General features: G+C 42.1%; 1 protein-coding gene across 1 annotated transcript; it reads left to right on the forward strand.

Moving 5' to 3' along the window:
* The first annotated feature begins 5,275 nt into the window (after positions 1 to 5,275).
* On the forward strand, positions 5,276 to 48,088 carry LOC118585919 (peptidoglycan recognition protein 3). The gene is made up of 8 exons (XM_036190917.1): positions 5,276 to 5,399; positions 35,611 to 35,719; positions 38,106 to 38,307; positions 40,387 to 40,505; positions 41,465 to 41,617; positions 42,876 to 43,074; positions 45,448 to 45,566; positions 46,248 to 48,088. Exons 2-8 carry the CDS (start codon positions 35,671 to 35,673, stop codon positions 46,424 to 46,426), a joined length of 1,020 nt encoding a protein of 339 aa, XP_036046810.1. The 5' UTR covers positions 5,276 to 5,399; positions 35,611 to 35,670; the 3' UTR covers positions 46,427 to 48,088.
* Positions 48,089 to 72,089: the final 24,001 nt, after the last annotated feature.

A 72,089-nucleotide genomic window follows, 5' to 3' on the forward strand; every position in this document is an offset into this window, starting at 1 on the left:
TCAACCATGCAAGTTGGGGTCATGTAAACTAGGGATATGCATATGGGTGTAGTCCTAGATTATCAAAATGCAGTCAAGTCCAAGGGCTTCAGTCACTGGGTACCAAGCATCTTCTCTGTGATTACAGCATTCTGAGCCCAACAGATTTGAATTCCTGGACCATGTTGGTGAAAACTGGCCTCCATTTTCGAGTCTATTATTTACATCCTTCCATACACAGAGCTATGTGAACACTTCCTAGCCTACCCCAACCACTCACAGTCCCTGAAGGAATACCACACTGTTCATCTGTGATGCATTCTTTCCTGGGGTGGGTGAGAAATATGTCAGCCAGGGGCTACCTATAAATGCAGAGCCAGCTCTACTCCGCCAAACACTGTGTGGCTCCCTTGCTTCAGTAAGTGATCCCAGCTCTCCTAGACAGGAGGCAGAATCTCTGTTTTTCCTTTCTTCTGCTGCCTGTCCTTCTTCCAAACATTCTACTGGATCCCTCCTTCCTTGTCCTGGGAGCTTTGCAGCTTCCTTCAACTTTCTAAAAGTTTCTTGCAATACAATTCTTGAGTTTTGGCATTCTCCATGTCTTCTAATATTCAACTTTCATTCATGTGTGACAGGCAGGTGCCCCACTAGGTGGCACCCTGTGCTTTCTTTTGTTGTGTATGTTCTCTCATTTCTCGCCTGATGAGGTCAGGGATGAGATCAAGGATGCTTGACAGACCATGTCTTTACATGCACTTCTGCTTCTCCAGGATTCAAACAGACTGCAAGAAAGACAGTCCTCAAGGTCACAGATGGAACAAGGCATGGAGACCATCATCAAAACCTTCCACAGGCATTCTGGCAAGGAGGGAGATCCAGACACCCTGAGCCAGAAAGAATTCAAACAGTTGGTGAATAAGGATATGCCAAACACCTTCAAGGTAAGGATGGATTAGAAAGGGACAAGGATGCAGTCTGTAACAGTCAGGGAGAAAATTTCCAGCACCATCCACACAGGACAGCAAGGGCTCAGTCACTGGAAGTGCTCAAAGTTAGACACTGAGAGTCAGGAGTTGATCATCTGTTCTCAGAGGACACATGTAGAGGAGAACCTGGAACTGACTATACTAATTGGGGACACACAAGGTTAAGAACCCAGATAAACCCAATAGCCGGGGAATGTGGAGTAAGGTAGAGTCCTGTGGTTGGTCTGTGCCACGTGCAACAAAGGTGGATAAAGTAGGGAGACCTCCCACTTTCAGGCTGTGACATTTGAGCTGAGACTTCATAACAGGTAATAGACACACTTGAGGACAGCCATTGAATGGAAACTGAGGGAGGACACTAAGTTTCATCTGGGGACTAACAGTAGACTTGAGGAACAAGGTTAGAAGATGCAAAAATCAGAAGCTTGTGGTGAGAATTCAGTACATCACTCACATGCAGAAAGCACCTTCAAATGTCAGTAATTCCATCTGCTCAAGAAAAATGATGACTGAATTCTAAGTAAAGCAATTTAATATGAAATCTTTGTGTTCTCTTTTCAAATACGGCAAACAGATTCTGGAAGGAAATGTATAAGGCACATGTCCTGAGTTCCAGTGTCAGTTGATCCTTCTGCCTACATGTGTACACTGGTCTGCAGCCCTACTAGAGGCCCTGTAAAAGTGGAGAAATGCCACTGTGGGAGATATTAGGGACAAAGAAACCTCTTTGAAGTGAGGACCTCAGGAAAACAATGTGCTGCTTCTGGGCAGACAGTGGGTACTGAAGAACCTCTCTAGACAAGTCTCCTCTGTGTCATCCCTCCATTGACTCTATTACCTCTCTCAACATCCCTGATCTAAGCATTGGATTAGAGAGGAAATTGTTACCCTTGAAGATGTGCTAATCAGGGTTATAGGAGGGGGCTTAGCCAAGGTATCCCAGCCAGTGAGTGGAAGATCTGCAGCTGGCTGGTGCTCTCTGCTACACCTGGATCCTACCACTTCACATGAATCTCCCCACACTTTATCACAGTCTTTGAGGTCAGCAGAACACCTACCATACTCTACCCTTCTAAGATCCCATGCAGCCTGATTTCCTGAGATCCTGCCCACTAAGTGGAAGGAGGCAAGATTCCTCCATGTCAGGTCCTAATTTGTATGATTTCTACAATTTACAGAAACCATCCATCCACTATTCAGAAGGCCATACTCCTAAGATCCTCTTCACAGCATCTTTTATTCTCACTTGTTCTAGTGACCAATGAGGAACATTTCTAGACCAACATACAATTCTCTGACCTTTTTTTTTTTTTTTTTTTTTATAACAACAGTCCTAGTGTGCCAGGTGGAGAGCTGTCTCAGGAACAAGCTGGAAAGTGTTCAGGACAAGTTCAGCATTGCTTCCACCATGAACACTCAGTCCATCATTTCTATGTTTAAATTGATACCCTGGATTTGCCATCTGATCACTCACAGTGGTTCCTCATTAATATCTGTGCCCATTGCCAACACTAATAGCCATCTCTCTTCTACCCACAGAAAGAGAAAAAGGATCAAAAAGCCCTGAATCACATTTTGGAAGATTTCGACACAGATAAAAATGGTCAGTTGAGCTTTAATGAATTTGTAGACCTGTTAAGAAAGGTATTGATAACGGACCATAAGAAGACCCACAAGAATATGTCCTCACATGACCATGGCCGAAGTCATGATCCCAGCTATGGGCCAAGCCTCAGAGAGGGTGACTGACCATGGCAACTGTCATAGCAAATAACCAGAAGGCCAAGCCACCTTGGACTTGCCCAAACCAAGCTAAGGAGAAGGTTGTGTCCCACGTCCTTGGTTGTGGAACTGTGGGATGGGAAACAATAAAGTCTGTCTCCATGCAAGTGCCTTCCATGATGCTTCTGTCTCCTAGACCTGTCCTTCCTGAGGCCTGAGCAGTGGACAGGCCTGCTCTAGCTTGCAACTCAAGCCCACCCTGCACTTCATCATAATGAAATGACTATCAGCAACTTCTCTGTCTGCTTTGAACTTCTAGGTGGAGTCACCTGTGACCATGTGCCCATCTTAGACTTATGCCCTACTGTACAAGAGGGAATTCCCATGTTTAGCCTATCAATGTGGTTCTTGTCACTGCAGAAACAAAAGCACTTTGTCTCTGCCTAACATGGCAGCCCTATGAAACTGCTCCTGGCTCTTCGTCACTGATCTCTGTCCACACATTCTCCTAAAAGAACCCTGTTTCTCTAAAGTTTTCCTGAAATGGACCCAGTGCAGTGCTATGTCTGGGAGTAATATTGGAACTCCAGCTTGGGAATGATAGAGTATGAGTGCCTAAAAACCCATTTCTGACTCGATAGTGCCTTTCAGTGTGAACTTACAATAAGTAGTTACCCTAGAATATGGTATCCTTATCTGTGAAGAAAAGTAGTGATGTTTTCCTTCCCATCAAAGCTGCAGAGCAGGGGATGGTGCTAATTGGGAAATACCAGTGAAGGTCATTGTGCAATATGGATCCTGAAGTTTCTCAGAGGAGGCTGGAATTGTTATGCATCCTTCTGTGCTTCCTTTAAGGAGTTCCTTGAGTGAAAGACCCTTGAGTGAATGGCTCCCTTTTGTGCCCACTAATCGCCACTGCAGACCTCTGGATATTGGTGGTATTAAAGAATAGAGGTGTGCGTGTGTGGGGTGCTGGAGAGATGGCTTAGAGGTTAAGAGTACTGGAAGAGTTCTTCCAGCGGTCCTGAGTTCAATTCTCAGCAACCACATGGTGGCTCACAACCATCTACAATGAGAGATCTGGTGCCTTCTTCTGGCCTGTAGGCTGAACACTCACTCTATACATAACAAATAAATATATCTTTTAAAAAATTCTGTAAAAAAAAAAACAAAAAAGAAGTATATTCTCCACCATGTTCACATTTTAACCTAGTGGGGTCTAGGCTTTGAAGAGAGAAGGCCTGTACACAACAAACAATCATGCCCACACACACCTGAGGACCCTGTGCTGCTGGCCCAGCCCATAGGTGAGGTCTTGGTTAGTTTGATCCACCTTTCCTAGCAGCTCCTTCCTTCAGCCTTAGATTCAGGTTCTATCTCTCCTCCAACAGGTGTCACCTCCTCCAGACTTTGTTCTTCTTGGTTTTAGAGGGTAGACTGTAAATGCAGCATTGAGGCTCTAGTTTCTCAGTAAGTTACAGACAACAGGGATTCCCAACTAAGATCGATGACCAAGATACAGGGCTTAAGGCTGACTCTGTGTAGAGCCACAAAAGGAACTCAGATAAACTAGGCCAGGGCTGACAGCACCTGGGAACCAGCCTGTGAAGAAGCCCAGGTTCCTTCTACCTGCTGAGGAACCATATCACCACATACTCCCTTTGCTCCTTCCAATTGCTGCCCTCAAGAAGCCCTGCCATCTGGGACTGGAGGGGTCAGTGGACTGTGTCCCTGACATCAGGAATGTCATGTCTGTGGAGATGGGTCTGCTCCACTTGTCTGAGGGCTATGGTGTTAGGTCACCCTCAACGACTGTCCCCATTGGCTTTGTACAGAGCTGAATTGATGGAAAGAAATAAAAGGTTATAATCATTTCCAGGAAATAGTTCATTAGAACTTCCTTAGAACCTCAGACCCTATTAGCCACCATGTTTATTCATGATCCTTATAATCCCAAATATTATATTGCTTCCTTGAACCCTCTTGACCTTTGGTTTAAGCCCTATATTAGTCAAGGTTCTCTAGAATAACAGAACTTAAAGAATGATTTTATATATATATATGTTTGTCCTGAGGTAAAATGTAGATGACCAAAAATATTTTAAACTACATTAAAAGAGCTAGTGGGACAAGCCTAAGTAAGAAAAAACTGAGAGGCAGCCTCCTGCCTATGAGACCTGAGCTCACTTACTGAAGCTGGGGAGCCACACAGTGTTTGGTGGAGTACAGCTTGCCCTGCATTTATAGGTGTAGGGCCCTGGCCCCTGATTTTGGGTAGCCATTGCCTTGCTTGTTGACCTTGACCAGATGTTCTCCCTATGCTGATTCCCTGCTGGTTTTCCTCTTCCTGAACACTCACTGGAGGTTCTTTGTTCCTGTATCCTGCATTTGGTGTAAACAGCTTAGATGCCAGTATGCAGAACATCCGAATTTCTGCCCTCCGGGGTTCTCCCATTGTTCTGTAAACCTGTATTTAAGACCTCCTCTCTCCTTCAATAAATGGTATTCGGCATTCTGCTGGGGCGAATGACCCGCTGTCTCTTGTTTCTGATTTTTTTGATCCACAGCCCCTCGCTCAGACATGGTGTACAGGTGTTGGTAGCGTGGGTGCTACTGCTACAATTGGAGGTTCCTCTGGGATCCAAGAAAGAAGGGATGTCACTGATGGACACCCAAAAGTAAGGCTGGCCAGCATTTTAAAGAAAAGAGAAGGTAAGTGTGAAATGAATTGTATGGGTGCAGCTAGCTCACAGTCAGTTAATTGGACTGCTGAAGCAGGAGGGCACCACAGTGAAGAAGGCAGGACAGCTAAAGATTTTAAATAAAAAAGGAAATCTTCCCAATAGAGAAGAGGGAAGGAAAGGAAATTTCCCGTTAGAAAAGGGAGAAAATTTTAATTAAGAAAAAAGGATTTTCCCTGAAAAATGGGGAAAATTTTTGAAACTAGGCCTAAAGACTTTTAGGGCCCTGTAGAGGAAGGATGAAGGAAAGAGAAAAGCCTCTTCTCAGTGGTGATGGAGGAAGAAAGGGCTCTTTCCAATATAAAAGTTTTCAGGATAGCTGAAATTCTGAGCTCTTTCTTCCTGCCAGAACAGAGTGGCAGCATCTGAGTTACAAAGGTCGGCAGGTGGGCCTCACTGCTGCTGGCAGAACAAGCAAGCAAGCACAGAGCTTAAAGTTTTGCTGTCTGTTTGTTTAATTTTGGTGTAAATGTTTTTTATTTTTCCCTCAGAGTGGGAACAATTCAATATTTAGGATCCCTTTGTGGGAAATGTTTTTCTGTTTTTTCTCTTCTGGTGGGAATGACTCATTATTAGGTAGTCCCTTCATGGGAGTAAGAGGAAGTTTAAATGGGAGTCTGGATGTGCAGGTCTGCGAGGGGCAGCCTGTGAAACAGCCAGCAGCATTGGGTGAGCAGGTACGTGCAGGCAGGAGACATAGCCTCCAGGCTGATGAGGGGAACAGACTCGTGGGCGGGCAAGCGAGCAGAGGCCAGGGGAGGGACAGGCACTAAAAGTTTAAATGGCCCAACTTCTGGTGAAAAATGGTTTCGGTCAGGACATGGAATGCTAAGTCAATGCTGTTTGAATTTCCAGGGATATTAATCATTCATTGTATAAAGGATGTTCTGTTCTTTTGATTCTCTTAATAAATGTTTGATTTTCATGGCAGATAAACTAAAGGAACAGAATTCATAATTTTGAACTATATATTAGGTATGCTCTTGTCTGTTGATCATTACTGAAAATTTGGCTCTGCTCTTTAAGTTGCTTTCTAGAAATTCTGGTTTAATTCTATTAAGTTACCTCTTCAAATCCTGTAGAGGTTATATTTAATGATTTTATAATTGGCATATGTAAAAAGGACAATAGAAATAGAAGCTGGTGATAGAATTGCTCAATTATTATTGCTTTCATATTTTAAATGCAAAATGGCTCCTATATGTAGAATGGAGGCTTTGGAAATACAGGAGAAAAGGTGATTTGACAAACAGTTAGCAATGACAAACAGCCTAAATTAAAAATAAAATTATATGGGATTGAGATTGAAAGATTATTGGATTCTGGTGCTAGATATATCCATAATTTCACAAGAATCCTGAGATCCCAACTGGCCTCTACAAGAAGTCAGGAAAACGGAGACTATTACAAGATCTTAGAGCTGTTAATAAAACCATGCTTTTCAGGCTGGAGAGATGGCTCAGAGGTTAAGAGCACTGACTGCTCTTCCAAAGGTCCTGAGTTCAATTCCAAGCAACCACATGGTGGCACACAACCATCTGCAATGAGATCTGGTGCCCTCTTCTGGCCTGCAGGGATGCATGCAGGCAGAATACTGTATACATGATAATAAAATAAAATAAAAAACCATGCTTTTCATGGAAGCAACACAGCCTGGTTTGTTTGCCCCTGTGGCAATTCTTAAGCATTGACATTTAATTGTGATTGACTTATATGGATGATATTTTATTGGCTGCTAAAGATTAAAAAAACTTGTTTTTGATGCCTTTTCTAAATTACAAGAGGTTCTTAGCCTGGCTAATTTACAAATAGCCCCAGAAAAGATACAGGTATCCTTTCCCTATCATTATTTAAGTCATGAATGTTTTGTTTTTCTCATTCACCTACTGGAGTGTTTTGGCAAATAGGTCCTATTCTATGGGTACATTCCCCAGCTTCTCCAGTGAAAAGCATTACTCCTTATCCTCAGGCTGTTGCTCAGATTATATTTAAAGGAATCACAATTAGTGTTCAAACTTTTGGTAGGAAACCAGATATTGTGGTGACCCCATACATCCAGTCTCAAATAGCATGGTTGCAAGCTAATGATAATGATTGGGCCATATTGACATGCTCCATGCAGCGTCAATTTGATACTCACTACCCCTCCAATGATATGTGTCAATTTTTAAAATTGCATCCTGTTATATTTCCCAAGATAGTACAGATGACTCCTATTCCTCAGGCCCGTGTGGTATTTACTGATGGCACTTCACATGGTTTTGCTGTGGTAGTTTCTGGTAACATAGTAAAGAGAATGAAAGTCCAGAGCACTTCTGCCCAGATGGTGGAGGTACAGGCACTGTTGCTTGCTTTACAGATGTTTTCTGATGAGCTTGTAAACATTTATACTGTTAGCCATCCAGATAGTTAAATCATGTCCTATTTATGTTGAATTTTTTACCTGTTCCTCATTTGGGAGTTAATTCCCAAGGACTTTTATCTAATCATGTGTGGCAGATGGATGTCACACATATGCCTTCCTTTGGAAAATTACAATATGTCCATGTGTCTTTTGGTACATATTCCTCCCTAATTTTTGCCTCTGCCCATTCAGGTGAAAAGGTTAAGGATGTAAAGAATCATTGTCTTCATGCTTTTGCTTATATGGGAGTGCCAAAGTGCATAAAGACTGATAATGGTCCCGCCTACAGCAGTATGGGATTTTCAAAATTCTGCCAAGATTTTTCTATAGTTAATAAGACTAGTATTCCCTATAATCCTCAAGGACAGGCTATAGTAGAACTCTGCCATCACACCTTAAAAACATATTTTGCTAAAGTAAAAAGGGGGGAGCTAGGGGCACATCACTCCTCTCCACATTCTATACTTTCCCTTGTTTTACATATTTAAATTTTTTTATTGGTGGATTCTGCTGGAGTATCCACTGCAGATAAGCACTGGAGGGCTCCTGTTGCAAATCATCCTCCGGTGTGATGGTACTGGCACACAGAGGGGACCCGATCAGGTGTTGGTGTAGGCCCAGGGTTCTGTTTGTGTCTTTCCTCAGGACAATGAGTTTCCTCTTTGGGTTCCTGAGTGCTGTGTGCTCCCTGTGGCTGCTGCTGAATCCCAACATGGCAGAGACTTATTGGGCCTTTGTGAAAAACTCTCCCCTTCTGATGCCAATGGGGATTGAGAGCCCAATACGGCTAGCCTTGGCAAGCAGTAACGTAAGCCTAGGAACTGTAGGCATGTGGTTGTATTCTTCAGAAGGTAATGTATGGTAAATGCTCTTTCAAGTATGTTTGAGAATGTGTCACCCAGACACCTGTGAGATTAAGGATAACCCTGAAGGTCACTGACCTCCATTTGTTAACAGTAGCATGCCAGCTTAGCCTTTTCATTTTCACAATTCTCTTCAAGCTGGTGTGGTACCTACTTTTCAGGAGTGGCTCTGTGCAACATTTATTGGCCTCTTGAAATTCATCTAGCCCCTTTTTGAAGATACCTTAAAATTTGTGAGCCTGAATGTAGCCATTATGAGACCATTAGTTCTGCTCCTTGTGTGCTGTCTGTTTTTCCTTTGTGTTTCTTAGTTTGTTCTTTTACAGAGCTGCCAGCTTAAGCCTTGCTGGGATCAAGAAAAATGGGCCTTGGTGGTTCATGTTCCTGGAGTTGTATCCATGCCAGTAAGACACAGATGGTGCTCACATGCTCCAGAAGAGAATTTGACATCGCTGCTGCCGTTGTTGCTGTTATAGTGGTGGCGGCCACTGTTGCTACTGTTTCTGGGATTGCTATTTCATAATTGGTTACTACAGCTAGCACAGTAGAGACCCTGGCAGCAAAAGTAGCTACTATAGTTAATTATTCTTTCATTTTATTAGACATGATAAATTTAATTCAGCAGTTATATACATTTCAATTGGCTTTGAAAGCTATAAAAATTATAAAGCTTAAGTTCCACTTGCTTTTGGGATACCATCTTACAAGGACTCCAATTTTCAGTAAGGCTCGTTAAGGAAGGGAACGGCTCAATTGACTCTAGCCTACTGGTTATGGGTAGGTTAGGACTTCTTTTGGTCTTTTCTGTGTTGGATGCACAGATTGAAAGCCCAGCCCCACTTTGAGATCTTTAGCAGCAGTTAACTCTGCAGCTCACAAGGTTGAGCCTGTATGATAATGAGTATTCAGAGATGGGTAATACCTGGGGGCACTCACCAACCTAAGGCAGAAAGCCTGTGTGGCCTGGGCAAGTGTCTCTACAATGGGTAACATGACCTGCTGAGGTCCAATGCAGCCTAAGTCAGAAGCTCATTTTTTTTAGTAAAAAGGGGGAATCTGTAGGGACCTGGCCCCCCATTTTGGGTAGCTGTTACCTTGCTTGCTGACCTTGACCAGATGTCCTCCTTATGCTGATTCCCTGCCTGTTTCCTTTTTCCTGAATGCTCATTGGAGGTTCTTTGTTCCTGTATCCTGCATTTGGTGTAAACAACTTAGATGCAAGAATGTAGAACATCTGTCTTCCAGGGTTCTCCCATTGTTCTGTAAGCCTGTATTTAAGGCCTCCTCCCTCCTTCATTAAATGGCATTTGGAATTCTGCTGGGGTGAATGGCCCTCTGTATCTTGTCTCAGTTTTTTGAACCACAGCCCCTTGCTTGGACATGGTGAATGGGTGGTGGTAGCGTGGGTGCTACGGCTACATATAGGTAGCCACTGGCTGACACATGTCTCCCCCACTGCAGGAAAGAATGCATCACAGATGAATAGTATGGTATTCCTGCAAGGGTTGTGAGTGGTTGAGGTAGGCTAGGAAGTATTCACATACCATATTCTAGGGTAACTACTTATTGTAAGTTCACACTGAAAGGCACTATCGAGTCAGAAATGGGTTTTTAGGCACTCATACGCCATCATTCCCAAGCTGGAATTCCAATATTACTCCCAGACATAGCACTGCGCTGGGTCCATTTCAGGAAAACTTTAGAGAAACAGGGTTCTTTTAGGAGAATATGTGGACAGAGATCAGTGACGAAGAGCCAGGAGCAGTTTCATAGGGTTGCCATGTTGAGGGGAGACAAACTGCTCTTGTTTCTGCAGTGACAAGGTCCACATTGATAGGCTAAACATGGGAATTCCCTCTTGTACAGTAGGGCATAAGTCTAAGATGGGCACATGGTCACAGGTGACTCCACCTAGAAGTTCAAAGCAGACAGAGAAGTTGCTGATAGTCATTTCATTATGATGAAGTGCAGGGTGGGCTTGAGTTGCAAGCTAGAGCAGGCCTGTCCACTGCTCAGGCCTCAGGAAGGACAGGTCTAGGAGACAGAAGCATCATGGAAGGCACTTGCATGGAGACAGACTTTATTGTTCCCCATCCCACAGTTCCACAACCAAGGACGTGGGACACAACCTTCTCCTTAGCTTGGTTTGGGCAAGTCCAAGGTGGCTTGGCCATCTGGTTATTTGCTATGACAGTTGCCATGGTCACCCTCTCTGAGGCTTGGCCCATAGCTGGGATCATGACTTCAGCCATGGTCATGTGAGGACATATTCTTGTGGGTCTTCTTATGGTCCGTTATCAATACCTTACTTAACAGGTCTACAAATTCATCAAAGCACAACTGACCATCTTTATCTGTGTCGAAATCTTCCAAAATGTGATTCAGGGCATTTTGATCCTTTTTCTTTTTGTGGGTAGAAGAGAGATGGCTATTAGTGTTGGCAATGGGGCACAGATATTAACAAGGGGCCATTGTGAGTGATCAGATAGCAAATCCAGGGTATCAATTTAAACATAGAAATGATGGACTGAGTGTTTATGGTGGAGGCAATGATGAGTTTGTCCTGAACACTTTCCAGTTTGTTCCTGAGACAGCTCTCCATCTGGCACACTAGGACTGTTGTTAAAAAAAAAAAAAAAAGGTCAGAGAATTGTATGTTGGTCTAGAAATGTTCCTCATTGTTCTCTAGAACAAGTGAGAATAACAACTGCTGTGAAGAGGGCCTTAGAAGTCTGGTCTTCTGAATAGTGGATGGATGGTTTCTGTAAATTGTAGAAATCATACAAATTAAGATCCGACTCTGCCAAATCTGTGCCTCCCTTCACTTAGTGGGCAGGCACTCAGGAAATCAGGCTGCATGGAATCTTAGAAGGGGAGAGCATGGTAGGTGCTCTGCTGACCTCAAAGACTGTGATAAAGTGTGGGGAGATTCATGTGAAGTGGTAGGATCCAGGTGTAGCAGAGAGCACCAGCCAGCTGCAGATCTTCCACTCACTGGCTGGGATACCTTGGCTAAGCCCCCTCCTTTAACCTTGATTAGCACATCTTCAAGGGTAACAATTTCCTCTCTAATCCAATGCTTAGATCAAGGATGTTGAGAGAGGTGATAGAGTCAATGGAGGGATAACACAGAAGGGAGACTTGTCTAGAGAGGTTCTTCTGTACCCCCTGTCAGGTGAGGAGGGAATCACCAACCAATGAGAGATGGAGAAGTGACTATACTCTGAGCAGCTGGGCTGGGGAAGCACAGGGTCTTTAAGTATTTCTGAACAGGATTCTGTTTGTTCTCCACATGATTTCTTGCCTCAGGGTATAGACTCTATCAGGTTAAAATGCAAGCACAGTGGGGAAATCTCCTGGTATACTTTCTCTTTAAGCTGTATTCCAAAGAACAAAAATTTTCTTTTCATTTTTCTGAAATGTGTGCTAGCACTCCTTTGCCTCCTTCCCTGAGCTGCTGGTTTAGGACTTTCTACTACACAACTTCACAGCTGATGATGTGGTTAGCAGCACAGGAAGTTCATAGTTCATACTGACCACGAATAAGTAGTTTACTTCTGATTGTGTAAGCTGACGAGATTTCTAGATCTAGGGAGCTGGAATGTTCTGTGCTTTATCACTAGGTTCCATGTCGGGAATCTCTGTCACTAGAAACTAAGCCAGAATTAGGGTTCTTGGTAGAGGATCTGGAGTTTGTTAGATCTAGTATGTAGGAGGGATAGTCTGTCCATAGACAATGGGGGAATATCCTGGATGCAATTCAAACTTTTGGATATATATTCCCATAGATCACTTTGAGGCTTAATGAAAGGTATTAGGAATCCTCACAAAAGACTTGGAAACAGGATGTGACCAGTGAGTGGAAAAGCTGATTGTTACCACATTTTTATTAGAGAACAGGTAAACTCAGTATTCTTCAGGGGAGCTGAGTTGGATGTGTCATATACATCTGACAGAAATACAGTGAAGGGAAGGAAGCCCAATATGCTTCTAATTGTCACTCAGTCTGTCTGAGTTTAAGTACTCTCAGCTATGAAAGTGAGGCTCAGGAGGTTTTCTTCCAGGAATTGCATGAGACTAACCATAAAATTATACTACTAGAAATGAGAATGTCAATAGAGTTTGTCCACAACTATTTCATATGGACTTCAGAAACTGTACGATGTCAACTGTGGAAGGACTACCCCCAGGCCAGAGTGCCTACAAGGGACCAAGTGTACCTTCTGGTTGTAGATTGTTGTTGTGGGGAAGGCTTGCTAGACATGGGCATCACCTTTTTCACATTTCTAGAGCTCCTGAGATGTGTAGGTGACCCTGAGATTTTTGAGCGAGGTGATGGCCCTTGGGAGCAGACAGGGTGCCATGCTGTCCTGGGTGCCTTTTTTACAGAGTGAGCAGGGTTCTGTTGTCAGTGCCCACCTGCATTGCTAATCCTACTCCCTGTCAGTGTCCTGGGACCACATGAAGATGCTGCCCAGGCTTCTTGTCCTAACTGCTCTGGGCTTTCCAGTATGAGGATAAGTTTGCTGTTCTGTTACCAGAAATTCTTTGTTCAGAGACAAGTGCCCTGAAGTTCACTGATAGACAGGCTTCCAGTGTCCTCTTTGCTAGTGGTTGGAGAAGCTTTGCTATTTGGGGGCATAGCTCTGGAGTAGACAAATCACTATTCAAATTGGATCCTATCTGTGTCTGTCAAACTCTACATATCAGTACTGCCTTAGTACTGTTTCATTGCTGTGGCAAGACACCATGACCATGGAAATCTGATAAATGAAAGCATTAGTTGGGGGTTGCTTTCAGAGGTTTATAACCATCCTTGGTGGGAACACAGCAACACACAGGCAGACATGGTCTTGGAGCAATAGCCAAGAGTTCTACATTCGGATCCATGGGTGACAGGAAGAATGACACTGAGCCTGGCTTGACTCAATCCAAGTGACATATTTCCTCCCAGGAGGCTGCACCTACTCCAACATGGCCCCACCTCTTGATTCTTCTTAAGTATTGCTACTCCGTGATGACTAAGCATTCAAGTACAGGAGCCTATGGGGGCCATTCTTATTCAAACCACCACAAATACTTTAAGGTTTGTTTCATTTGTAGAAGACAAAGCTAGCCTTCCTTTAGAATTCGTTTATTACTTAAACTGGATGCTACCTCAGTTACCATTCTCACTGCTATGACAAACTTTTGAATGAGGATCTTAAGGAAGGATTTTTTTGTGTGTGCCTCATATTTCCAGGGAGCAGTCTATGATGACAAGCAGGCCACCCTGCCAGGAGCATGAGGCAGTCAGTGACTTTGTTCCTAGTCAGGAAGCAGAGATGAAGGCATGCTAATGATCAGATAGATTTTTGTCTTTTTTCCAGGCTTTTTGCCTAGCACAGGAACAGGCTCCCCAATTTAGAGTTAGTCTTCTCGCTACAATCCGGATTATCTCCCATAGACTTGGGTGTGTAGGGATTCTAAATTAAGTTAAATTGAAATATATATATCATATATACCAAATGCAAAATGTTTAGAATAGTATTTTATAATAAGTATCAGCTGAAATGTAGTTCTGTTTTAATTATTTCCACATTTTAACATCCTAATTATCTGAATTATAGTTAAACTCAGTGCATGGGTCATGTTTATAAATAAATGCCTATTCCCCCAAAGCCAGGCTGCCTTTACAGGAACGTAATAAGTTATGTCAGTTCATTCAGTGATTATATATATAACGAATGCTCAGTGAATACAGTCTCTTAAATTAAATGGACTTGAGCTTCATAATTCCTTTTACAAAATGCTTTTACTTTTAAACTATGTGTAGCTGTGTCTATGGGTATGTGCATGTGAGAGCAGGTACCCTACATGCCAGAAACATCTAATTCCCTATAGCTGAGGTTACAGTAGTGTAAGCTCACTGATGCAGATGCTGGGAACCATACTTGGTATCTTGAACCCTCTGTAAGAGCAGTCTGTGCTCTTAACCATGGGGACTTTTCTCCAGCCCTTTGAGTCTCATATCTCTTAAACACTCTGTGTGTTTTCATGTTCTCTGACATACATAATTACAGCTTGAAGAGGAGACAATACTTAGCTGATCTCTGCCCTGTGCCCTTTAGACAGTCATGTTAATGGGATTTTATGGAATTATTTATTTGTTTGTTTGTTTGTTTATTTATTTATTTATTTATTTGGTTTTTCGAGACAGGGTTTCTCTGTGTAGCTTTGCGCCTTTCCTGGAACTCACTCTGGAGACCAGGCTGGCCTCGAACTCACAGAGATCCACCTGGCTCTGCCTCCCAAGTGCTGGGATTAAAGGCGTGCGCCACCACTGCCCAGCGATTTTATGGAATTAGTATTGGGGAAATGCACAGGTCAGGGAAGGCATCACTGATCCTTTCACTTGTGAGTGGCTTTATGGAGCCTGATGAAGTGACTTGTCCAAGTGAGGCAGGGAGTTGGGATCAACCCTCAGCCCTGTGGCCTGGTTTTGCTTTGCACTAATGAGGCTCATTTGCCATTGGCTCTGGATCAATGGCTTTGGCTCTGAGGCTGTGATTTTGAGCTACACCTCATCTTCTTCAGGATCATCACCTAGCCTGTGTTCCTCTCATACTTCAGGCATGACATCTGAGGAGATATATGGGCTCCTGTCCTCAGCAATCTCTTCTACTGCCATGTACACCTAAGCTTCAGTTTCAGGGACATATGTGTTCAAAGGACAGAATCCTAATATCTAGCATATTACCCTCCATGATTTTGTCATACAGACAAGGCAACTGACCCCAAGGAGAAAGTGTCTTTCTCAAGTTTATCTAAAATGTCTGAGAAGCTGAAAAGTATGCTGGATTTAAACTCAAGGTTGAGAGCCAGGAAGCCTGACTAGAATAATATCCAACTGCTATAATATGGATCCTGTTAGAGAAATTGGTTCTGTACTCTAAGCCACAGTGAGTTCATGTTTCTGTTTCAAGAACTTTCTGTTGCACAAGTACATGCTTAATACATGTATTGAATGTTTGCTCAAGAGTATGAATACCATATCAGAATGTGGTACTATGATGTGACCAAGGACCTATTAGTAAGTATTTAGGTGATTTAGGAGAGGTTGTAATGCTTGGCTCTATATCTTCATGGAAGCTATAGTGATCATTGAGAGTGCATTGGATTATAGTAGGGAAAATGTAGGAGGCTGAGACCAGAGATGTCTGTGGTTCTCCTCTATCGATTGCTAGAGAACATGTGAGGACTTGAAAATCCAAGGGTCGATGGGCTCTGTGGGGGCTATGAGTGGCTGTTGTCACTGATCATAATTGGGAGATGTTCTCCTAGGACCAGCACCGGTGTTCATTTGCAGGGCCATTCCTCAATTATAGTGAGATTAAACACAAGCCAGAGGCATCTTTGCAAATCTTCAGAATCTGTTTGCTGCATGTCACAGCTCATTCTCAGTTGTCAAAATGGTTGGTATTTTGTGGATTTTCTAGAGGTTGTTTGGCCTTATAGGTCTGGGCTAGGAGTATAGGAGAAGGTGGAATCAGGACACTTACCTGAAGAGACTCCCATGTACTGTTCTGAGTCCTTCAGCATTGGAGTGCTCTTTGCCTAAGGAGAGAAAAAAATGACTGGAAATCTTGGAGGATATTAAGAAGAGAGAAAACCCAGGGAGAATAGACAAATGCATATCCACCAAATCAACTCCCATGTGAGGATGGAGACATCCTGTTCTTCAGAGAGCTTCTGGGCTTCTGAAGAGAAAGGGAACCCTCTAGTGTCTACATTCCTGTGAGGGCCTATCATACTTGCTCTGGGTGAGACTGCATCTGGAAAAGAGACACTTGCATCATATATTCAGGAAGCTTCTTGATGGTTCTGTGGCCTCTGGTAGTGGGGCATCATGAGACTTCCTTCAGTGAGTCTCCTGTTTGAGATGAAAGGCAAGCAAAAACTCAATGCCAATTACAATGGGAGAAGCAGAGCCTTGGGCCTGTTTTATACCATTCAATGAACTCTCACACAACACTCCTAAAATAGTATTCCCAAATGAGTGAAGGAAAAGTCCACACACCATTAGCACTCTGGTGAGGCCAACTGTGGCCTAGTTTATAAGTGAGAGCTTGCCATGAAGTAATAGCAAATGATTATTGTAGAATGTTTGTTTATGTAAAGATGGGTTTTATTTGTTTAACTATGTAAAGATGTGTTGCATTTGTTTATGTTGCAGAATACTTGTTTAACCATGTGATGTGTTGCTGTTTTACCTTGCCTGCCTAAGTTACCTGATTGATTTAATAAAAAGCTGAACAGCCAGTAGCAAGGGAGGAGGTATATGTGGGGCTTCTGGGCAGGGAAAGTAAGTTGTAGAAGGAATTTAGTCTAGGAGAAGAAAGATTTCAGGGAGATACCAGGGAGACACAGCGGCCAGCCATTCAGACACAGACGAAGCAGGAGAGTAGGATATATAGAATGAAAAATAAGGTGAAACACCCTGAGGCAAAATGTAGATGAATAGAAATAGGTTAAATGAAGTTAAAAGAACTAGTGGGACAAGTCTAAACTAAGGCTGAACATTCATAATTAATAATAAGTCTTTGTGTTATTGTTTGGGTGCTGATTGGTGACCCAAAGAAAATTCCATCTAAAAATGATTACTTGTAACCAGACCCAAAAGATCTTAGAGTTTTAGTCTGTCTACAACATAACTTCATGCAATGTGGCTTTTAATTAGGGGGTTGGTCAGGTACCTTACCCTCATACTCAAATGCCCTCTTAGAGGGCTTCTTGCATGGCTATCGAAAAGCCCCTCAGCTGCCTGCCCTGAGGAGATTTCTCCCAGAGTCCTGCAGAAGATGCTATGAATGTTGGGGAATATTAATCTGAGGGAATGCAAATGAATCTACTTACTTGAAACTCTTTAGTCCAGTCACTTTATTCTTCCAAGACAAAATTCTGTCTACACAGCAACCGTTCTGTTCTCACACTTAGCTCTTCTCCCCCTGTTCTCTCATAGTGCTATCTAAGTTCTTTCCACCTCATTCTCATCTTCACCTCCAGTCCTCTCTCCATCCTTGTTCTTTCCTTTCCTCTCCCTGTGACCCATCTCCACACACCTACAGTCAGCAATACTCTGGCCCTGCTGCTGTCTGGACTGCAGCGTAAGTCTGCTGGAGCTTGGAAACCTGCATCATAGTTTGAATCACCTGGTATGAAAAGGCCCTTCTGTTCTATGTAAGTTGCTTGAGGGAGGGGTGGTCTAGAGGTACCACTTAGGCTGTGATAGAAAGGGGAGGGGTGTCTAACTTAATTTGCACAAGAAGCAAAGGTTTGTACCTAACATCTACCTTGTCTGCCTGGCCTAGGTGGTATCTTTGCATGGATATTTACCTTAATTCAGGAGAACAGCAGGTGGTCTGGAATGCTCATTCCGTCTGTGGCTTGTCTTTGGATGTTTGAGAGGTAACTTAGATAAAACACAGACGTTCTTAGAAGAAGAATTAATTGGGAAACCTACCATAGTGCACAAGAAGATCATGGTATATAAAAGCTAATATCCCCAGGACTCCTTGAGGCCAGGCTTTTCCCCTGGAAGAGCCCTGCTTCCTCCAGGTATTGGCTTTTGCTATTGTCAGCTGAATTCCTGCTTCCTATTTCTATGACCCACAGCAACGCCCATTTTTTTGTTCAGAAAAAAAGCAAAAGGGAGAATATTTAATTCTCTCTAGGGCAGTGAATAAGGTGGATAAATATTAAGTTTGGGGATAACTGGAAAAAATAGGTAATGGTTATTTAATATTGATATTTAATCAATATTTGTACCAAATATGTATATTTATAATCAATAAATTATATTTGTGATCAGAAATCTATATAGATGGCAAGCTGAGAATTAGTTTTTTGTTTTTGTTTTTGTTTTTTTGTTTTTCGAGATAGAGTTTCTGTGTATAGCTTTGTGCCTGTCCTGGATCTCACTCTGTAGACCAGGCTGGCCTCGAACTCACAGAGATCCGCCTGCCTCTGCCTCCCGAGTGCTGGGATTAAAGGCGTGAGCCACCACCACCCAGTGAAAATTAGTTTAACCATCTACTAGGTTGTATATAATTAAATATTCAATAAATAAATAAAATAAAAGTTGTATATAATTAAAATATCTCTGTCCCAAAAGGGGAGCAGAGGAGTAACATAAAAATCTATCATTAGCTCATAAGGCATAACACAGTCAAATGTGTATGAATAATATGATTTTGAGTTATCAAAAAGAAATTTTTAGGTTGGAATATTAACTCTATTAATCTCTAATTTGTGGTATTAATTTGGTTAATGTGTATTTTATTGATTGATTGATTGATTGATAGATTGATTGATTTATTGATTTATTTTTGGTTTTTTGAGATAGGGTTTCTCTGTGTAGCTTTGTGCCTTTCCTGGAACTCACTTTGGAGACCAGGCTGGCCTCAAACTCACAGAGATCTGCCTGGCTCGGCCTCCTGAGTGCTGGGATTAAAGGCGTGTGACACCACTGCCTGGCTTATGTGTATTTTAAAGAAACATTGTTAGATAAAATTACCTGAGTTAGTCATGAGCATCTGTGGGACCAAGGCTGCAGATGAAGCTCACCTAATAATTCAAGTTTGTGATCAAGGCAATGTTATGTAGCTGAAAGTTTCCTGTGTGCCATTACATGCTGTTCCCTGGATGGCAGGCTGGTATCTCCTGACTCAGCCTTCCTCTTCCCAGAATTCTCCTCTCTTCCTATACTTCCTGCTTGGCTACTGGCCAATCCACATTTTATTTATCAACCAATTAGAGCAACACATATTCATAGCATACAGAAAGACATCCACAGCAACATTAAACCATTAGCTATGAGAGGACAGTAATAACCTGTGTCAGGGTATATGTATATAGAAAGACTTATATACAGACCAATGGTCAGAAGCACAGGAGGAGAATATCTGATAGTACATACATTTCAGAATCATGAGCAGAATTTATACAACTAATATTGAACATTTTTTAAAGGCAGTCCAGTCTCCGGGTAAGAAAGTTCTATGAACAAAATAGAAATGAGGAGGAGTGACTTTTGGGATGTAAAATTCGCTCACAGTTGCTTCATGCTGATATTATAGGGCAGAGTTGAGAGTTCAGAAGGCTGAAACACAGTGGAGATCTGGGGAAGGGCAGATTTTTTTCATGCATTGTCCATGCAGGCAGCAACTGGATTAGTCTGTGCTGAAAAGCAACCAGGAGAGTGTGGTAGGACTTTCTGGTCTGTGGGCTGGAGGGTGGGGCACAGGGCTGCCGCTAGACAATATACCAATGGTCAAAAGGATGACAACCTGTAACTCTTTAAATAATTAGAAATTCTGCTGGAATAAATACATATATTAATGGTAGATCATACAGTTAAGGAGTTTTAAAGAGGAAACATTTTCTCTTAGGTGTACATATGGAATATTAAATGTATGGTTTTAGCAGATAAGAGAAGGGAATACCAGGCCAGGGAGAGAGGGAAGGCTCACTCCCAGAAAAAAGAATTGTAGGTGGGATAATAAATTGTAGTCAGGTTGTATTCCTCCTGGTCCTTCTCAGCTTCTGGGCATTGGTGAATTTTGACCTTCTGAAGCTTACAAAAACCTTCTAACAAGACAAAATTTTTAGACATATTAGCAATATGATAACAGTGGTGATATTTTGTCAGAGCATAATTTTGAACCTTTGGAGTCTCAACAAAACTGCAGGATAGCAAGAGAATGAAATTTGAAATGTGTCATATATATCTATATCTCTATCTATCTATCTACCTATATATCTCTATATATCTCAAATCTTGTTTATCTTTTGATCAAATTAATAAAATACCTGTAGAACAGAATTATCATTTTCAATTCTATTTCTATAAGTTTTGACATCATTGATGAACAGAGTTTATCTAAAGGCCCTGGAATTGTATCAATTTATTCATAAAGCCAAGGCCCAATTATTAAGAATCTAGAGGTAAATAGCAGCCTGTAATCAGACTGGCAGCTAAGAGGCCTTTGTCCTACAGTGGTCTGGCCATGTGGTATGATCAAGCAATCCAGGATCCATAAAGGTGAGTAGTGTCCTGTGGAAACATGCAAGCATATCCTCTTCTTGATGTTATTAAAACATCAGGACCTTTGCAATTACCAGTGAAGATGTCCTGGAGGCTTGGGGTGGCTTTGTGGAGAAGTGTCTGAGGAAAAACTCATATAGTCTTCTGATATATTAATTATAAACAGAGCATGATTTAAAATATGATGGGAAGATGAGTATTTAAGATCTCCATTTTGCAACTTAGACATTTGGGTTTTTAAGTTATGATGAGCTCTTTCCACCATAATTTGACCTTGGAGGTAATAAGGAATGTCTGTGGAGTGGGAGATATGAAAAGTTAAGCATCAGTATTTAAGAGCTTTTAAAGTATATGTAGGGCCATTGTCTGTTTTAGAGATCCGAGTATTTCTAATATTGAAAAGCAGTGAAACAGATTCTGTAGTATATCTTTAAAGTCTTCTCCAGATCGGGCTATAGCAGAGAAGACATGAAAATAGGTGTCCATGCAGATGTGGACATATGCCAATTTTCCAAAGAAGAGAACATGAGTTACATCCATTTGCCATAAATCACAAGGATATAGGCCTGATGGGTTAACTCCCACAGGGAGAGAATTTGTAGTTATTGGACAGACATTATAATTGTGCACAATGGATCTGACAGTGTCTCAAGAAATTTGAAATTAAAGGCGAAGTGCTAGCCATATGATTCCCTTCATGAATGGGATCTGGAAGCATTGTATGCACATGAGCATAACCAATAAAGAAAAAATGAATTCTAGATTGAATTAATTCCTGCAATTTTGAAAGCAAGTTTCGGACTCTTAAAAGTCATCAATAATTGCCAGACGGTGGTGGCGCACACCTTTAATCCCAGCACTCAGGAGGCAGAGGCAGGTGGGTCTCTATGAGTTTGAGGCCAGCCTGGGCTACAGAGTGAGTTCCAGGAAAGGCACAAAGCTACACAGAGAAACCCTGTCTTGAAAAACAAAAACAAAAACAAAAACAAAATCATCAATAATTAATGCAGCTTGGCCTTAAGCAGAGCCATCGGTAAATATTAAAGTTGCTGGAGGGGGCATTGTGTCTGATGTAGTTTTATAGGGAAAAAGAAAATGACAGGATGTAAGCATATGAATTTTAACAGATAGTGGTCAGACAATTCATATGAAATAGTGCTAGTGTATCCTATCTGAGCTACTTGCCAATTGTCAGACTCATAAGACAAGCTATTATGCTATTCAGCTGCATAAGGAAGATTATCATATGAATATCCTGCCCAAATAATTTCCTCTTTTTTTCTTGGTCCATTTTCTTAGGCAAAATAACTAGACTCCATGGTTTATTGTAATATATACAAAGGAGTCTTTTAGAATTAAGTCCCTCTTCTAAGTGCCAAGGAGGCTTTTGTTAGTTTTTAAGCAGTGCTAGGAACACGTCCCGAACATGACAAGACCACAAAAGAGTTTTATTAAAGAGGATAGAGGTGACAGGCCTGTGTGAAACACACGTGGGTGAGGAGATAAGGGGGGCTCATGCAAGATGGCACTGACTTTTTAAAGGTTGGGCCGAGCATGCGTACAGGAACTCCTGTGGGTACTCCATGCATGCGCGTAGATTACATGGCTGCGCGCGTGCTTTACGCGACCACGGAAAGCCACAGAGTCCTGGTCCCACAAGATGTCTGACCTGGAGATGGCTATTCTGAACCGGAAATAGGCGGTCCGCCGGGCAAGCCCAACCATGTGGACCTGTAATTCTCTATCAGCTTTAGCCTTAGGGGTTAATTTTTATGGTGATTTTGGATTAGGGTCACCATGAAGAATGTCAAATAGGAGACTGAGTACAACCCTGAGTGTGTCCAAATAGGTATGTATCCAGTGTCCAAATAGGAATATACCCAGAGATATCCTCAAGCAGCTTTTGAAAATCATTTAAAGTTTTAAACAGTCCATTCTCAATTGAAAAGGTTGTGGAGAAACAAAATCCATGTGAATAACACGTCCCAAATATGAGAAAGGAGGCTGAATTTGGGTGTTTTTAGGGGTCACTTGAAGATCATATAAAGTCAATTGTTGGACCAGAAATTGTAAAGTCTCTTGCAAATAGGCTCTGTCAGCATGAGAACTGTTGGGAACCAAAAATGGGATGGCTGCGCCTTGACTTTTCTTGCTTGGATGATCTGGCATAACTGCACCCATTGATTTGCAAAACAATCATTCCCAGAAAAACCACAAAGTGTACTTTTAGATTAACTTCCTAGAGTATGTTTGATTGATCAGTTGTTCAAGCACTGGACCAAAGAGACCTCTACCTCTCCCTAACCCTTTTCTAATTGATCGATCGGTTGCTTAAGCACTGGACCAAAGAGACCTCGTCCTGAACCCTTTTCTAACAAATTTTTCATCTCCCTCCCTTCCCCTCATATCCACCAGTATATAAACTTGCTTCATTTTGCAATAAATGAGACCTTGACGTGACTCAGACTGACTCTGTCTTTATTTTTTGGGGCCTGGTCTCCTTCCTCTCTCGCCCCCATTGGTCTTTCAGGTGGTGCCTCCTCGGGTCTGACCTAGTAACCTGGCCTGCAGGACGGGTCAGAGAACCTCTAATAGGGTCTCTGAAAATTTGGAGAAGGCAAGCTAAAAGTAAAACACTGACAATCTTTAGGGTGAAGAGGTATGGTAAAGAATCAGTCTTGTAAATCTATGACTACTATATTTTGGTCATAGGATGGCTGTAGGAGATGCAAGCCAGGCTGTAAAGTTCCCATGGGCTCCAATGAACTTTATTTAATTTTTTAATACCTTGTAACAGCCTCCATTTGCCTAATTTTTTTCTTAGTAACAAATATTGGGGGTGATTCAAGGGCTGGTGGGGGCTTTATAAGACCTATTTTTAATTTTTTTCCTCCACCAGACAGGTAGAAGCTTCAATTCTCTCAGCATGCAAAGGCCATTGTTTAACCCAGATAGGAACATCAAACTTCCATGAAATGGGGCAGCAGTGAGGGGAATAGTGATTCTCAGGATAAATTTTGATACCCTAGGCCATGCGATGTCTCCCTAATAACAGCGGTAGGGTGCCTTCCACAGCACTTTGGTAGTGTGTTTTAAGTATTTGGGCATACTTATAGTTGTGGATGGTCAGGTTATGATTTCCATTTAAGCTGTATAATTTTGATGTATAGAAATAATACTGGGATATTTTACATTACTCAGACTGACTTAGGATTCTCAGTCACAAAGACAGCCTTTTATACAAACAGCTAGTTTTGGACTTTAGAACAAATTCAAAACAGACTTAACTGCCCCTGCAGAAAATACAGCAAGACTAATTCCCAGATGTTGTTTAGTGCTAAATCAAGGCCAAGCTGTTTATACGGAGACATGGCTCCTTCCAGTAGCTCTCTTTCTGCACGTACCCTGACTGCTCAAGGTCCAACCGATTGTTTACTGCCTGGGATTCCTCACCAATGTACACCTAGGTGCATGGGTCAATGTGACATTACTAGCCTAAGAAAAACTATGTGACTTGTGTTGTGAGAATGGGTAGGGCCCTGAACATGTAACTTATAATTGTCCAGAGTTTGGCTGTGAAAGAGCAGGAGCAGCAGCTGTGTGGAGAGAGACAGCTGTGTACAGCTGTGTAAGAGTCAGTGTAAAGTGTGAGTGAAGAGTGTGTGTGTGTGTGTGTGTGTGTGTGTGTGTGTGTGTGTGTGCGCGCGCGCGCTGAGTGAGAGATGAAGAAGAAGAAGCAGGAGGGAAGTATGAGGAACTGAGTGGGTGAAGGAATGAGTGAGTAAAGAGTGAGAGAAGAAGCGAAAGGAAGTATGTGTGTGTGAGTGAGTGTGTGAGAGAGAGCTGTGTGAAAGAGCTGCTGCTGTGTAGAGGAGCTGTGCCTGGGTACTGTGGAAAGTGCTGTGTGGTGAGAGATCAGTGCAAATGAGGTGTTTAGCTGTGGCTGTGTGGAGATTTGTAACTGGGTGGAGGCAAGGAAGATGAAGCTGTGTAGAAGAGATGCAGAAGAGAAGTGTATGTAAAAGAAAGACGTGTAGCCATGTGAAAAAATGGATGTATGTAAAGACATGTGGCAGTATACGGCAGTGTGGAGATATGTAGCTGAGTGGAGACAGAAAGAGTCAGAGACCATTTTTAAGATGAAGTAAAAAAGAAAGTTATCATCAGAAAGTGTGCGTGTTTCTTTATTATTTACCTCTCAGATAGACAAGTCTAGCCTTCAGATATAAGAATTGTTCCTAAGCCCTTGCAGCATTCACGGATTCTCTTGCATTACCCTGGTGGTAGATGGAAGATAGCCCCCCAAGCTACCAATACTTTACATGACCCATCTCTTTTCCTGCAAAGGACTTGTTTTTATCATTTTTTTTTATGACTGAATAAAACTCTACTATGTGTATTGGACATTGAACAGACGAATCCTTATCCATTCATCTGTGGGCAGGCACCTAAGTTGATTGCATATCTTAGAAACTGTAAATACCTGACTTTAAATTATGTTATAAAGCCATGTAACAAAGCAGCATTAAGCTGGCAAAACAGATATGCAGGTCAATGAGACAGAATAGAAGATCCAGGCATGAAGCCATGCAGCTACATCATCCAAATTAACATTTTTTTAGATTTTATTTATTCTTATTCTATGTGCATGGGTGTTTTGCTTGGATATCTATCTGTGCAGGAAGGATGTGTATTCAGTGCTCACAGAGACAAAAAGGAGGCTTTGGATCCCCTGGAATTAGAGTGACAGATGATTGTTAGCTACCACTTAGGTGGTAAGAATTGAATCCAAGTTTTCTGGAAGAGTAGCCAGTGCTCTTAATCATTGAGCCATCTCCCAGCCTCACATGTCTGTTTTTTGGCAAATTTCCAAAAATACTGATAGGGAAAAGCAGCCTCTTTGACAAACCGTGCCAGGAAAACTGGGTATCTACATGTAGAGGGATGGAATTAGATGCATATTTCTCATCCTGCTCAAAATCAATACAATGGATTAGAGACCTTAACTAAAACCTCAACTTCCAAAACTGCTAAAGGAAAAGATTAGGAAACTCTTTGAGGTATAAGGATGGGTAAGGAGACTGTGACTAGAACATTAGTAACTCAATAAATAAGGTCAAGAACTGGCAAATGAGACCTCATGAATTTAAACAAAAAATCTATACATCACAGTAAGAAGTTAACTGGATGAAGAGACTGCATGCACAATAGGAGAAAATCGTTCTTGGACAGGTTAGCAATATCTAGAATATAAAAGATCAAAACATCACCAATAACAAAAGAAACAGTCCAATGAGAAAACAGACTAAGGAGTAGAATAGAATGTTCTCAAAGGAGAAAGAAAATAAATATTTTTTAAAGTTCTTAACTTCCTTGGCCATCAGGAAAATGGAAATTGGATTTACTTTGGCATCTCATCCCCAGTCCTTTCATAATGGCTATCATTAAGAAGACAAAAGACAATAAAAGCTGGCAGGGTGAGGAGAGGAGACTCCTTATTCACTGTGGGAAAGGGTGTACACTGGAATAGCAAGTATGGGGAAGCAAGCGTAGAACTACCATAGGACCCAGATACATCACCCCTGGGCATAAACCCAAAAGATTCCCATGCTATTAGAGGGATACCTGCACATCTGTGCTTACTGCTACTGTGTTCATAATAGCAAGGGAATGAAATCAGACTAAAGTCATCAACTGCTGAATGAATAATGAAAATCAGCTACATATACAAAATGGCATTTTATTCTGTCATAAGGACATTTCCTGTCATAAAGAAAGCAAATTATCAAATTTCCATGAAAAAATAAATCGAATTGAAAAATATTGTACTGTGAAGTAACTCAGACATAGAAAGTCAAATACTTCATGTTCTCCCTCTCATATTGTGAGTTGTGAGGGGCAGTTTTCATTTTTGACTTGACGGCATCTCGAATCAATTAGAAGACACACTTCCAGTGAGAGCTGTCAGGGATTATTTTGATTAGCTCAGCCTTCTGCTATTCCTGCTATGGATACCTTGCTGAGGTGAATTCAGGTGGGAAGACCCAAGCTAGATGGGGGGAACAGTTACCTCAGACTGGATCCTGAACTGCATAAAAGGAAAACACTAGCTAAGCAGGAGGATTCATCATTTTTCTTTAATTCCTGACTGTAAATCGCAGTGTGACCAGCTGCCTCAAGCTCCTGCCACCAGCACTTCCCCACTATGGTCGACTGTACTCTAGAACTATTAGCCAAACTCAATCCTTTACCCCTTAAGTTGCCCTTCTTTAAGGCGTTCTATCACAACAATAGGAAAAATAAGACATAGATCATCAGTTCGTGTGTGTGTGTGTGTGTGTGTGTGTGTGTGTGTGTGTGTGTGTGTGATTTAATGTCAGATTGCCATCTGTTGGCACCACAAAACTAGTAATGGTCCATTAGAGGTGAACAAGAAGTTTTTTTTGTTTTTGTTTTTTATGGAGAGGAGCGTAGGAGGTACTTATATGTACCTAAGGAGAGTGGAAGAGGTGATACCAGCGGTAGAATGGCTTATGTGTAGGAAGTAGGGAAATAAGGACCAAAAGGAAGGTGGGAGAGGGAAAACTGAACTAAGCATTCGTGGTGGCTAATACTGGTTTTCCCCTTGACTACACCTGTCAACTTGACTTCATCCACTCAAGGGATAAAGAGTTGAATTTTGCTCATTGTTTCTGAGTACATTCTACCATGGGAGGGGATGTCCTTGTGACAGGAGCTTGAGGTTGTGGGTCACATTGCAATTTACAGTAAAAAGTCAACAGTAGCTGCATACATGTGTGAGGCACTTGCTCTATTGGATCATCTGAAGTAGCAAGACCCATCCCAAATCTGGGCCATCCATTCCTTCTGGTAGCAGCCCACATGAAAGGAAGCTTTTGTTTTTTACCTGCTTGCTCTCACTCTTGCTGTCAAGTTCATCTATTCTGTTCCTGATATATTCCTTGGCTGGTATGAGTACCTACTTCTTCAGGATTACAAAGCAGACTAAAGACTGACAGTTCTCTAGGAATTTCCCAGGACTCCATCACTAGATCAGGACTGATGAGACATCCAGTCTTGTGAACTGAATAGCTACTGCATTCTTAGCCTTTCAATTAGGAGATAGCCATTGTGGGGCTACCTGGACCATAACTTGTAAGTTTCCCTAATAACACACACACACACACACACACACACACACACACACACACACACACACACACACACATTCATTCTATCAGTTCTGTTCCTTTAGAACCCTTACTAATACAGCATGTGTTAAATGTATTAATACAGCATGTATTAAAATGCCTCCTCCATCTTGCTGTAACTGCCTCTCTGATGTGGCAATGTATTTCATACTTGCCTTGATTTATGACTTTCTTTGTTCTGTAAAACTATAAAGCTTCATGAAACTGCTTCTATAAACTAAACTTTATTAACATACAAATAAAATCACATTTCAGTACAAATAAAATATCATCATATTTCCCCTTTTCTATTTTAATAAAAAGAAAAAAGTTATAACTAATATAAGAAAAACTATATACAAAAGTACAATAACTATATACCATATATACAAGCAATAAATATCTAAAAAATGTCTCGTCCATTCGTATTTGACAAATTCAGAGAAAATAATTCCATTATCTATCCCATTTTGGTAAGTCCAAAATGTACCTGATTCACTTTCTATCCTAACTTACATTACTAACAGAACTGTCTTATAAAGTCTTTCAAATTTATACACTTACTAAAACTTGTAGTGAGTTTCTTTTCTGAAATTCTTAACAAGGAAAACTATAACTATAACTAACTGATCTTCAATTCCCTCAGAGACCCAAGAAGGAAATAATTCTACCTAATAAAAAATAAAAACAGGAAGTGCATACAAGCAGCTTCCAAAAAAAAAAAAAAATGTGAGTTGACACAAACAGCCAGCTGCCTCAGGTTTTTCTGCAGTGTTGGGGCATCATCTCTTTCTCTTCATTATTCTAGGTGTGTCTTTCTTCTTTGGTCCCATACTGGAGTCTCTTTGCTCTAGAAACCCATTGGCATTAAACATGTGTCTGTTGTGTAGTGACTTGCTACTCTAGAGTGAGTTAACTATTAGATAGTGACTGTTGCTGGAGACAGTACTCAACTCACAGGACAGAATGAAGCTAGAGCCTGGTACCTGGAATACAGTGTAACAAATGAAAACATCACAATTGCACTATAACCTTGTGTCTCCTGAACACAGCAAACACATTCACCCAAAGAAGAAAGAGAACCTGAAATAAAAGAACAGCAGCAAAAACAAACTCTTAACTAATGACAATCTCATAGGGGTAGGTCCCAGTGCAAAAAAACAGAAGAGATAGAGAGACCCAGGACAACTTGTCTCATCCTAAAATCACTAGAAGTGACCCCAGGTCAAAATGACTTATACAAAGTTCCAGATGCAGAAAGCAAAAGAATGATTACAAATGTGGTAAAAGAATCCAAAGAAGACACCAAGGATTTTCCAAGACTATAGAAAAAGCTGAATGAAATAAAGAAATCAATTGATGATATGAAAATAGAACTGAATGAAGAGAAAGGACTACTGAAAAAAACCCAAACCAGAATGATGATAGAAATGAAAAAAACACAAATAACAAAATGTATACCTCAGTGGAAAGCCTCAGCAATAGAATGGATTGTATGGGAGAGGGGCCCTAAGGGCAATGATAACTTTTTAAAAATGTGTGAAGGGAACATGCCAGAACTTTGAGACACCATACAAAGGCCAAACCTCTAAATTATAAATATATTGAAAGGAAAAGAAAATCACAAAGAAGCTGGGCTGTGGTGGTGGAGCACGCCTTTAATCCCAGCACTTGAGAGGCAGAGGCAGGTGGATCTCTTTGAGTTCAAGGCCAGCCTGGTCTACAAATCGAGTTCCAGGACAGACAGGACTGTTACACAGAGAAACTCTATTCTGAAAAAATAATAAAAGTAAAAAATAAAAGAAAAATAAAATTTCCCAAATCTAGGAAAAGAGAAGCTCCTTAGATACAAGAGGCACACTTAACAGCAGACAGACAGGACCAGGAAAGAAACTCTCACATCATACTCTAGCTAAATAACCAAATGTACAGAATAAAGAAAGTATTTCAAGCTGAAAAAAAAAGAAGGAACAAGTCACACATTAAGGTTGGCTCATTAAAGTAATTGCCAACTTTTCCAGTGAAACCATGAAAGCAGTAAGGGAGTAGACTGGTGTCTTTCAAACTTTGAAAGATCACAACCAACAAAACCATCTGTCATAACAGAAGGTGAAAGAAAAAAAAAAACAGGCTAAAGAAAAGTTATGACCATCAGTCCAGTCCTATGGAGGATACTGGAAAGGATATTCCAGTCTGTGAGAAAGATAAACACATCAAGAGAGACAGGAGGAAAACCCATGTGAAGCCGAGCCACTCACCAAACAGAAGACTAGGGCCCAAACACACACCACCACCAAAATGATGGGTGTGGTGATACTATATTTGTAAAATGTGATTTTATTTGTATATTAATAAAGTTGTCTTGGGGTCAGAGCAAGCCATAGCAGAAGCTGGGTGGTGGTAGTGCAAGCCTTTAATCCCAGCACTTGGGAGGCAGAGCTAGGCAGGATCTCTGTGTGTTCAAGGATACAGCCGGTATGGCGACACATGCCTTTAATCTCAATACCAACCATAGAAGACCTGTAGGTCTGTACAGACAGGCAGTGACGAGGAGGTCATGTGGTTGGATTTACAACCAATGAGAAAGCAGAACAGAAAGTCTATAAAAAGAAAAAACACACAGAAGTAGGTGTCTTGCGGAGAGGAAAGACAGCAGCAGCAGTGAAGGGTAAGGTTTTCAGCTCTCAGCTATTGCTCTGACCTCTTGGCTATAAACTCTGTATTTGGCTCTGTGTTTCTTATTTAACAAGACGGTTACATCTACAGATGGGGATCAATACACACCTTTCAATAATAAATCTGAGTATCAACGGTCCCAATTCACCCATTAAAAAACTCAGACTAGTAGAGTGACTAGAAAACAGAATGTTAGCCCAGTGGTGGTGGTGCACGCCTGTAATCCCAGCACTCGGGACGCAGAAGCAGGTGGATCTCTGTGAGTTCGAGGCCAGCCTGGTCTACAATGCGAGTTCTAGGACAGCCTCCAAAGCTACAGAGAAACCCTGTCTCAAAAAACCAAAACAAACAAACAAACAAACAAACAAGCAAAACAGAATGCTGCCTGCCTGTGCAAACCTCACGCTCCTGGTCCTAGCTCTGGACTCTTTTCTCTCACACAGACCTAACCTGATGAATCCCCTGCTAACCTGCCCATGCTGACTCCACACTCCTAGACTAGCCCCTCTACCAGCCCAGCATACTAGCCCACATTGCTAGAGCAATAAGACAAAAGATGTCAGCCTGAGTTTTACTTGATGTTTTCTTTCCGTTTGTTGAAAAATTATATTAAATTCATTAATGTTTTTAATAAAGAAAAATAAAAGACAGAATTGAAAATTTGCACAAAATAAAATTTTAAAACTTTTGTTTCTCAATGATTTACTTCATACCTGAATAGAATAGTTCAAATCGATAACTGTCAAGAGCATCCTTGGCATCAAGTAAATAATACCTTTAGTGCCAAATCTATGATCATTCGGCATCACCTTCCAGCAGTCAATGTTTCACGGAGAAATGGCTGGTTTCAAGAGTGGAGCAGTTAACAAAGAAGCTGAAACATTTTATATATCAGGTAGCAATAAGGACCTCATTGTGGTTCTCATTTTTTTCTAATGCTGAGACCCTTTAATTCAGTTCTTCATGTTGTGATGACCCCCAACCACAAAGTTATTTTTGTTGCTGCTTCATAGCTGTAATTTTGCTACTGTTATGAATAGTAATGTAGTATTGGAGATAGAATTTTGTTAAAGGGATTATGACCCATGGGTTGAGAACCACTGAATAAGACTGACAAATATTTCTCAAGTTGCATAAAAGGCAATTGGGAGATTTGTACTGTCTAATTAGAGAATTTCAACACCTAATTCTGATGGAACAATTCTCATATCAACAACAACAACTTTGGTGGGTCTAAGTTCACTAACTTGAAATCTATTCATTCATGATGACACAAAAATGCAAAAGTGGACACATTAGGAAAATGCTAGAAGGCCACTTAAATACACTTCTTTAATTAAAAACTTGAAGTAAACAAGGAGGAAAAACCTGTTCTGCCTTTCCTATAAAAGGAATATAACTGGAAAAAAAATGCTAACTAAACTTCCTCTAACACAGTATTATAATAAATGCATGAAAAGAAGTAGTAGCGCTGGCATATTACTACTTGAACATGCTAATGAATGAGGGACTGAGATTACCGTAACTCAGCACCAGACACATATGCCAGTCAACCAACTCCTTGCAGACTCAGGATGCTCACTTGCTTTTCCATTACTGAATATCCAGCTCCTCCTGTGCAGGAGTCTCTCACTAAGTGTTAAGTGGATCAATATTGAATGTACTCCTTGGTATTTTGTATCGCTTTATTAGAACACCAAGAGTGTCATTTTGGATGGATGGGTCTCTCCTAAGAGCCACAGATTCCTCAGGAAAGTTGGTGCTAGGCTGGATGAAGAGCAGGTAGGGGGATGGGAGAGGAAGCATATCTGGGATTGAAATCACTAAGAGCAGAGTCACAGAGGCAACGTCTCACCAGGAGCCCCTGGCATGGGTTTAACAGTGTTTGTAGGGTCCTCTCTGGAGCACACATTTTCAGTGTTCATGAAACTTCATGACAATTGTGTAAACATTGTCATTCCCACCTGGCAGCTGAGGAAACAGGCCCAGAGAAGGAAGTGGGAGTGTCTAACATCGTGCATCTGGTGAGTTCAGAGCCATAATGAGACTTTCACCTTTGCATATCTGACTCAAATCTTTCGAATATTAAGTCATGGCAAGCTTTCTTTAGATTTTGGGTTCCTTAAATGTGACCAGAAGTGAACATAATTATTCTAGGTTCCCCTTATATGGGTAGAACTCAGAGCCATTATGCCACAGGTAACAGTACCCTAATGACACCCAGTGATACTTGTGGAAATGCTTTGCAAATTGATATAGTTCTTAATAGATGGTGTAGTTACAGGTTGAAGGGTATATATTTCCTTTTAGTGGATGTCCTCTCCTAATCAGATCCAAAATTGAGGTGAACTATTGTCTTCCAACATAAGGTCTATAAATTCAGGCCACCCAAAGGGAAGGCTTCTTTTAAAAGGGCTTTTTTTTTTTTTGGTTGTTGTTGTTGTTGTTGTTAAAGGGTTATCTCTACTGGTGCATAAATTGAAGCAACTGTCTTGATGTGTTTGTGATGCTATGCTGTGGTCATAGGAGAGGAGCCATTTAAGCATAAAAGAAGGCAAAGCAAAAACAGAACATGCAAATAATCAAACTGGGACCAGATCCTAGATCCTAGTCCCAGGACAGTAAGGGAACCTGACTCTTTCCATCTGTACATCTAGAAGATGTCACTGAGAACTATTCTCTGTATAGGTAGCAATCAATGGTCTTTGAAACCTCATTTCCCCAGTGTGTGGTAGGCCCTGGTTGGCTGGTTGGCAGGGCTCATTGAGGGGTGCTATTAGGAAGTCTCTCTAAAGGATGTGGCAATCCAGGTCTTGCCCAGGGAGGAGGAACCTGAGTTTATTCACGGGGTTTTCCCCAGGCGCTGTCAGTGCCTTATTTCATTTGAGTTCCTCTCAGTGCAGCTAGGCAGCAATGAGCCTCAGACCTCTGTCTGTCTTTTGTTAGGGGGACTTCTCACTGTCAGCTTTTCTTTGGAAGTCAGAGCCTGGGTGCTGTATTTCCAACGAGAGAGTGCTTTTCTGGAGCTACAGAAAGCAAAGGCTGGAGGAGGGAACACCTGCTGGAGAAGGGGCAAGGACTGGAGGCTAAAGAAGGAAACCAGCAGCCAATCAGGAGAGACTGCACTCTGCCCTGTTGGGCTGGGACAGCACGAGGTCAGGCATTTCTGAATGTGAGTGTTCTTCAGATGCCCTTTTTTTTCTGAGGAGGCTCCACTCCATCAGTGAATATCTAAACATGGTGAAGGAAACTCTTATCTCTCCTGTTTAAGCTGTCCGCCACACAGGAAAGCTGTCTCTGTTTTTCTAGATGAATATGTACTAGCAATCTATTATCTTCTTGCATAGGCAGTTGGTTTTGGATTTACCTCTACAGCATTCGTTCCTGGTCTCTCAAGCCTTGAAACTTTGCCCACTGTTTTCTTTTATGTATAGAGGAAGCATAGCAATGTGAGCTGTTCAGGGAGTCTGGAGAGGCCATCAGTTCAGTGGCCTGCAAGACCAGGCATGTGGTCATCCTTAAGAGTTCAGGTGTATGGTCCAACAAGGTTGAGGCACGGTTCGTGACATTAATACTCATAGTTAGGGAAGCAGAAAAGTTACAAGTTACATGACTAGGATCCAAACTTTCTGTTGGCCAGGACTGACAATGTTTTCTAGCAGTTTTCAGGAGGCAGGTCCTTTTCTGGGAGGCCAGCTGACATGGTTCTATCATGAGCAAGTTGGTTCTTGCCTCTTATTTGGCTAATGAAGACATTGGATTTCTCCCACATATTTATGAAGTGCCGCCCTGTTGTGATGGGCTCATTTAGGGAGAGTGGCTTGAGGAAAGTTTTCTGAATTAATAAGATCTTGTGTGTTATTTAATGATTTTTGTGTTGCTCTAAAATCCTTCATATGCTCAATTCTTGAGCTGTAAGGTTAAACACTTCCTTCTGTAGATATCAACTGTGGCATCAAAACAGTGTAGAGTAATGTCTATGACATCTTACCTCAACATCTCCTGCATTGTTTCTCAACTGGGGGAAGTTGATGACTTGGTTGGCAACATAGGGAGTGGACATTTCCCACTGAGCATGAGTAAGAAGTTCATTTCTACCTACAAAGGCAAACACAATTCTTGGATCTGGGGAACATGGAAGTAATCCTGCACTTTATCCCTTAGTCCCATACTGAAAATCTCCACCAACAGAAACAAAGGCAGAATTGGGGTTACTAGTAGAGGTTACTAGACAGGTCTGGCTAGGAGGGGGTAGCCTTTGTCCCTACTCACTTGGGAATTTTGGGGATGTGACTTAAACTCTTGGACATATGCTCTCACAGGTCACTGTGAGGCTCAGTGAAGAGTCTAAAGAGTCCTCACACAGTATTTGAATCACAGAGTGTGATCAGTGAGTGGAAACAGCTGGTTATTATCTTCCCGTTAGAACAGAGATAGACTACTCATTCTTCTGACATCTTAGAATAGGGAACTTAACTCTATGGCTTTCCATACTTCTGATTGTCCAGTGGTTCCAGATGGAGCCCATACCTGCCTTTACTTGTCATTCAGTGCTGAGTGTTCTCTGTAAAAAAAAAAATGGCCTTCAGAATAATTGTCTTACAGGGATTTTGTAAGGGCCAAATATAAAATTGTAGCACTATAAATAAAAGTATCTATACAGGGTCATTGTTATTGCCACTGAGGGACTTTAGAAATTGTACTCGTCTGCCATGGAAGGCTTAGTATTAACCACATCCACTGCAAGGAGCAGGTGTCTGTCTCCTGGGCTGTAGAAAGTGGCTGTGGAGAGGCTTGCTAGATACAGACATTAGGCTCTTTATATCTATGGAACAACTGAGGTGTGCAGGTGACCCTGAGAAGCCTAAGCCAGGTGCTAGCCCTCAGGAGGCACACAGAGAGTAAAGAAACAGACAGGGAGCCCAGCAGTTAGCACAGTCATGTTAACTGTCAGTGTTCTGCAGGGCCAGGGCCTTCAGGACTGCTGATAAGACTCCTTGTTGGTATCCTGGGACCATTTGAAGATGCTGCCCTGGCTTCTTATTTTCTCTGCTCTGGATCTCCTGGTGTACGGTAAGTTTTCTTCTTATCAGAAGTGCCTTTGCTGAGTGGCACACAACTGTCCTCGTGTGGAATGATAGAAATGCTCCCAGTGTTGTCTTTACGAGAGCCTATATGGCTTTGCCACTTGTGGCACTGCCCGGGAATTGACAGATTGACATTAGTGTCCTGCCAGCTTTTGTGATCCTCCACAAGTTAGTATATGACTTATGACTCTTAACCACTTTCATGAATTAGAGTTGTTACTGAGGATTCAATTAGATATTATATTGATTACTTTTCTGCGACAAAATATTTGAGAAAAGAGTTTATTTGGGTTACATACGCACACACATGTATGTATGTATGTATGTATGTATGTATGTATGTATGTATGTATACCATAATGGTGGGAAGACACCATGGTAGGAACTTGAGGCATTTAGTCACCTTCCACAGCTGTGATGCAGAGAGCAGTGAATGCTGGTGGTGTTCAGCTTCCTCTTATTCAGTCTGGTACCCTAGCTCATGGAATGTGCTGTTTAAAATAAGGGCAGAGCTTCCCAGTTTATCTAACCTAATCTAGATAATCCTTCAGGACATGCATAGAGATGTGCCAGGCTTTTTCTTTTGGGCTACCAACAAGCTCCCAAATCATGACATGGAGACTTATTAGTTTTGAATGTCCAGCCTAGCTTAGGCTCAAGGCTTTTACTTTTCTTTCCTTCTGTATTTTTTTTTTTTTAAGCTGAGGATCGAACCCTGGGCCTTGCCCTTGCTAGGCAAGCGCTCTACCACTGAGCTAAATCCCCAACCCCTCCTTCTGTATATCTTACTTTCACTGCTTCCTCCAGTGGCTGTCTGTCTAGCAGCTGCCTGGTTTCTGGCCCTGGGTGTATCCCTCTCTCTCCTCCTCCTCTTATTTATCTCAAACCTAGATTTCTCCTCCTATTTGCTATCTGCCTGCTAGCCCAGCCTATCCTGTCTCCTGCCTAGCTATTGGCCATTCAGCTTCTTATTAGACCAATCAGGTGCCTTAGGCAGGCAAGGTGAAACAAATACAATTCATCTTTACATAGTTAAATACACATCCTTATGTCATTAAACAAATGCACACACATTTACACCATTAAAATAATGTTCTACAGCATAAACAAATGTAATACATCTTTTCTCAGTTAAAATAATATTCCACAACATAGAGTCTTGTCTTTCAATGATTCAAAGTCTAGTCGAGTTGACTATAAAGGTTCAACACAGTCTTCAAATCATGAATTTGAGGTAATTTATAGCTCTAACTCCCTCACCATTTTACAACCACCACCATAACCTCCACCACCACCACCATCATCATTATCCTCCTTCTCATCATCACCATCAACTTAAACCAGCTCAGAGTTTACATTTGTAAATAAATACCAATTTTGTGGGTGCAGGGCTGCCTTTACAACACCTAAATATGTTTTATCATTTTATAAAGTAATTAGACATGGAGTAGATATATGTGAATTCTGTTGAATTAAATGGACCTGAGTTTGGTAATTCTTAAATAATAGTCATATTTTCATGTTTTATGACACAATTTAGCTAGCTCTCAGCCTTCTACCCTTAGGTAGACATGTTACTGGGTTACATGGAATTAGTGTTGGAGAAACTCACAGAATAAAGAGTATAGTTGACCTTTTCACATTGTGCATGAGGACACTAAGGCCTGATGGGGAAGTGACTTGCCCAAGTGTGGCAGTGAGTTGGAATTCACCCTCAGCCAGTTGCCTGGTTCTGCTCTGTATCTGTCATGCTTACTGGCTAATGGCTAGTCTTGACCTCTGAGGTTCCTGTGGGTTTTATGGTCCCGATCTCCTGCTCTAGTGAGGCTTTCATTACATCTACCTTCACTCAACACCCCACTCACACCCCATGGTTGCTGAAGCCTTCCCTGGTCCCTAATCAGAACCATGTTGCTTTCCCTGGGTCACCTGCATACCTACCAACAGACCTATGGGTAAGATCATAGTGCTACATACTAAGATGGTTGTCATTATCTTGAGCAAACCTAATAGATTTATATACTGGTTCTTGAGACAGAAATATATGGATCACTGTGACTGTCCTCAGAGACAGAATTTAATTAAGATCATTTTCTATTGGCTCACTCCTGGGACCTTGTACTCCTTATTGCTTGTGTCCACCCTTGAAGATACAAACAGGTTCCCAACTTCAGCAGTTGCTCCTACTAACCGGGTAACTTGACAAGGTTGAGTACAGATCCAGGTGAGTACTGAGCCCAAACTGGTCTACAGAGATGAGAATGGGTAGTTGTGGGTGATGAAGCTCCCTCCAAGGCTTTCAGATACCACAGTGGGTAAGCTAGGGTCTTGGGTATGGTCTGTTACATGCTGATCTATGGTCTCTCTTATAGGCAGCCTTACCATAGTTTCCCGACAGGAGTGGGGAGCAAGTTCACTCACCTGCAGAGTCCCACTGAGCCTGCCTGTGGCCTACCTCATCACAGAGCAGCTTACCAGGATGGAGTGCCAAGATAAGACTACCTGTAGCCAGATGGTGCGGGTCCTACAGTCCCATTCTGTCCACAACAAAGGCTGGTGTGATGTGGCCTTCAAGTAAGAGGCTGGTCAGGTCTCCAAATCCCATACTCAATACTATTCCTCACAAAATTCTTGTTTTCCTTATTCTGCATTTCCCACTTTCTGGGCTTCATTTGTGTTGCATTTATGATGATTGGAAAGTGTTAGAAAAAAGAACTCAAACAAAGTCTAGATGTCCTTAGGAGGAACAACCCTGAGTCATGTATTCATTACACTGGGAGACCCTGACAAGACACACAGAGGTTACAAAACAACTGCAGCCACCCCTAGGAGCCCCCAGCATGGCAGCTCACAAAGGTCTTCATTACTATCACCCAATTAGAAGTGGTAGGGGAGGAGAATGGGTACTGTCTTTCTTACCTATATGATAATGTCATAGTCTATGGATACCAAAGAATTTCTTGAAAGTAGCACATAGCACATAGCATGGGTTCAAAATTGTGTTGAGACTGTGTTTATACAGCCCATTCCCCTTCCCTTACAGTCAGGGCTTATACTCATAAAGTAATTTCTTATTTACTACCCTGAATGACCATTGGGTATCACAAGGTGATGAGTGGACATGGGGATTGATTAAATTGTTAAAATGAGTGTAAGGCATGAAAGAGTTTTGTATTATGCAGTGAGTATCTACTTTCAGGGTTCTATTGAGGACCCCAAAGTTTTTCTCATTACCCTCAAGAGTGAGAAAGCTCACAAATATATGAAGAGAAAGAGCAGGGGTGTAGGACTGAAAAGACAAGTAGAAACAACTTGCCAAATATTCATTTTGGAAAGGATAGTTCATGCTTTCACATATTTTCAGTTTTAAACCTCAATAAGTGAGAGAAGCTGGAGACTGGCTATACCCACTGCATCTGTATGTTGCCAGGAACCTCTAGTAAGCCCTAAGTGGCAGTTGTATTGACTTTGTTAACTACAGTTTATCTGCCCATCCTGGTCCCCCATCACCCTATGATTGTTTTTGAAGTGTTGCTTACTTCAACATGGTGTTTCTAAGTGGTTTCAACTGCTCTGCCTCTAAAAATCAGGTTTCTACAGTGGCAACATTTACCTTGTTTTGATAGCGTGGTTACTACAGCCATAGGGAGTGCTGACATTGAACTAATCAAGGGCTCTGCAGAAGTGACAGAGGAACCTGCTGGAGACACCAAAAAGCAGAGAAGTGGTGGGCACGCTTCAGGTGCTATCTGATTCTCAGTGTCAGGTGAAAGAGCCCCCAGATGAGCAGGGGCTTTACTTGACCTTGGGAAGTGTTCACTCTGTGTTCAGTTTGCTTTGGAATTCACAGTCTAGTAAGCCACTGAATACAGCAAAAGTTATGAAACACCATTTTAAGATGCATTGGAAAGTAGAAAACAGAAGAATGAACAGAAATAAAATAAGGGGTAGAATAAAAGAATTTAGATGTGATTTAAAGACAAACTTAATAAAATGAAGCAAAACAAATTTCTGTGATTAAGAGCCTACAGGAATCTGTGAGGAGTCGGTTTAAAGAAACCCTTGAGTTGTAATTAATTATTTTAAAGAATGCTCAAGTGCTTGGTCCTATAGTTAAAAACAAACCCAAAAATCATGGTGGACTGAGCTGGGTGTAGTGTATCATGACTATATCCACAGCTCTTAGGAAGCTGAAGCAGGAGGATTACTGTGAACACAAGGGCACCTTAGGCTATGCTGTAAGTTCCAGGATAGCCTGGGTAACAGGAAGAGATTATGTTTCAATGCCTGCCCACCCCCAAATAACAACAACAACAACAACAACAACAACAACAACAACAACAACCAGAATCAACCAGCAGGCTCCTGAAAAAGATGGAACTAATTGTCTTCAGGTCCTGGAGAGTCACACATTCAAATTCCACTTTGAACAAAATGAGCATTTTTTTTTTTTTTTAGGTGAGAGTCTGGAAAACACCTGCAATCTATGTCAAAACCAAAATTGAAATATATTCCTATTTCTAAAATTGTCCATTTTGTTCTCCATTACTATGTTATTTAAACTTCACCTTTTTATGAGCCCCTAGGACTACTTTAGGAAAGTGAATTTTCTTGATACAGAGGTTTAACACTAAATCTATTTTTGCTTGGCAGCTTCCTGGTTGGTGATGATGGCAATGTGTATGAAGGTGTCGGTTGGCATGTCCAAGGCTTGCATGCTCAAGGGTACAGTAATGTCTCCCTAAGCATTGCCTTTTTTGGCAGTAAAATAGGTAATGGTGATTCCCTCCAGACTCAGACGGTGGCCTGTGCCCTTCTTTCTCCTGCTTGTCTCCACACTCCCCTCATATCTTTTTAGCCTACCTTGTACATACCATCCCTGATAATCACTGTTTCTAGAAATCCTTTCTGCTGTTACACTCCGTGACATGTAGTTTGTTCTCTTCTCTGGTCTACACTTGTTTATATATTGCTGCAGTTGCCTCAGACACTCAGTTCACAGTTATGGCTAATGGAATCTGAATTCATCTGCCACTGATATTTTCGTTGCCAGAGGCAGATAGCATGGGTTATTTCTTCTTTCAACATCTTTTGTTGATAGAGACAAAAAAGATGTCAGCAGGCAAAGTAAGAGAATCATAGAAGTAGTTTTTGATCCTCTACCCCCAACCAGAGCAGAGCAGGGATGGTGTTGAAGGATAATATGTCAGTAAGAGGTACCCACCAGTACATGCTGTTCTTTACTGGGGATCTTAATGGCATGTGTTATAGGGAAGTTCAGCAAGAATCGTATGGTTAATGGATATACAAGAGTTCAAGGCATGCCTGATCCTGGAAGTTTCTCAAGAAAGTTTCTCCCCATGTATCTTTAATCTATTTTTTTTTTTTTTTTTTTTTTTTTTTTTTTTTTGGAGCTGAGGATCGAACCCAGGGCCTTGTGCTTGCTAGGCAAGTGCTCTACCACTGAGCTAAATCCCCAACCCCTTTAATCTGATTTTTAACCTTCTATTTCAAGGCAGAATAAATAGTCTCAGTTTGGCCCTTAGAAGAGGTTCCTAATTGTAGTTGCTTAGAGTTCTGACCAACAGTTCATCACTCTCAGGCTTTCTGACTGTCTTTTCTCTTCCTGTCTACCAGTCACTCGGGTTAGGTGGTGCCTTGCCTTCTCTGTTTCTGCCATCCAGGCTGAGGTTCCTTACTGGCATTTTTATTTCATGTTCCTCTCATGAAGGCAGCAGCCCCAGTCCTGCTGCTTTATCAGCTGCAGAGGACCTGATCTCCCGTGCCATCCAGGATGAGTACCTGTCACCTAGGTACATCCAGCCACTTCTCTTAAGAGAAGAGACCTGCTTGGTTCCTCAACATTCAGAGATGCCCAAGAAAGGTAAGACCCTCAACCCAGCTCACATATCTTTGCATTGCCCTCTGACAACATTTGTGAATGTTTTCCTATTAGACTCTCAAGGGTTCCTTGAACCAAGAACATCTCACATGTGCCATAACTTTGAAATCTGGAAGAATATTATTACTATTTCTTTTATCACTGAGGATTTGGTGAGGGCTTGAACATGCTAGACAAGTACTCCACTACTGAACGACATCCCTGCTAACTGGAGAAGTTAAGGAGACATGTTCCCCCTGGCTTTTCCATCCCACCAGAATGATATTGTCACAGACCCATTCTTGCCACAAATATATGTGTACTCATGTTTTTACCAAGTCTACACGAAGTCTTCAGATTTAGCATACATCTGTGAAAAAATCAGAGAAAACTCGCCATCAGGGAACCCATGTTTCATTGAGGAAAGTAAGAAGCAAGTAACTAATGAAGTGTGTTAGTGAGTACGGAAGTGAGAGGGGAGAGTAAGTAAGATGAGGAATGGAGTAGACATGTTTACATATTGTGGGAACACACACACACACACACACACACACACACACACACACACACACCCCTTTCCAAAACCAACCAACCTTTTCCATGACCATGGTGCTTCAGAAAATTTGAATTTGTAGGTGATACTGATATTAGAATGATTTTTCTATGAAACCAAGTAATGAAAATAATGTGCTAGTTTGGAAAGAATGGTCAGTAAATTAAAACCAATAAAATTAAGAAGCACTTTTATTAGCTTAGCTCTCTGATAACACGGCCTTTTTCTCTGATCCAGTGATATTTTAAAATTTGGTTTTTTTTGGAATTACAAATGTCTAAATAAAAATTTTCTTGTTGTTTGCCTGGTAGTATCTTCAATAATGATAGTTTGTTAACATTGTGAGTTTTTTTGTAGACTTTATATTATTTCCATATCAACTCGATCCATTAAAGTGTGAGCTGATTTGCGTATATCCACCTTATACGGCACACATATAAACATGCGGGTATCCCGTGTAGAGAAGAATACAGTTATGCCTCTGTCTGACCAGTCTATCTCTTTCTGCTTTCATATTGGTTCTTACATAATTAAAATTCATGTTTCTGCTCCAATGTCCTGATGCAGGCACCTGGCCTTTCCAAACTCCTGCCAAGTTCATACACAGGACACCAGTGGGAGACTGGTATGAACTGGCCTCTGGCTGTATGTTGATTCCTGAGAGTGCAAAGCAAGTTCTCATCCCCTTGGTTTTTCACTTTACTGCAGCATGCCCCAGTATCACTCCACGGTCTGCCTGGGAAGCCAGAGAGACACACTGCCCTCAAATGAACCTCCCAGCCAAATTTGTCATCATCATCCACACTGCTGGAAGAAGCTGCAATGAGTCTGTGGACTGCTTGGTTCGTGTCAGAGACACACAGTCTTTTCACATAGACAATCAAGATTTCTGTGACATTGCATATCAGTAAGTAGGAAACGGCCCTTTCTCTTCAGAGCTGTGGAAAGCAAAGCTGGGGAGCTCAGGTGTTTTACGCAAGTGCCATACTTTATTCTCCCGATATTCTGAACCAGGTATCATTCAGGCTACAATTTGGGCTACCTAACCTCTCAGGTATATTCTCCAGTTCTTCCAGATCAGAAAGACTGAAATACTGCCTAAGAGGTAGTGAGAAAACAAGGAAGGGCAGAGTAGGGGTGAGCCTTCTTAGGTACCCTGCTTTAACCAACAAGGGGTGTTGGTCCTGGCCAGTTCCAGCTTGTTCTCTTTGATGTTAGAACCTTACGGGTCTTCTGCTACTCACCACACAGGACTTGTAACCCCTCTGGGCTCATTTGTCTCATCTCTACAGTATGGACAACATTTTCTGTTTGGAGACAGTGATCGAGATCAAATAGTCTCTTCTGGTTCCTTTCACACCAGGATTAAATTAAAGGGACATATTAATCTATTGAAATACAGAAGACATTTGGGAGATGCCTTGTACTTTTCATAGGTTGGACTTAGGGTTAGAATACAATAGACCTAGGTTATTTATTAGGGACTTAAACAATGAATCTTGTGACTGGCCTCAGATTGGTTTGCTTCTGCAATGTGCCACTGATGTTCTAGCTGTGTCTGTCCCCCCACCTCTTTGTTAAGGGCAGTCTTTGTATGTAAGAGAGAACCTGCTTCATTTTCAGGACCTTTTATAGTCTTTCTATAGCCATAGCAGATTGTAGGGAACTTACTACAAATATGAACATTGCAAACTAGTGAACACCAGATGAGTTGATTCTTGTTTCTCAACTTCTAAACCTACAGTGGAATCTGCCCACCTCAGTACATGATGTGCTAGTGCCAACACTGATATGGCTGTAACTGGGTAAGGCACCCACTCATGCCTCATCCTTTAACTTTGTAACCCACATTTTTTAGGTGTCTACTCTGTCTAGGGCTAGGCAAGATTGATATGGTCCCTTCCCTTTTGAGAGAAACAATAAACAAATAATTATAATGCAAAATGTTAAGTACAGTGTTGGAAGAAGATCAGGGCACAGGTAAGATGGAAGTCTTTGGAGGAATGAAAGGTGAGAGCCATCCTTATTGGAACATGGACAGAGTGTAGGAGTTGGTTGACAAAGAGAGAGTGATCTAGTTAGAGAAGAACAGCACATTGAAAAGCTTGGGCTATAAACAGAGCATGTGTCTTTGAGGAAACAAAAACGTGTTCCACTCAAACCTAAAAATGGATTTCCAAGAGAAGGGTAGGTGGGGGCTGTAGGAGCCGGACCACTCTGTATATCTTGTAAGTAAAACTGAAAACTGATTTTGTGTGAAGGGGAACTGGAAACTATTTGGAAAGCCATGCCATTTTAAAGGCTAAAAACAAAATATTTATTTTATGTGTGTGAGTGTTTTGCCTGCAAATATGTATGTGCACCACATGCAGACCTGGTTCCTGCAGAGGTCAGAAGAGGGTGTTGGATCCCCTGTAACTGGAATTACAGATGGTTGTGAGCCACTCTATGGGTGCTGCGAACCAAACCCACGTCCAGTGCAAGAGCATCAAGCACTCTTAACTGTGGAGCCATCTCTCCAGCCTCCTGGCTATGATTTTAAGAGTGGATTGGAGGGAGGCAAAACTGTGGGCAGGGTGCTGTTATAGTAATCCAAGTTGGAGCTGGATAGTGACAGTTGGACAGGAGTAGTGGAAGAATTTAAAAGCTATGTAAAAGAGGTAATTGATGAGCCACGGGTAGTGGTTGAATGGGGCTGGGAGAAGGAAATGAGAGACTTAAGATGGGACTTCATTTTCTGGCTGCAGAATATGCAAAAGGCAAGTAGTTTCTTTGACATGTTGGCTTTTACAGATAACAGTTAAAGCTATGGGAGGGGATAAGTGTTTAATCTGGGTGAATGTATTCAGTGGGAGGGGAGAGCGGCTAGACCAGGGTCCTAAGGAGGAGGCATAGGGTTCTGAGAAACACAGTAGTTAAGGGAAGGTAGGTAAGATGGCAGTGACCCAAGGAAGAACTGCAAAGGAGAGAGACTAAGAGAGCATTGGCTGTGGAAGCCTGGAAGGAGAAAGCTTCGGGACCAGAATGCTCAATGGTCAGAATGCCCATTGCTCACAGTGTCGAGGAGGTCTAGAGTCATCTTGGTTGAGTCAGATTCAGTGCTGGGGATGAAGGCAGAGTACAGAGCCATGGTTTTGCTTCTGATTTATGCACATTGGGCACATACAGGACATCTAGACAAAATGTGATAAATGGATGAAAGAACATATTAATGATTACAGGAATGACTGGAGAAAATTGTGCTTCTCAGACTTTCTTATTTTCTTTTACTCAATCCTAGCTTTCTAGTGGGCCAGGATGGTGGAATATATGAAGGAGTTGGCTGGAATATCGAAGGTTCTCACACCTATGGATACAATGACATTGCGCTAGGAATTGCCTTCATGGGAAACTTTGTAGGTAAGGTACAAGTGGGGCAGAGAGTTCTGCCTGATGAAGCATCGTGTGGATACTCAGGAAATACTGGGCAAATGGAGACAACATTTTGACACTGGAAGTACATGGTAGCATCCACAGAATATTCTAGAAAATTCTCAGTAAAGAATTACTGCTACTAGGAGCATCTCCCAAATAGAATATTTGCCTCCAATTCACCCACATTCTTCCAAAACTATCTCACTTTATGTCCATACCCAAGGCAAGCACAGAGCAAAGGAGAAAAAAAAAGTCTTGAAAACTTTGGTACCTTTACATCTCATTTGGGAAATGTGTGTTCTTCCTTCGTAACCATGGCAATAATGTTGGGATGCATCATTGCCTGTGATGACATAGCAGAGGATAATCCCGTGAGCTGTATCTGTTCTGCACACATACTGAGAAACTGTGCCATGCTAAGTGTTCTATTCCAGAGCAGTTTTGAATTTTCTAAGGAAATTTTGACCAGATGGAATTAGGAAACACAATAGTTTTGACTTTGCTTTGTGCCTAATTAGTTGTTGGCTATGGTGATTGTGGGACAGGCTAGGGTGGGAGATGAGGAAGACTGGAATCCGGGTGCCTGGCTATGCCATAGCCAAGCAGCTTTGAGATTTTGTTTTCAGCTTTGAGGTCTTAATGATTATGGGTAAATATGTTTTGCAGAAAAGCCTCCAAATAAAGCCGCTCTGGAAGCAGCTCAGGACCTGATCCAGTGTGCCGTGGCCAAGGGGTACCTGACCCCCAACTACCTGCTAATGGGCCACAGTGATGTGTCCAACATCCTGTCCCCTGGACAGGCATTGTATGACATCATCAAGACATGGCCTCACTTCAAGCACTGAGGGAGGCCCCAGTCCGATCTGAGGATGCTCTTCCTCCTGCTAGGTGTCTGTCCTTACCTCCCACCTTGGCTCAGCACCTCTGGCCCGCTCTCTTCACTGCTTCATCTAGTTCCCTTTTCTTGTGTTGCACTTACAGCATCCTCTCTTATTGACATTCTCCAGTGTCTTCCAAGCTGTGCACTTACCATCCTCAGGGGCTGGGTGCCACTTCCTCTTTCTACTTTCCTCTCCCAAGAACACTCACCTGCACAGCCAGATGAAGCTCTCTTTCCCTTGTTACCTGTCTCTTGCCTTGAATGCAGTCACCCATGATCTGTCTGGCAGCTCCAATGCTCATCCATAGCCCCAGCCCTCCTTGTTCACATTTGAATATTCCCCATATTTAAGGGCTGAGATTCCCTTCAGACATGTCTATTCTCTTCTGGGTTATCAGATTTTCCAGGACAGCAGCTGACATGTCTTTGTTACTACATATCCTGTGTCAGCTCCTGAGCTGAGCCTGACACATTGCATGATACAGATGTTTGCTGAAAAAGACACTGGATGAAAGAGCTGATCCCAGTCCCATTCACAACTACCTACTTTGTTCATCACTGCTCTGTGGGAAGCCCTGCTGGACAGGTCCAGTAGTCTACCCTGATCCCTCCAGGAGGCACAAGCTGACAGCAGAGACTTGTCTGTAATGGATTCTATGTCTCCAGTCTTCTGAGCCTTGTCCACAAACCACTCTGAAGACCAGCCAAGCAGAGCTGCGTTCATGGGTGCTGTCCAGTGTCTGTAGTCTGCCTGTGCCTATCTGGGCCCTACTGAGCTGAGAGTGGGCCCAGAGCCTTTGTATTCTGTAACACCCCTGCCAGCTCCTCCTTCCTAGAGGGAAGTGCCCTTCATCATTGTAGCTGAGACAGCCCCCACTCCCACCACTGTTCGAAAGATGCACCCAAGCTGGTCCTTGCTTTATTAGATATGGAGAAAATGATGCTTAAGCATACATTCTCCATCTGTTTATAACTCCTTTGGTGCTCAGATTAGGTTTTTGCTTTTAGAGTGTTTTCACATCTCTTGCAACATGGTGAGCCTTTACAACCTCACATTTACTCTGTTTTTTGCTTTTCACAGACCTTCAGATATCATTAAGTTGACTCTGTTCATTTGTCATTTTTCCTAAGGCATCCTGGGCATGTAATCAGGAGAAGGAAGGAATGATTTGTCTAGTGGTTCAGGCTTAAAGGGACATACCAGCCATTCCTGATTTACACAGCAGGGGTAGAATGCAAGCCTCGCAGGCCTTTCTGTCAGAGTCAGTGCAGACCTTTCTGTATGGATAGAGGCTGGGGACAGACTTCTCAGCAAGGATGAATTTAATACCTCCCACACAGGGAGTAGTCATAGGGGTAGTCATGAGATGCTAAGAAATAGCCTCACCCAAATCCACCTGTCAGTCACAGTTGTGTTGAACCTCTCGACATTAACATATTAGAAACCCAGTCCCTGATAGGCAATAGTGTTGAGAGATGGACTTTTTTAGAGGTAATCAATCAATGCATTAATGTTGTTACTGTAAAAGTGGGTTTGTTATAAAAATGAGTGTGCCCCAACCCCCTACTCTCTTGTGCTTTCCCACTCTGCCAGGGGATGATGTGACAATAAGGCCTTGGCCAGATGCTGACCTCACAGTGTCCAGACTATACAAAATAAATGTTTGTTTTTTTTTGTAAATTACCTAGTCTCGAGTATTCTGTTAAAGAAGCACAAAATGGACTAAGACAAAGTTTTGACTTATTGACTTCTCTTTCTATCTTCCAAAGTAGATGCCCCTTCTCTTCAATTTAATCCTCACTTCCAGGCCTCAAGGACTCATGGGTTTTGGAGGGGAATTATAGGGTCCCCCATACTCTGTCAGCTCTCACAGAGGCCTCCTCATGAAGGCCCCATGGTCTGGATTGCTGCTTACTCCAAACTACTGAACTTTGCAGATTTTAAATACATGCTTTAACTAACTCAGAGCACTCAGCTGTCAAGGGCCTTTTCAAAGTCAGTTCTGAGGCAGCCGATGCAGGCAGTTTGTCCCCTTTTTATTGAGAAATTCTTCCTAGCTCCCCATCAGTCACTTAGAGTATCCCAACAGCAGCCTCAGAGAACTGAGATGAGGATTAGAGGAACGGATGTGAGCAGGGATCTTAGAACCCACTCTTGGCGTTCAGTCACGGTTCAGCTCAGGTGTGTACAGTCACAGTCATCCCTGTCTGTAGTGTGATTGCCTCTGACTCTTAACCCTGTTTGACTCTGGCAGGGAAGGATGTGCTGTTCTAGGCACCCTTCTCAGCCACATGGGGGAGTTCTGTGCAGGCTGAGTTCAAGTTTTGTGATGTACAAGGAGGAGCAAGATACACCCACAGGCTGGCAGGCCTGGGAGAGCCTATGGTGCAGGACTGTGGGTGGGGCCGGCTCCTGAGCTCATTGATTTGTTTTCCACAGTTTAAGCAGGGAGTAGAGGAGAGCCTGTGAAGTGAGCACTATGAAGGGCAAATGCCCTATTTTACATAAGACTGAACTCCAAGCAGGCTTGTTCCTCTTTGTCCAGTGAGTTAAAGGAAGGCTCTCTGGGTCTGGGGTGGGGCATGCTTCCTATCATCCCCTGGTGGAAACCACACTGTAGCCTGAGTAAACAACCACAGCCTTTCCCACCCCTTCTGCTGTTTGCCATCTTTATGCCTCTGTTCTCATGCTCCATCCTGATGCCTCGGTTCTTCTCCATTTTAAAGGTATTTCTTGAAGGTTAGCTTTTCCGGAACAGCTGCTTCCTGGTGCCCACAGACTTTCCCAAGCCTCCTGCTGGCTTATCCCTCCTCTCATTCCCCCTCCCAATCCTGGCCCTCTTGGGAGCTGCACCTGCTTTTTGTGGTAACGTTTCCAGGGTTCCACCCAGGGCCAGACACATTACTGGTGCCAGCTAAGTGTCTGTGGAATGAAGGATGGGTGGGGCTATCAGGGGAGGCCGTGGCTTCCCACTTGTCTTGGATGCTTGCTGCAGAGTGGAAAATCCCAGCGATTTTTATGACTCAAGCCAGCCCACTGGCTGTGATTTGCCAGATTGCTTACAAGTTAACTCCCTAATTCTAGGTCACTCATTGTCCCCACCTTGTGGTGGATTCCTCACCAACTGTGAGATCTGGGGAGTCATTATTCTCCTGGATCTATCTGTGCCCCGACTGGGTAGTATGTGACCTTCTCACTGTGGTGGCCTCAGCCCTGGAGAGCTCATGGCCTGTTGCCCCTTTCTGCCCTGTGTGATGCTCCTTCCTGCCCCGTGTGATGCCCCTTCCTGCCCCGTGTGATGCCCCTTTCTTCCCCATGTAATGACCCTTCCTGCCCCTATGCCTTCCCTCATGCTTCCATGCTCTTCCTCTTTGCCCCTTGGCCTGCCCTATCTACACTTCCGCATTGTTCCTTCTACTGCTTCTATCTTTGCCCTTCTGCCTCCCTCATCTTCACCTGTATCGATTTCTTGTTTTCCCTTTGCCTCTCGGGACATCTCCCTTTCTGTCTCTGCGTGGCCATCTGGACACCGCCTTTGCCTTTTCTCTAGAATATGTTAGAATGGATAAGGGAATGTGTGGTGGCACCAAATTTGAGCTCAACAGATACTCAGGGGTCATCCTTGCCCCTGAAAATTGCCTGTGTTGTGGCCAGAGGCTACCACAGATGCTGAGAATGGGAAGAAAAGGGCAGAAGACCAGGGTGCATTGGTTCTGGGGAAGCTGTACATTCTTTTCAGGAGCTTCGAGGCAGGCAGAGCAGGTCCAGGTGTGTTTCTGGCCCAGCAAGTTCTGTCAGGCAGGGCTGCAAAGGGTAGGGACTTACAGCTGATGTTGGAAAGGAGTGGTGGGAGGGAGTGCAATTCCTGGGAGGTGTGGCATAAACGTCTGATCTCTCCACAGTGGACTGAAGTAAGAAGTGTCTCCTCCTGGGCAAGGAGCTGGAGGCCCCATCAGGGAGACTGGGTACAGCTGTTTCAGAGGAAAGCTGAGGAATTCCCTACTGACCCCCACACTCTGCTTGCATCCAGTTCTAGAAGTCCCCAAGTTAGGACTGACTCGTGTTGTCCTTTGTTGACACCTTGTGTGTAATTCCCTCCCTCCTTCCCTGAACCCCATCACTTGACTTTCCCACTAGATTATAAACTCTGGGCTGGGGTATGTTTCCCTGCTATGGCACACAGTAGGGCCCCAGCTAACACCTCAGAAGATCTGCTACATCTGAAGATCTAGGGAATGTGGGCTGCCATGCTCTACTGGTCTGTCTTGGAGCAGGCGACACTGCAGCTGTTTTTTCTGGGTCTGTATTTGCTGAGCCCCTCTAGGCAGATGTGAAGAAGGGTCCTAGCCCGCAATGAAGAGGTCAGAGGGAAACTGAGTCAGTGTCAAAGTGAGTCGTGTTATCCACAAAAAAGAATTCCCAGGTGAGTGACTGAGGGCCTTGCTTGTCCTCTCTGTGCGTGCTCTGTGCAGCGTGCCTGCCATGTGTGATTTTGCTTAATCCCTAACTGTTGAGCAGTAGCAATCTCCCATCAGACTTGAGGAAATAGGAATGGTTTGGAGGCATCAAGTCACTTTCTTAAGGTCACACAACAAGTACATGCTGGTGCTAAGCTGGGTCACTATTCCTTTGTCACACCAGCTGTCTTTTGGGTGCTCCCAAGTCTTTATAGCTGGTGATAATTACCAGTGGTCCCTAATTCAGAGTTAACTGAATTCAAATATTTCCCTTGAACCCACAATGTGCTTCAGTTGACGTTACATGCAAGACACTAGTCACTGGTATAGTTTGGGGTTCGTGTCCTCCTCCTCGTCCTCCTCTGCCTCTTCCTCAGCCTATGCAGTGCAGCTCAGGACTTCTTCACTTGTCTGGTCACCATGTCACACCATCAGCCTACTTCATCACAGTTGCTATTAGCCACCTCTCACCCCATCACACCCTCACAGTCCTGTTTGTCAGCCTCTCTGAAGGCCTCTGGTTTGTCTTGATTTAGTCATGTTAATAGTTTCCCTATAATTCTAATCTGTTGAAATCCTCTTGAATCTTGGTTCTATCATTCTCTTTGTCATTGCTCACTTCTTTATCCTTAGATTATCATCCACCCATCAAACGTCTTTGCGTATTGGGCAACCCACCGTGGCACTTTGATGCAGCTCGCCCAATCTGACCTACAGGAGAACGCTTCTGGGGACAGGAGGGTAGATTGTCTCCACTTTATAGGCAAGAAACAAACTTTTTTTTTTGCTATTATTTTGTGTAGGTTTTGCAGAGATCTACCTCCAGCTGTCTATAATCCCTGACAGCATCTTGTGTATCCCAGGCTGGCTTCAGACTCACAGTGTAACCAGAAATGGCCTTTAACTCCTAATTCTTCTACCTCTGCCCCTTCATGGGCCATCGTGTCCATCTTGCTTCTATTTCTTGTGCTATTCACAAAGGCCCCGAACAAGTACTATCCATCTTAAAGCCTTATAAATTTATGACTGTTGCATGGAGAGAAATTAGATCGAAATTCCAAGTGCATGCACATGTGCCCCTGTGTGTTAAAGACACACTGCTGATCATTGCTATTTAGTAGTCAACTTCCATTACTGAGAACCCAAAGTAATTGCAGTCATCATCAGTATTCTTATGATGATAAAAAGTTTAGTTATTTATTTTTTGGATATAAGGCAAGGATATCCCTTAATTCTGTCCTTTTAAAAAATTATTTGTTTTAGTCTTGTGAGTGCTTTTGCCTGCCTGCGTGTTCATGCACCATGCTCATTCCTGATGTCAGTAGAAGCTGGAAGAGGGTATTGTATTAGATCTCCTGGAACTGGACTAACTCCACTCTCACTGCCCCATTGTTCTTAGATATTTTAAATGTGTGATGAATTTCAAATTCCAAAAGTATTTTTCTGGTATTATGGGCTGCTGGTCCAGGGATGCTTCCCTACCCCTATTTAGTTCACAATCCATAAAGTTCTCATGATTTAGGAAATGCAAGTTACGATGTCATTCACAGTCATGGAAATTTTGGTTTAGATTCTAGGTGTAGGGTCTGAAGAGATGGCTTCACCTATTGTACAAACACGAGGATCTGAGTCTGGTCCCCAGCACACACCTAAAAATCATCATAGGGCATCTATAAATCCAGTGCTAGGGCATAAAGACAGGTAGGTCCCTGAGCTCACTGGCCAACCAGCCCAGGCAATCTGTGAGTGCCAGCTTGAGTGAGAGACCATGTTTCAAATAATAAAGTGGATAACGATTGAGGAAGACACTTGACATCGACCTCTGGTATCTGTAAGCACACATGTGCACATATCTGCACACACACACACACACACACACACACACACACACACACACGATTCTAGTTGCAATGATCAAGGATGTTTCTTTAACCTCTTGATTTGTTGTCTTGTCAAATTTAGAAAATCATAAAACCCTCTGGATTGCTATTTAAAAGAAAGAGAGAGGGACTTAAAATATTACAAAGGAGTTTAAGGATAAAGTGTTTGCATATTTATAAGCTGGATAAACTAAGGAGGACAATATTGACTTCCTTAGAAAAATAATCAGCTGGAAGGGGGTGGAAGATAAGAAAGGGAGGACCAGGGATCTGATGTGCTTCAGGGGATCTTCTTGCTAGAGGCCTGTTCATAGGCTGTGGATATTGAGTCTTTGTCAATACTGATTCCACTGTCTGCAGTGTTCCTGTACTCTCATGTATTCACATGGCTGACTTATAGTTATCCATCAGTGTTTAATACAAATGCCATGTCTAGACCCTTCCTCATATGCTCATTTAGTAGCTTGCTCCTTCTCATGATACAGGTATTTTCCCTGCCTGAGATGCTTTGGGGTTCAGGAGTACTAGTACTAGTACTAGTACTAGTGCTGGAGAGCTGAGCTGGCTCAGTGAGGGGTTGTGGGAGGGAAAGGGAGAAGGAGGACCTTGGAAGAACCAGCAGGTAACTGCCTGCCCTTGCTGGATGAGAAAGCTGTGACCAGGTGGTGCCAATGGAACCAAGGTAGGTGCAGACCTGAAGGGCAGTTGCTACAGGTGTGGGTGGAATTCTGGCATCCTGGGGCTTGCTGGTCCCCAACCTGCCATTAGCACACTGTGGTGCTGGTACCAGGACAGTGGGTTCTGAGACTCTAGAAGCCAGAGAGGTGAAGCCTTTGGACAAATTGCTTTCTCTGCTCACTGTTGCTGTCCCTGACCTTACATGTAGCTATCTCTGTAGGTCATCTCTGTTCCCAAACTTTGTGTTTAACCTCCCCTTATAATTGTGATGGTCCAGGTCTCCAAGGCCTTCACCCTGTCTATGGTTTTGCCTCTGTCTGGCTCACATTTGACTGGTCCTGAACTCTCTGATGACAGCTGTCTTTTTTGTTGTGTGACATTCTGGTGCACAGATTTTCAGAGCGGGGGAAGAGGATAGGACAAATAGTGCAGGCAAGTCTGTGCAGCATTAATTTAAACCTGTGTGTAGCAGCACAGTAGCCATGGGCCACATGTGGTTATTGAGCTATTTTGTTTTGCTTTTTAAATATTTTATTGAGATATTATCGACATATGAAAAACCTATATACATTTAATGTAGACTGCTTTATTAGTTTGGGGACAATTATGCTCATATAAAATCATCATTGCTGACAAGGCTTTAAATATATCCATCACTTTCCAAAACTCTTTCCAGGTACTTAATATGTTACCTTATAAGCAGTAGAAGCACTTAGCACAGGATTTACCCCTTCGAGTAATTTAAGGATACAACAGAGTACTATTAGTTATATAGTAGATCTCTAGGACTTAGGTTCTGTAGCATAACTGAAGTGTACATTGTCTATCATCTTTTCATTTCCTTTTCCTCCAACACTCTGAAATCATCATTCTACCTTCAGCTCCCACGATCTTGCTTATTTTGGATTTTATTACATGAACTTATGTGGTTTCTTTCTTGGTCTGGCTACCTCATTTAACATTATAGCTCATGTATTAAGCTCTTGAAGGTATCTGCTCAGAACAGAGATGTGCTGATAGCTGAAGTCAGATGTTGGAGTTTGAGGACTTAGTATGGAAAAACGAATGTAAAACATTTAACTAATGACTTTTTATATTGGTTACATATATGGTTTAAAAACCCTATCATGTTCATTTTGATCCTATTTTCCTCTCCTCCAACACCTCCCAGATCCTCCCCATCTCTCTACTACTCACCTAGCTTCATGCTTTTTCTCTCTTAGAACTCAAAACTTCCTCACAACAAAATTAAAACAAACAGGAAAAAAAGACAAAACTTATCAAACCAAAATGCACACAAAAACCATGGAGTTCATTTTGTGTTGGTCAGCTACTCCTGGGCATGGGGCCTGCCCTGGTGGGTGTTTGATATACCCGGTGACACTCCACTGGAGAAAAATAGTTGTTCCCTCTCCCAGAAGATATATTGCAAATAGCTTCTTGGTTGGCGGTGGGACTTGGTGTGGATGCTTTACTTCCATAGGTAATTGCCAAACTGTCTTCCTAGAGCTACAGAACATGTTTTGTTCACATCAACAATGGGTGATAGCTTTTATTTCTTTTCTTCTGCACCAGCACTGGGTGTTATCAGTCTTCTGAATCTAGCTATTCTAAAATATGTGTAGTGGTATGTCATTGTTGCTTTAGTTTGAAATGCCCTAATGACAAATGGTTAATGTGTTTTAGTCTGTATATGTATGTGTGCACACGTGTGTGCATGCATGTGTGTGTGTGTGTGTGTGTGTGTGTGTGTGTGTGTGTGTGTTATATGTTTCTTGTCATTTTTTGTCAGATATTTTGTTAATTTCCTACTTGGATTATTTGTTTACTTATCTGACTTTTTTCCTTTGGAAATATCTTACATTTATGCCTAGTATTTTGGTCATATTCACACGCGTCTTCTCCCTCCAATTTAATACATTCCCTTCTCAATGTCATGTTCTCTGTTCTTTTTCATAACTCACTGAGTCCTAACTTTGCTGCTCATATGTGAATGCAAGGGGAGTCATCTACTGGGACATGGACATCCTACTAATGTCTCCCTGCCCTAAATAAAAGTAGTTCTCCTTCCTTCAGCATCCTCAGCTGGGGAAATGTTGAGAGTCCCTCCCATCCATACTAGAAATTATAACTGGCTTTTTTTTTTTTTTGCAGGTCTTGTGCAGATAAGCACAGCAACTATGAGCTCAGAAAGCCATGACTTGTCCAGAGACTGCCATTTCACTGCACCCCTCCTTATCCTCTGACTCTTGCATTCTTTCTGCCCCTTCTTCCTTGATGTTCCCTGAGCCTTTGGGGGTTGTTATAGATGTTCTGTATATGGCTGAGCACCCATAGGCATGTATTCACAGAACTTTGAACAGTTATGTCTCTGCAATCACCACTACCCTCTGCAATAAGAAGCTTCTCTGACCAAAATTAAGAGCAGAACAAACCAGTTGGCACCAGTAGTTAGGGGAACAGCCCTTACCACTGGTCTTTAAGAGTCATTTGCATATTTTGTATATAGGTCCTTTCTTAGACATTTTACAAACATTTTTTTCTCCCAGTCTGTTGCTTGTCTTTTCTTTTCTTTTCTTTTTTTTTAGATTTCTGGTATAGGTGCTTTATTTATTCATTTTAAGAGTTTAGAAAGAAAATATTGCACATATGGCTTTATGAACAGAACATTGGTGAGATGGATGTCCAAGGCACTGTGCTGAGTTCTCAGGTGGAGATAAGATGATTGTCATTACAACAGCAAAGAACTTGGTGCAGTTCTATTCTCTTTCTAGTGTTATGTGGAAGGCAAGACCATCAAGAGGTGGAATTAGGTATTTAGCAAAGCAAATTCCTCAGGCAGTTGTGGGCTGTAGCAGGAGCTTGCCTCACTGTAGAGGCCAATGCTTTGTAAGCATCCCCTCTTTCAGCAAACGTCCAACACTGCTCAGAAGTGTTTCACCAGTATATGTTCCATGGGGGCTCCTCAGCTATTGGTCCACAGTTCATGCATTTCCACTAGTTTGGCTGTCTGACTCTGTACATTTTCCCATCATGATCTCGATGTCCCTGGCTCATAGAATTCCTCCTCTCTCTCATCAACTGGACTCGTGGAGCTCTGACTGGCACCCAGCCATGGATCTCTGCATCTACTTCTGTCAGTCACTGGATGAGGGTTCTATGATGACAGTTAGGGTATTCAGCCATCTGGTCACCGGAGTAGGCCAGTTCAGGCACCCTCTTGACTATTACCAGTAGTCTAAGGTATGGTCATCCTTGTGGATTCCTGGGAACTTCCCTAATGCTCTGTTTCTCCCTATTCCCATGATGTCTTCATTTATCATTTATCTCTTTCCTTGCTCTCCCAGTCTGTCCCTATTCCAGCTCAAACCTCCTGTTCCCCTATGTTCTCATTCCCCATCTCTTGCCCTCCATTACCCTCCCTTACCCCCACTTTGCTCATGTAGATCTCATCTATTTCAACTTTGCTGGTCAATCCATGAGTCCTTCCTAGGGTCCTCATCTTTTCATTTTTAAAACATTGTTTATAGAATAGAAATGTACACATTTCAGTCAAGTTCAACTTGGCAATATTTCTTTATGGATCATGCTTTTGGTCCTGCATCTCAGAGTTGTTACCATGTCCAGGAGTGCCTAGATTTTTGCCTGTTTTCTTCCAGAAGGTCTGTAATTTTGCGTTCAAGGCTATGATTCATTCTAAGTTAATTTCTGCAAGAGGTAGCCGTGTCTAGGCTCTTTTTTTTTGTGTGTGTGTGTGTAAAGCAAAAGCGTTGTCTTTTCTTATTTGAATTGCTTTTGTTCCTTTCTTAGGACAGTCTGGCTTTACCTGTAGTGTAGTGGGCTACATTTATGTTCTTTCACCAATACCATACAGTTTTGATTGCTGTAGCTTTCTAACATGTCTCAAAATTAAATGATGTTAATCTTTCAACTTTTTTTTTCTCCTGCAGCATTATATTGTCTCTTCTAGGCATTTTGTCTTTCCATATAAACTTTAAAATCAATTTCTCAATATGAAAAAAAACCAGCTTTCTGAGATCTTGAGTGGGTTTGTGTGAAACCTATGATCAAGCTGGGAGGACTGATGCCTTAACCACATGGAGCCTTTCAATGTATCAATCTAGACTGTCTCTCCATTTATGAGATTTTAAAAAAATCCATTGGTTCTGCCACATTCTGTACATAAATCCCATACAAGTCTAAATTTAGACTCAAGCACCTTTCTGGTTTTGTTATTGTTATAAATTATACTGTTTCAATTTTCAAATTTGGATTTTTTCATGGCTGGTATGCAGTGAAGCAGTTGGCTTTTATTACTCTTGCCTCCTGCGACTTGACTTTATTACTAGTTCCAGGGTTTGTGCTGATTGGTGGGAATTTTCTGCACCACAGTCTGCAGTTGGTGAAGCATACAATTCTGTTTCTCCTTCCCAACATGTACTGTGCATCATGGCTCTCATTAGTCCCACACTACCTTTCTACTTAGCAGAGTTGATCTACATGGCCCCTCCGCTTAGATATGTGATTAGTGATCAGCATGGCTACAGGGGCAAACTGTTTCTATGAGATAAAGTCAGCCTGTCTTGTGTATCAGGACATCCTGAAACTCTAAGAATAGAATTGTTTCCCTTTTGGACTTTAAATGACATCTAAGCACAGAAGTGAAAGCTCTTGTGTAAGAGGAAGTGCATAAACAGTGATGCTGCTGGGGGACAGCTCTGAGTGACTGGATGTCAATGTTTTCACTGAGATTTCATCAAGAGTGTAGTAGAGAAACACTACAGGGCTGACAGTTCTGATGCAGTTTTGTATGTGCAGATGTGTTTATGTGTGTGTGGTCTATGTGTGTGTGAGCACATACTATATGTGTATAGTGGCCAGAAGAGGATATCAATTACTTTGTTTTTATCCCTCTGTACTTTATTCCTTTGAGAGGAGGTCTCTCCATGAACTTGGAGTCTCACCGATCCATCTGTCTCTGGACTCCATAACATTGGTGTTACAGGTGTATAATAACCCAGCTTATTACATGAGTACTGGGGATTTGAACTCAGTATTCATGCTTATACAGCAAGTGCTCTAACGTGCTGAGACATTTCTCCAGACTTTTGTTCATTTTACTAATCCATGGGCCAGTATCCAGAAATCCATGTTGGCAGAGGATACTAAGATTTCCTTAGCAAAGACAACTGGAGCCAGTGAGCCCCCGAAGAAGAGCATGCTGTTCCTCCTGCTTCTTTGTCTATCTCTTACCAAATTCCTCTGCAGTGCTTTTCTTCTGCCTACTTGGAATATCAGAGTCCTCTGTCCTTTTCTGTTTCCTCTCTACTTTTCTACAGATGATCTCTCACCTACAGTCACAGTTTGTCTACCTTGATAATGCTTTATTCTATGGATAAGATCATTCTCTGGGTGTCAGGTCTCTTTACATAGGAACTTTACATCGGAAATCCCAGCTCTCACAATCTGACAGTAAGCACATTTCTTTCTCCAAAAGCCTTATCCAAGCTGGAAAACTCCATGTCACCCTTCCCCTCCTCTGCAGCCACATGAAGAGTAGGAAACTGTAGTGTTACTGGTTCAGCATCTCTTCTTTGGATCCAAATGACTCTGGGACCAAATCTAAGGTTTTATTTCCAGATCTACAAAATGAGATGTACAAGCATCTTACCTAGAAGCCCACCATGAAAAGCAGATGAGATGATGTGGGTGAAGCACCCAACACCAACTGAGGACATAATAGACATCAACATATGTTGACTATTATTCACATCTGCTAGTTGTAATCCTTAGGGATTTGAGCTTAGAAAAGGCTCCTGATATAGCTTCTCTCTCTTATTTCTTGTGCTGTGGCCTGAGTTCTATACTTATCGTTATTACTCAAGTATTTTATTTATTATGTTATTGACTTTTCACTTTTCACACTGCCCATGCAGCAATTTCTTTAAAAAAAAAAAAAAAAGACAACTATCAACCAACCAACCAACCAACCAACCAACCAACCAGCACGTCTAGGTTCTCTGGGCCTAGTGTCCTTACTACCTTCAGAATAAAATCAGGACTTGTGCTGGTGCACCAGGTTCTTCGCAATCTGCACTGAGCACCCCTTTTCAGCATCCACTCCCTTCTTTGTCTTTGCTCTCCTCTGACTCAGCCAGTACTGCGTCTCTTCTGGATATAGCAGACCTCATAGGTCAGTGCCTCTGAATGTGCTTTGACAGACAGCTTAATTACTCTTGAAATCCAAGGACAACATCCACCCTCCATTCTCAAGGTAGAGATCCCTAATTAAGGACCTTGAGAACTCTTGCTTTTCCTGATGGACTGGGATGGTGGCTCATGTCTCCCAGTTAGTCATACAGTTTGAAAGTTTTGTGGATCTTGGAATTATGTCTTACTCTGAGATGTGCTCCCAGCCTCTAGGTGACCAATAAACATTTGTGGGGGTGATTAACAATTTGTGGGATGACAACAACAATGTCATTTCTTTATCTGTTTGCCTTCTATTAGAACTTGAACTCTTGAAAGGCTAGCACCTGTGTGCCCTCCGTCTTTGTATCTCCAGAGTCCATCTTAGTTATAGTATGTATGGTAGTTTCTCAAGCTTGTGTTTTGCTTCATAGCTTGGGAAAGTCAGATGAATTTCCCAATGGATGGAGACAAGAGGAAGCTCTAGGGTGAAATCTGCTTGGAGCTTGATTCTCCCACCCTCTAAGAACCCAGCCAAGAACTGGAGAATCTCTGCTAAGGGTCCTTATACCAGAACTGCCTTCTCACATGGAAAATGGCTTTGGGATGTCCCCCTCTAACCCTTACCCTGCACCTATGTATTCTGCTGGTATAGGTTTTCTTTAAGGTCGAAGTGATGACTACAGGTAAGATAAGCAGTAGTAAAAAAAAAATGGAAACACAGAATTGGTATCTTTAGATAGATTAACCTCACTGAATCTGAATTTCTTCACTTGTACCTTTAATATGGTTGCTGAGGGAAGACCATTGTTTCCCACAGTGATGCCTTTAACAAAAATAAATTGTTTTGCATCTCTCAATATTTTCATAAAAGAACACAGGGTCTAAGAAGGACTATAAGCAGGGAAATCTCAATGAATACCTACATGGAGCTGAGGTGACCTCAGCACGGGTCTGCAAACTCAAGCTGTCTCAATTTGAAGCCAACGTCCTTTTCTCTGTCTGTGTTACGTATTTACTCCTAATGTGTGTAAATGATACAGGAACACACTATGCTGACTTTGTGGAATAAGTACTGAACTAGTTAAACTCTGCTAAGGAAATACCCACCAACCACAAGTCTCCCTGTACTGCAAGCCTGTCAAGAGAGAGAAAGGAAACTCCCGGGGGTTAAATGAGCATCATACAAAATATGGGTGCAATTATTCAATCAACCAGCAGAGGGCGGGTAAGGTCTGCCTGGATTCGGGTTGTGTGGGGTGCACACAGGTGGCCTAGGCATACCAGAAGAAGATGAAGAAGAATTTATGTGATCTAAACAGGGTATTTGAGCTGTGTGAAGTGGTGTTTTGTACTCTTATTTTTCAGAGTGCAGAATGTTGAGTGATCTGCCCAAAGTCAGTTTCTGGAATCCCTGGTCCCCAGATCCAACAGTTCACTTCTTATTTTAGATCCTTACTGTTACACCACATTGACTTTTTATTAGACTTGACAGTAAAAAACACAGCAAACCAACCAACCAACCAACCAACCAACCAACCAACCAACCAACCAACCAACCGATCAACAGACCAACAGATGAACTAACCAATCAAACAACAAATAAAAATATATTTGATAAAAGTGTTTACCCATACTTATTTTTGCTTCCTATGCAACCAAAGGATTATCCAGCCCCATTTGACATTCTCAGGAACAGTGAAACCACCACCTTCAACTTCAGAAACTGCTTCAGCAGCAAGAACCATGCAGGGAACTTTCCAGTGAGTACTGGAATAAAGTTATATCTATATTCCTTTGTGGAATCTATATATACAAATCTTTACTCTATTATTCATTTGGATCGATTCTTTAAAAAAAAAGAAGCAGCTGGTGATGTCTCTTAGGTTGAAGTCGAGGGCAATAGGAAGTTTGAGTGACATCTCATCTTGTTCCACAGAGAAGCATTTTTATGTGTACTTTACTGATAAATGTCTAACAGGAGAGGTCAGTGACAGAGAGAAGCAGAACAAGAACTCAAATAACAAAATTGTAGACATATTTCAGCACCCAGTAGGAGACCACAAGGAGCTGTAGACTACAAATTGCATCTCAAAGATGTGTTACCTTGAAAGAAATGAGCTCAGCTTTGGAGCGTCTACACCTTCCAGTCACTGGTTGGGCAACCTTGGGGGCTGGTGCCCAGAGCACGTACTTACATCTGACTCTCCATGTGGAGAGGAAGCCTCCAGACTTCAGACAGTCTTTTGACAGCCCCATATACAAGCTGAGTGCAGGAAGGTGGCACTTAGCAATATTGTTAAAATGTCTTGGCAGGATATCACACCAACAGCTCCATTACAAAGGATACTATTAGATAACAAAACCGTGAGTATACTTAATACATACATGTGTGTGTGTGTGTGTGTGTGTGTGTGTGTGTGTGTGTGTGTGTGTGAAGGTAAAATAGCTTGAATTGCCAGATGCCCCTGACAAACTGAGGCATGATGGGCTAGTTTGTTTGGCAGAGAGAATGTCAAGACAAGAGAGTGTTATAAATAAACACGCAGGTTGGTTGGTTTGGGAAAGAAGCTGACATGAAAATGTCCTTCAGGATGAGCTTTCTTGGGGGAGTGTCTCATGACAATGGGCGAGGACATGATTGAACCTTGAAGTGGAATAGGGATTTAGGAGAGATAGAGTATCATCACCGAGACAATGGTGAGGCCTTGAAGAGAGAGAGCATTTTCTCTTTAAAAACCTTGAGAGGGACTTCATCAGGAGAGAGAACTTAAAGTGGGAGAGTGGGAGAGACAGTTGTCATCTGCAGTCCATGGGAATCCTGCAGGGACAGACCAACCCATCCATTTCCAGAGAAAGAAGGGATGTTTCCATGGCATGGTTTAAGTTCTACCCCATGTGATGTAGTCTGGCCTGGTTAACATGACGAGATGCACAAAGGAAGGAAGTACATGGAGGACCATCATTTTATGGAGGAGAAGTTGGGCTTGCTTTTCCCTTCCTGCCTCTGGGGCCTGAGTTCCTGCAAAGGAACCATCAGTTCTTCCTACAGGACAGACCGCAGTGCATGGGGTCTGATTTCTGGGAGACAGAAGCAACTAGAGGGCCTGTAACCTAACAGAGAACATTCAGGCTGGTGCTGAGAAATTTTAAATAGATAAGGCCAGAGACAGCCTCAAAGAATACTAGCTAAGGTAAAAGGATGCAACATTTTTACCTACTTTATTTTTAAACCATGTTACTGGGGTAAAATGGCATGAAAACTGCCAATATGGGGGACCAGAGAGATAGCACAGTACATAAAAGTGTTCATTGTGCAAGTGTGACTACTTGAGTTCTATTCCCAGGATTGGTGTAAAGGCAGAAGGGGAGAGCCAGCTTCAGAAGGTTGTCCTGATGTGCCATGGTGCATATCTGTATGTGTGTGTGCATGCTCTAGCATGTGCTGCATGTACACATATGCATACACATACACAGCTAACAAATGAAAAAACAAACATTAAAAAAAACTATTTCATGTGTGTATCTTGAAGAATTTGGGGATAAGTATATACTTAGGAAACTATCACCAGCATTGAGACCATAAGCACATCCATGAATCTATTACCTCCTCTAGTTTTTTTTTTTTTTCTATTCCCTTATTGTTGCTTTTGTTAGCTTCTGGTAACAAATATTGGTAGCTATTCCCTTAGCAAAATTTAAATATACAACAGAGCATTGTTAGCCATGACACCATGCTGTAAAGTAGATCTCCAGATTTACTTACTCTGCATGACTGAACATTTCCACCCACAATTCTTTCTGCATTAAAAGTCTGAATGTTTCAGGTATCTAAACAAACCTGAAGAAAGACCAATGTGAGTGAAAAAAAACTTAAAAGTCAGTTGAAGAAAAGCGAGATGAGAACAATCACCACCGGGAACTCCGAAGCTTCACTTCGGAAAACTGAAATGTACAAATTTTGCAGCTGCAAAAGAAGATGTTGTGACGGCAATTGAATTGCCACACAGGAATAATAAAAGTGTCTTTTACTTGGAGCTGTATGGGTGGAGAATGAAAGCCGCTGTTCACATGAAGTAATATTATAAAAGTAAGAAAGTACAAAAGAAGCCACATACCAGCTGGTCAAGAACAGATGTTAGCAACATAGAAAAATGTACTTCCTAGTCCTTGACCCCGCACAGAAATACTAATTAAATAAAAATAAAAGTATGCATGTGTTTATAAGATCTAAACAAACTAGTCAAGAGATTACAGTACCGGTGTAGCATGTAAATAGAGACACGCAGAAGGATGGGCAGTTTCACATTCTCTGTGTTGCTCTCCCCAAACCCTGAGCAGCTTTGTAGAAAAACATGCCCCTCCTTGTGAATGAGAGAAGGAAATGAGCATTGGATTTTGCCTCAGACTTCAAAAATCACATTTCTCCTATAAAATCCTGTACCACATCAGCCTCCACAATTCAAGGCTGGTATTTACAGACTCTAAGTCTGCCTGCATACTAAGCCAATTGGCACTGTAAGCCAGAACAAAATCCTAAGAACAAGGAGCCCTCAGGGAAGTAACTGCTATTGTTTTGTTAAATGGATATGTTATGCCTGTCAAACTGCCTTTTAAATTTGTGTTTGTGATCATTGGTTACTGCCACATGCCCTTCCTTCTCCTCTGCCTTCTGTAGACAGACAGTACTTACTGCAGAGATTCATAACCAGACAGTTTCCTGAGGATAAATGACAGTCGCTGTGGCACGATGGTCCAGTGATGAATCGCACATATACAAAAATAAAAACATATCTTGTTACCCCCTTCAAGACTCAGAAAACATTGCAGGAGAGAGGATGGAGAAGATGCAAGAGCCAGGGGGAGTCATGGAGTCTTGCAGAGTTGTTTCTTCCAAAATGAAGCACTCCCTCATGGAGGGAGAAAGGACTATCGTAAGACTTGGGAAGGCAACTAACACAAGATTGAAGAAGCTATGGAGACTTAGAGGGTTCAAGAAGCTCACTAAGCCCAGAAAGATGAAAAAATGGCAAGATTCACAACTGCTGGGAGAAAAGACTCTTTAGCAGAGCTGACTGCATACTGTGCCGGGGAACTCCAGGGATGCAGCTTTCAGGAGCTGTCACCTACACAGGCATGGGCTTTTTCAATGCTACTGCATTTGAGTCACCCATGCTTCTGTGTGTAACCTTATTCATGCTCCAGTAACTAATGCCAATAAACTCCTTGGTTTGCCTTGTAAGGTATTGTCCAGGAAAGTTTCAGAGGCCCCTCAAACATAGATTATTGGCTTATGTTAGGACTGGGTTTTATTTCTAAAGACATAACATTCTTATGCTGTAGGGCATCAAGAAATCAGGGTGGAACTGGGCTGGACATTCCTTCCCTGTGTCTGGCTTTCATAAATGCCAAGAGATGCCATATGGGCTAATGGTACAAAGCCATCACTCACAATCCTAGTCAGCAGTGAACTCCACATGCTGCACTGTCAACATTTGGCAACTGGTGCAATAACAGCACAGTTGCTATGGGTGATACCAACTGCTTCCCAATTAAATTTAAGGTCCCCTTTATGGTGTCACAAACTGAGGACCAAACAGTCAAATACATGAACCAATGGGGACATTTTTCAACTGAACCAATATAACTCTGTTCACATATCCCTGTAGCTACTTATTTCTGTTTGGTGTTCTTACTTGTATCATCCATATATCCAGCATCCAAAGGGATGGGTTGATTTTCTTCCAGCAAGGTTGGTTTGTTGTTCAATTTGTTTTTGTGTGTGGGGGGTGGGGTGGTACTTAGTGGTTTGAAAAGACAGTACCCCTGACATAGCTTACATGGCTTTGGTAGAAGGGCTTGCAAACACTATGCAACACTGCTGTAACTATACATGCACCCACAGAAGAGGCTTGGCCAAAAGTCCTTTAAACAAGCCCTTTATTGGATAAGCTGTTTTCATTATTGGGGAGGTAGTAATGGATTCCATCCATTTAAATACTTTATATAGAGGTAGCCATTACTATTCTAGGTCTGTATATCAATCTCTTTCCTCTTTCTATGACTGGGATCAAAATCCCATTGAAACCATTTACGTGGGATGTGTTTACTTTACACTTAAGTATAGCCCTCTGAGCATCTAGTGACTTCTAACATAAAAAGTCACTGGGGTATTAGTGTACCCATTTGTTCAGCTTGTCCTACAAGAATCATAGCCTATTCAAAAGCTTTGTGAACTTTTCTTTTCCTAACCCACATGGAACTCCTTCCCATCAAACTGTAGAAAGGATGTGAAACTTGGGCAAGGTGGGATATGGAAAATTGCTCCAAGAATACTTACAGCACTGGGTGGTGATGGTACATGCCTTTAATCACAGCACTCAGGGAGGCAGAGGCAGGAAGATCTCTGAGTTTAAGGCTAGCGTGAACTACAGAGTGAGTTCCAGGAAGCCAGAGTTACATAGCACTCTTACATCTTATATTTATAGGAATAGACTGTTGTAGAATCTTCTTAATAACCTTGTCAGTTATCATATGTGTCTTACCCTAATACAGTACTTTTAGTAATTTCATACCTATGTCTGACCTCTGCACACAATGCATGCTGATCTCCAATCCTATTACATATAATGAAATCTTTCCTCTGAGGTTGAGCAGGTTGACAAAGCAATGTCCTTTAATACCATGTGTAGTGGGTAGCCATCCCAGCATTGGCCTGGAAGTTCCAACCCCCACTGAGGCTTTGGTAATGGTCACGCCCACAAGGCGGGGCAGAGGAGGAAGCGGAAGACGAAGGATCGGGAAGTACTCACTCTCTTGGTTCCCGGACTCTGGACGCTGGAGGTAGACCGAGCAGAGTTCTCCAGAGAACAACGCCGGATTGTGCTATACCCTTGCCAGACCCTGTAACCTACCCCCTCATTTGTAAGTACCCCACAAAATAAACCTCCCTTTTAACTACGTGGAGTGGCCTTAATAATTTCACCAATAACCATGCCATGCCAAGAAGTGGGACAGGGATGTAACATTGGTAGAGTACTCAGAAAGTTCATTGCCAAATGTTGTATGTGCCTGCAGGTTGATCTTGGGATTCAGCAGCTGAGGGAAAACTGAAAATGAGGGACTAACACAGTACAATACTGCACAAAAACATTCCATTTCATGTAGAAAAAGAATTTATACATGATATATTATGTATAGCATCCTGGGTAGGGGACACTAACTTATTTAGCTCTCTAAAGTCTAATCCTGCTGGACCTGCCTGGCTTGTTCACAGAACACACTGGGATGGCAAAAAGGCTTCGGGTATGTACATAATTCATATACTTTAAAGTTCCTTGCTGATTTCTTTAATTTCATCATAGCCCCCTAGCAGTCTGTACTGTTTGATATTCATGGTCCTACTTAGCTTAAGCAACTGTACAAGCTCCCACCTTGCTCAATCATGAATGACTGATTATCTTTAAAGTCTACACTCTCAGGTGAAACCAACTGTGGTATGTAAGGTGTGCCGCATCAGTACATTTCCCTCAAGAATGTTCTCTTTCAGTAGAGACATACAGGCAGTATGCTCCTGTTTTAGATGATAGTAGGCCACTCCAAGACATATTTGGTCCTTGATATTGACAGTTCTACCTTCTGCTGCCATTCCTTTTGGGGTTTTAGAGGGTTGTCATGTGTTAGAGTACACTCAGCTTCAGGACTAACTACTGTGTTCTACACACTGATAATGGATCAACCAAACCACAGTTCAACAGAATTGGTGGAGTGAATCAGTTCACCCTTCATAACTAAATAAGAAAAATTGTTTACTGAATACACTGCAAGGGGCAGTGAGCTCGATAGTTCAAGAGTTACTAATGGCCGCAAGCCACTGGGCTGGAGGCGAGTGGGTCTCTACTTTTGTGAAGTACTTGTTCTGATGCACAGTTTCCCCACATGCAGTTCCTGCCGTGTGAATGAGTGCAACCCAGACCGGCTGGTGTCCTTGGGGAAGATAGCACAAGCTACTGTGCATTTACCCCCCACTTATGCAACCTCTGTCCTGCCAAGGAAGAGCATGTAAATATGGAGTTTCTGGTTGACTGAAGCTCAGTGTTGGTCGTAGGCTTTGGTAACAGGGCCTAGGCTGCAGCTTTATGGCATTAGGCTACAGAATTGCTTGGCTCTCAGTTTGGGTGGAGGTAAGGTTTCACTATTTGGGATGTCTGGGACAAACTTCTCTAAGTTCCCTGACTGGAACCCATTCCATTTCTTGCTTCTTATTAATGGCTTTCCCTCCACACACATTACATCCTCATCTTTCACTCCTTTGGACCCTTTCATGAGCTGTTGGTCATGCTGTAAGCCTTCCAAAGAATCAAAGGCGAAGAATTTTGCTTTCTGTTCTTTTCCTCTACAAACTCTGGAGATTTTGTTATATTTCCTTTGAGTTACCCAAACAAGTTTTTTTTTTTAAATTTATTTATTTTTATTTTTATTTTTTCGAGACAGGGTTTCTCTGGGTAGCTTTGCACCTTTCCTGGAACTCACTCTGTAGACCAGGCTGGCCTCAAACGCACAGAGATCCACCTGCCTCTGCCTCCTGAGTGCTGGGATTAAAGGAGTGTGCCACCACCGCCCGGCCCCCAGACAAGTTTTATTGCCTATTTTATTTTTTTCCATCTCCTCTTGAATACCTTAGCACCTTAAAAATTAAATTTATATGCTGGCCTACTAACTCAGACTTGCTAAACCTTTTCTGGATAATAAAGATCATGTTCCACAACACGGCCTGTTAAAGCCACTAAAGCTTTATTTCCAAGGTCACTGATGAATCAAATCCTTTCTTTATTGTCTTATGAATTAATTCCACTTGGCACCAGGCAGCTAGAAATCAAGCACCTCCTCTTTCATGCCTAGTTCTGTCAGTCACATCTGTCCTTCCTCTGTTGTCTTTCAGTCCTTCTTACCCATGGAGACCTCAACAAACTGTCAATAACCAAGTGTCCCCAATCATTTGTTTAAGTCAACCCATTAAAGATTGTTTCCCTCCTACTGCCTGAGATTGCAACTAGGGAAAGCTACATCAAGATTAACACAGGAAAGAAACCAGGTAGGAGAGAAAAACTGGAAGCTCTTTCCCCACAACACACACAGCATGCCCCCCAAAAGCCCACAATATACAAATGCATATGAGAGTGCTTTATAGATGACTTATAAAGGGTCGTGAATCTCATGGCTCAGGACTCTTGACTGTGGGATTTTCCCTCAGCTCACTAGCCCACTCCCATCCTCAGTTCTTCCTCCTTCTTAATAGACTTTATTTCTAACCATGTATCTTTTGTCCAGTTCCTTGCCCTTATGCACATGATCCTGGAAACTCCAGGACTCTCTGGGTCATAGATATGAGGCCATAACAAGATCATGTAGCCTTTATATCAAGGGAAAATTAATAGTCACATTACTGTTTCTCTGATCTTATCTCATAGTTTCATCAACCAGGTTGTCAGAGGCTCTCTTATATCTTGTTTAAAAATTTTCCTCAATTCAGGTATTTCAGATGCAGAGTATTCCATAATGATCACAATTTTCTGTACTGGGTCATTTTTGGAATCATGGATTTCTCCCTTCCTGGTTTGACTTGGAGAATATCTTACATTAGATCTATTTAACTCCTTCCCTATTCAGTGTCCAGTTTTTCTTACAGGTTTCAAGTTTGGGGATCTGAAGAAGAGCTCTTTAGCATCGATTTAACTGTAAGAAATGGCAAGCCGATACCACTACTACATTTTTTCTTTTTCCTTCCCCAGCCCCAATTTTATTATCAAATCCAAGACTCATATGCATGATAGCATCCACATTACAAATACTTTCTGGTAGATACCTTAGTTTGCCTGTCTTATCATCCATTGCAGGGGCCATGCAACCAATCATCCCCAACTCATCAGACGTCTCTTCATGCCAGCTCTAACACTGATGACAGAACAAAGAAGTGATTCCATTCAAGTCTAGCTAGGTGAACCAATGTGTTCATTGGAATTAGGTACCAGAGGCTGGGTAAGAAGATACCTGTAGGGTGACTCAAGGGAAGCTGCATCTCTAAAAGGCCTGCTCCAGGATGGGTGACAACTCATGAAAGATGCATTACTGAAACTCCTTGTACAACTTGTAGTCAACTTCACTGAAGAGAGTCTCCTCTCCTCCAGCACTTGCTTAATTTACATTTACATAAACCCAGGGCATGCCCTTGTGCATTTTATAACTTTCTTTTTTTTCTTTTTTCTTTCTTTCTTTTTTTTTTTTTGAAACAGGGTTTCTCTGTCTAGCCCTGGCTGTCCTAGAACTCACTATGTAGACTAGGATGATCTTGAACTCACAGGGATCCACCTGCCTCTGCCTCTTAAGTGCTAGAATTAAAGGTGTATGCTACCATGCCTGGCTTCATTCTGTAACTTTCTGAGCTACTTCAGCCTGGTAAGATTCATGAGCACCCTGAGCCTTGTGAGTTTCCTTCACTATCTGAGTCTTATGAAACTTGCTTTCCTCTTTCTGAAGGTTTCAATTCAGAGGCAGTACCTCCTCAAATACACCAAGTTGTACTATGGGCAAACTGCCAAAAATGGAATCTTGAAGGCAGTAAGAAAAATGAAGCCTAAAATATATGAGACTTGTGATTGTTTGAATGAGAATGGCCTGCATAGGCTCATATATCCAAATACTTGGTTCCTAGTTAGTGGAACTGTTTGGGAAGGATTAGGAGGTCTGACCTAGTTGAAGGAGGTATGTCACTAGGTTTCAAAAGATTCATGCCATTCCCAGTGTGTATCTCTCTTTCTGCTTCCTAATTATGGATCAAATGTAAACTCTCAGCTGACCCTGTTACCCTGCCCCTGCTCTACCATCATAGATTCTAACCCCATGAACTCATAAGCCCAAATTAAACACTTTACTTTATAAGTGGCCTTGGACATGGTGTCATATCACAGCAACAGAAAAGTAATTAACACAAAACTAACCTCAGATTTCCTGCCAGGAACATTACAGGCCAGGAAAAATGCAGTGTAATGTATTCAAAATATTAAAGGAAAATACCCACCAATCAAGTATATGTTCCTCAGCAGTTCTGTCTTTCAAAGATGAATGAGAGGTAAAGACTTTGCCTGGGAAACAAACAAAACAGTAAAACCAAGCACCAAATCAAACGGAACCAAACTGAAGCAATAATAAACAACAGAAATGAGAAAGTTCATCAGCACGAGGCCTGTCATACAAGAAATGCTAATGGAAAGTTTCAGGTTGAAATCATTAACACAAAAACACGTGCAAGCATAAAGCTCACTGATGAAAGTAAACACATAGCAATTTCAGGACACTGTAAAACTTTCACGGCATTATATAAGACATTTATATTTTTACCATGAAGGTTAAAAGAAAAAAATCGCTAAAACAACTATGATAGTTCATTAAGGGCTTCAAAGATATAAATTTTGAAAACAAAATTAAAATGCAGAAGGGTTATTGGAGGGAAATGCAATGATTTTCCCTCAACACAATCAAAATTAATTTATCTGCTTAAAGCAGCCTGTTATTTTATGAACCTAATGATAAACGAGACAAGAAGTTGTATACACACAAGAAATTGAAAGTAAAGAATCTAGCTGGATATGGTCGTCATGCCTATAATCTCAGAGCCCAAGAGCCTAGAGCAGAAAGATCAAGAGTCTGGGGTCAACTGAGGTCAACTGAGGTCATCTAAGGTCATCTGAGGCTCCATAGTGAGTTCATAGCCATTCTGGACTTTCTAGTGAGATCCCGTTTTCTCCAACCCACTTTCCAAAAGGAGATAAATGAATGAATGCATATTGCTACTAAAGAAAATAACTTAATGACACAGGAAGATAAAAAGGGGAAAGAGAATGGAGGATCTATAGTACAACCAGAAAAACAGCAAGATGGCGGTGGTTGGTTCTTCTCTATCAAAATCATTTGAGCATAAGTGAATTAAGTTTTTAAGTCAAAGGAAAAAGAATGACTAGATAAACTAATCCTCCCAGAACAGATAAGACCCAGACAAGAATGAATTACTGATGCTTTTAAAGACTCACTTCACTTGAAAGTGAAGGGATACAAAAGATAACCTTTGAAAATGAAAGCCCAAAGAGAATAGGAGTAGCTATAGCTGTATCAGATATAACAATTTTTATTTTATTTTATTTTTATTATTAAGAAATTTTCTGTTCACTTTATATACCAACCACATATCCCCTTCTCCCCCTGCCCCCCCCCAGCACTCCTCCCCAACTCATCCCCCACTCCCTCCTCCTCCAAGGCAAGGCCTCCTATGGGGAGTCAGCGGAGCCTGGTACATTCAGCTGAGGCAGGACCAATCCCCTCCCCCTGCACCAAGGCTGCACAACGTGTCCCACCATAGGCATTGGGCTC

Source organism: Onychomys torridus, chromosome 6 (genome assembly GCF_903995425.1).
Source record: "Onychomys torridus chromosome 6, mOncTor1.1, whole genome shotgun sequence".
Lineage (NCBI taxonomy): Eukaryota > Metazoa > Chordata > Mammalia > Rodentia > Cricetidae > Onychomys > Onychomys torridus.

Bases quoted from the DNA above. Each gene is read 5' to 3' on its own strand.
- LOC118585919 (XM_036190917.1), top strand. From the start codon at position 35,671: ATGCTGCCCTGGCTTCTTATTTTCTCTGCTCTGGATCTCCTGGTGTAC. The intron at 41,618-42,875 runs GTAAGACCCTCA...ACTTTACTGCAG, and splicing joins TTCAGAGATGCCCAAGAAAG to CATGCCCCAGTATCACTCCA. The intron at 45,567-46,247 runs GTAAGGTACAAG...TATGTTTTGCAG, and splicing joins CTTCATGGGAAACTTTGTAG to AAAAGCCTCCAAATAAAGCC.